Below are 72,089 nucleotides of genomic sequence, written 5' to 3'. Positions count from 1 at the left end.
CTTTTTTCCATTGCATGTTTTTTCCTGCTTTGTCAAAGATTATTTGACCATAGAGTTGAGGGTCCATACCTGGGTTCTCTATTCTGTTCCATTGGTCTGTATGTCTGTTTTTGTGCTAGTACCATGCTGTCTTGGTGATCACAGCTTTGTAATATAGCTTGAAATTGGACAACGTGATGCCCCCAGCTTTGTTTTTCTTTTTCAACATTTCCTTGGCGATTTGGGGTCTTTTCTGATTCCATACAAATTTTAGGATTGTTTGTTCCAGCACTTTGAAAAATATCATTGGAATTTTGATCGGGATGGCATTGAAGGTATAGATTGCTCTGGGTAGCATAGACATTTTAATAATGTTTATTCTTCCGATCCATGAGCATGGAATATTTTTCCATCTTTTTGTGTCTTCTTCAATTTCTTTCATGAGTGTTTTGTAGTTCCTAGAGTATAGATCCTTTACCTCTTTGGTTAGGTTTATTCTGAGGTATCTTACGGTTTTTGGTGCTATTCTAAATGGAATCGTTTCTTTAATTTCTCTTTCTACAGTTGCATTGTTAGTGTATAAGAAAGCAACTGATTTCTGTGCATTGATTTTGTATCCTGCCACATTACTGAATTGCTGGATGAGTTCTAGTAATTTGGGGGTGGAGTCTTTTGGGTTTTCCACATAAAGTATCATGTCGTCTATGAAAAGAGAGAGTTTGACTTCTTCTTTGCCAATTTGAATACCTTTTATTTCTTTTTGTTGTCTGATTGCTGTTGCTAGGACTTCTAGTACTATGTTGAACAACAGTGGTGAGAGTGGGCACCCTTGACGTGTTCCTGATCTTAAGGGAAAGGCTCTCAGCTTTTCCCCATTAAGGATGATATTCGCTGTGGGTTTTTCATAGATGGATTTTATGAGCTTGAGGAATGTTCCCTCTATCCCTATACTCTGGAGAGTTTGAATCAGGAAAGGATGTTGTATTTTGTCAAATGCTTTTTCTGCATCAATTGAGAGGACCATATGGTTCTTCTCCCTCCTCCTATTAATGTGTTCTATCACATTGATTGATTTGCAAATGTTGAACCACCCTTGCATCCCGGGGATAAATCCCACTTGGTCGTGGTGGATGATCCTTTTAATGTATTGTTGGATGCTATTAGCTAGGATTTTGTTGAGGATTTTGGAATCCATATTCATCAGGGATATCGGTCTGAAATTCTCCTTTTTGATGGGGTCTTTGCCTGGTTTGGGGATTAAGGTAATGCTGGCCTCATAGAATGAGTTTGGAGTTTTCCTTCTGTTTCTATTTTTTGAAACAGCTTCAGGAGAATAGGTATTATTTCTGCTTTGAATGTTTGGTAGAATTCCCCAGGGAATCCATCAGGCCCTGGACTCTTGTTTTTTGGGAGGTTTTTGATCACTGCTTCAATCTCATTACTGGTTATTGGCCTATTCAGGTTGTCAGTTTCTTCCTCTTAAAGTCTTGGCACCTTATAGGTTTCCAGGAAGGCCTCCATTTCATCCAGATTGCTCAGCTTATTGGCCTATAGTTGTTGATAATAATTTCTAATAATTGTTTCTATTTCCTTGGTGTTAGTCGTTATCTCTCCCCTTTCATTCATAATTTTATTAATTCGGGTCCTTTCTCTCTTCTTTTGGATAAGTCTGGCCAGTGGTTTATCAATCTTATTAATTCTTTCAAAGAACCAACTTCTAGTTTCGTTGATCTGCTCTACTGTGTTTCTGGTTTCTAATTCATTGATATCTGCTCTAATTTTAATTATTTCTCTTCTAATGCGTGGCTTAAGTGTCATTTGTTGCTTTTTCTCTAGTTCTTTAAGGTGTAGAGGTAGTTGGTGAATTTGGGATTTTTCTATTTTTTTGAGTGAGGCTTGTATGGTGATGTATTTCCCCCTTGGGACCGCCTTTGCAGTATCCCATAGGTTTTGGATCGATGTGTTTTTGTTCTCATTGATTTCCATGAATTGTTTAAGTTCTTCTTTGATTTCTTGGTTGACCCAAACATTCTTGAGCAGAGTGGTTTTTAGCTTCCAAGTATTTGAATTTCTGCCAAATTTTTTCTTGTGATTGAGTTCCAGTTTTAGAGCATTGTGGTCTGAGAATATGCAGGGGATAATCTCAATCTTTTGGTATCGGTGGAGACCTGATTTGTGACCTGGTATATGGTCTATTCTGGAGAAAGTTCCATGTGTGCTCGAGAAGAATGAGTATTCTGTTGTTTTAGGGTGGAATGTTCTGTAAATATCTATGAGGTGCATGTAGTCCAATGTATCATTCAAAGGTCTTGTTTCCTTGTTGATTTTCTGCTTAGATGATCTGTCCATTGCTGAGAGTGGAGTATTGAGGTCTCCTACAATTAACGTATTGTTATCAATATGACTCTTTATTTTGGTTAACAGTTGGCTTATGTAGATGGCTACTCCCATGTTGGGGGCATAGATATTTACAATTGTTAGATCTTCTTGTTGGATAGACCCTTTAAGAATGATATAGTGTCCTTCTGTGTCTCTTATTACAGACTTTAGTTTAAAATCTAATTTGTCTGATATAAGAATTGCTACCCCAGCTTTCTTTTGAGGTCCGCTGGCATGGAAGATAGATCTCCATCCCTTCACTTTCAGTCTGGATGTATCTTTAGGTTCCAAATGAGTCTGTTGTAGACAGCATATGGATGGGTCCTGTCTTTTTATCCAATCTGCAACCCTGTGCCGTTTTATGGGAGCCTTTAGGCCATTCACGTTGAGAGTGATTATTGAAAGATATGAATTAATTGTCATCATGTTGCCTGTGAAGACATTGTTTTTATAGATTGTCCCTGTAAATTTCTGTTGTAGATCACTCTTGGGGTCTTTCTTCTTTTATAGAACCCCCCTTAATATTTCTTGCAGGGCCGGCTTAGTGGTCACATATTCTTTCAACTTCTGCTGGTCGTGGAAGCTCTGCATCTCTCCATCCATTCTAAATGAAAGCCTTGCTGGATAAAGTATTCTTGGCTGCATGTTCTTCTCATTTAGTACCCTGAATATGTCTTGCCAGGCCTTTCTGGCTTGCCAGGTCTCTGTGGATAGGTCTGACGTTATTCTGATGTTCCTCCCTCTGTACATAAGGGATCTCTTCCCCCTGACTGCCCTTAAGATGGTTTCCTTGGTTCTAAGATTTGCAAGTTTTACTCTTACATGCTGGGGTGTTGGCCTGTTTTCCTTGATCTTAGGAGGGGTCCTCTCTGTCTCTAGGACTCGAATGTTTGTTTCAGTCCCCAGATTAGGGAAGTTCTCAGCTACGATTTGCTCAAATACATCTTCTAGCCCTCTCTCTCTCTCCACCCCCTCTGGGATTCCAATTATTCTGACATTGGAACGCTTCGTGGTGTCACTTATTTCTCTGATTCTATTTTCATGGATTCTGAGTTGTTTTTCCCTGGCCTCCCCTTTTCCCTTTATATCTATTATACTGTCTTCCAGATCGCTTATTCTCTCTTCTGTCTCACTTACCCTAGCTGTTAGATTATCTAGATTGGATTGGATCTCATTGATAGCATTTTTAAGTTCTGCCAATTCACCTTTTATTTCTGCCCTTAGAGACTCTATGTTGCCATTAATTGATTTCTCCATTCTAGCCATTGTCTTCACAATTGCTAGCCTGAATTCCATCTCTGACATCTTGGTTATATCTGCATCCATTTGTAAATCTGCAGCATAAGTCATAATCTCTGAGTCTTTCTGTTTTGGGGGCTCCTCCTCCTAGTCATTCTGTTGATGGGTGTTTGAGGGAATGTATAGAGTCCAAATTATTGAGCAGAACCCAAGCAAGATGCACCTGTTTTCTTGGGACCTTAGGGTTGCTGGCCTCTTGTTTTCCCAGCCTGTCGTCTGCGGGAGGGGCCTGCTGCACTCTTACTCAGGCAACCCTGTTTGGGCGGAGTTGCCCTGCGCCCCTGTGGCGGGGGATGCGCTCAGCGGGAATCAGTCTTTGGGGCTTTTGTTCTCTGGCGCCTTTCCCTGGCGGCTTTCTGTGTCTCTTCCGCGAGTCAGAGCAGAAGAGACTGTTTCCAACCCTCTGCCTCAGAGCAGAGAGACCGCAGTCTGTTCTTCAGTGAGCTCTCCAGGCCACACCGTCTCTGTTTCTGTCCGTGCTGCTATAAACTGCAGCGTCCTGGGTTGTGCGCCCCTCCGCGGCGCTCCCAGTCCTGCCTCCAGGTCGGGGCACGTCTCTGCCCTTTGTGCTTCTAAAACCGCCGGCCACTCCCAGTTCGCGGGGGCGCGACTCCGCCATTTGGGGTTTCCACCCCGGGGGTTGCAGTTCACCGGCGCGACCCCGGCGCACCGGGTTTCCATCTTGGAGGCTGCAGTTTGCGTGCGCGCGACCGTCGCTCCGGTTTCTGTCCGGGGGGCTGCGGTTCACGTGCGCGCGACCCCGCCGGTCTGGGTTTCCACCCCGGGGGCTGCCCTAAAGTCCTTTCCCGATGCTACTGGTCTGCGAGTCTGTGCCCGTCCGCAGCGCGCGAGGCTCTCACTCACCGGCGGTGTAGGATCCCCATGGCCAGGCACCCTCCCGCTGCCATTTATCCTCCGATATCTGCCCGCAGAATCACGGCTCTCCGCTTTGTACCTCAAAACCAACCGCCTGCGATATTCTGTTTGTAGAGATCCAGATCTTCTTACATCTCAGGCTGGTTTCGTGGGTGCTCAGAGTGGTCTGGTAGATATCCAGCTCAATTCCGGGGACCAGTTGAAATAGGGTCCCCTACTCCTCCGCCATCTTTCCCCCTTCCATCTCTCAGCAAATCATTTTTATCACCAAGAGTCTGGCGTAGGCGTCGGGATGCCACTCCGACCAAATCTTACTGCATTTTTCAGTGCTTCGTTGATTAGCGTATCCCCACTCTGTCTGCTAGGTAGGAATCAGCACTCAGAGAGGGCTTTCAACTCCATACCCTTGTTGAGGATTTTTATCATGAATGGATGTTTTACTTCATGAAATGTTCTTTCTGCATCTATTGAGGGGATCATATGGTTCTTATCCTTTCTTTCATTGATGTGGTGTATCACATTGATTGATTTGTGAATATTAAACTATGCATGTAGCCCAGAAATAAATCCCATTTGATAGTGGTGAATGATTCTTTTAATGTATTGTTGGATTTTATTGACTAGTATTTTGTTGAGAATTTTTGCATCTATGCTCATTAGGGATATTGTCCCGTAGTTCTCTATCTGGATTTGGTATCACGGTAGTGTTCCCCTCATAGAATGAATTTGGTAGTTTCCCTTTCATTTCCATTTTTTTGGAATAGTTTGAGAAGGATAAGTATTCTTCTTTAAAAGTTTGGCAGAATTCACCTGTGAAGCCATCTGGCCCTGGACTTTGTTTGTTGGGGGATTTTTGATTATTGATTCAATTTCGTTGCTGGTTATCAGTCTGTTCAGGTTTTGTATTTCATCCTGTTTCAGTTTTGGTAGTTTATATGTTTCTAAGAATTTATTTCTTCCAGGTTGTCCAATTTGTTGGCATGTAGTTTTTCATAATATTCTCTTATAATTGTTTCTATTTTTGTGGTGGTGTTTGTTATTTCCCCAGTCTCCTTTGTGATTTTATTTATTTTGTCCTTTCCCTTTTCTTTTTGGTGAGTCTGGCTAGGGTTTATCAGTTTTTTTAAAGTACCAACTCTTGGCTTCATTGATCAGTTCTATTGTGTGTATGTGTGTTTTTTGTTTTTTTTTTTTTTAGTTTCTGTATCATTTATTTCTGTTGTAATCTTTATTATTTCCCTTCTTCTGTTAGCTTTAGTCTTCTTTTGTTATTCTTTTTCTAGTTCCTTTAGGTGTAAAGTTAGGTTGTGTATTTGAGATTTTTCTTGCTGTTTGAGGTGGGGCTGTATTACTATATACTTCTCCCTTAGGACCACTTTTGCAGCATCCCAAAGGTTTTGGACCACTGTGTTTTCATTTTTACTTTTTTCCATGTATTTTTATTTCTTTGATTTCCTGCTTGACCTATTCATTGTTTAGTTGCATGTTGGTTAACTTCCATGTATTTGTGACCTTTCCAGATTTTTTCTCATGGTTGACTTCAAGTTACACAGTGTTGTGGTCAGAAAATGTGAATGCTTTGATCTCAGTCTTTTTGTACTTGTTGAGGCCTGATTTATGACCTAGCAGCACCTTTAGGGTTTTACCTCAGCCAAGCCCACTGACCTTTTAAAACTCCAGGCTTTACGCCATGCTGGTTGCAAGAACTCACGAAAATCAGCCCCTCTCGTTTTCCCAGCCAATGACTTTGGGGAAGTGTTCTTCTTATGCGTTCCCATTTGTTCCTCTCTCTTGCCTTTCTCCATGACCATGGTTCTCTCCCCTCCACATCATCTGTGTTCCATTTCTTCCCCAAACCACATCTCTACACTTCCTACCTTCTTCAATGTGGCTCCCCCCCCGCTTTAGTTGTGGAATTAGTCTCTCAGTCTTCAGGTTGATTTCTGGGGTATTTAGAATGATTGGATAGGTATTGAGTCGTGTTTGAGGGATGAGATGAGCCTAGGGTCCTCCTACTATGCCACCATCTTAACTCCTTCCCTTAATGCAGCTATTAAATCAAATTAGTTATACAATTACTTTTATAATTATTCATATTATTCAACAAAAGAAGACTAGAAGGCCATCAACAAATTGCTGTTTATAATTATTTTTTATTTTAATTTATTTTATTTTTAAAGATTTTTATTTATTTATCTGAGACAGAGAGAGAGCACAGGCAGGGGCGGGAGGGGCAGAGGGAGAGGGAGAAGCAGACTCTCCACTGAACAGGGAGCCTGATGCGGGGCTCGATCCCAGGATCTTGAGATCATGATCTGAGCTAAAGGCAGACACTTAACCAACTGAGCCACCCAGGAGCCCCTAATTATAATTATTTTTATATGATAGTTCTACAAGTGATTTTTATGTTTTTGTATGTGGATTTAAATTTTTCATATAAACACACATTCCTTTTGTAACAATAAAACACAATGCTATTATTTAAAAAAATCATAAAATATAAAAATAAAAAGGCATAGAATAATTTTTTATGACTTATTGTATCTATATTATTATTTTGGATCCTTTTTGTTTCCAGCCTTCACTCAAGTCTGCTGACACTCCTAATTCATCTCCAGACTGTGCCCAATAAACATTCTTGTTTTCAAAGTTTGAAGTTATTTAGAAGTTTGAATTTTACACACTTACCTAAGTACGTGTATTTTATAACCCTAAGTGGTTATGTAATCCTTAACCTTTGTGAATGTTTTTCACAGTAAAATAACTCAATGTGACTTAGCCAATTTTTAACAAACTCACTCGTAGAGTGTGATCAAACAAACTAAAGTATCTAAGCAAGTTTGTAAAACAGAACTGAGCAAAGGTTTATCCTTCTTTTTTTTTTATTATTTTATTTATTTGACAGAGAGAGATAGCGAGAGCAGGAACACAAGCAGGGGGAATGGGAGAGGGAGAAGCAGGCTTCCCGCTGAGCAGGGAGCCCGATTTGGGGCTCAATGCCAGGACCCTGGGATCATGACCTGAGCCGAAGGCAGACACTTAATGACTGAGCCATCCAGGCGCCCCTATCCTTCTTTTTAAAAAAAAGGCATTTTGTTTTTTCCAGGCATATTGTGTTGGTCAAATGACTTTTGATCAAATATAAAATTATATTGCCTAGATTATTGTATACTCACTTTGAACATATTGATAGTGAGCATTTTGGTGATTTTGTTCATTTGAGTTATGCATTGAAAACTTACTCTGTGCCAAACACTGAATGAGGCAGTGAAGATACGAAGATAAAGCCACAGTTCTTTCCCTGAACTTCACAGTGTAATGAAGAAAAACAGACAAGAATACTAACAAAACACAATATGGTAAGTGCTATAATGGATAATGTAATGAGTTCTTTGGCATGTCATGATGTAAGATTTTCCTCACTGCCTTATAATAGCTTTTGGTTAGAAGAGTACATGATTGGAGGTAGAATGTAGAGAAACAGACAGAGCAACAAAAATGGGATAGGGTAGGTAAAGAACATTAATGAGAAGAGTTGTTCCCAGATTGATGAGTAAGTAAATATGAACCCCAAAATCCTCCCTTACCAGAACAGGTCCACAGAATGAAATAGACAAGGAACTATTGGCCTAATGAGTAGATACTGTTTTGGGAGTCAGGCCACCCAGGGTTGATTTTAGCTGCTGTCCAGCCAAACAGTGATGCAGCCACCAAACACAATAAGTGGGTACACACTAAACATTGAGAAGATTGACAGAGAAGCCAGAGAGGGAGAGAGAGTAAGTGAGCAGTCCAGAGAGACGAGTGTAATAGGGTTCCAGTGGTAAAATAAATCAATGTTGATTTCAGACTCTCAAAAATAAATACATTACACTTATCTCATCAGCCAGCAGCACTTACAAGTGGTGTGCTAAAACTTTCTATCTCTTCATTTTTCCAGGAAAGTAGGAGGGTCATCTCTGGTCCTTTCATGGGATTGCTAGCTTAGTGGATAAATAATATATGGAAGAACTGGTGCCCAGATTACCCTCTTGGGCCTACAGTCATGATTATTAAGGAAACAGGAATTTATTTTCTGTAACGTCTAGCTATTTAATAATTTTTACCCGTTTTTTGCACATAGTATTCACTAGAGTGTCGCTTCTCTCACAGTATTTGAGAGTAGAATCATATAATTGTAACTTTCATAGAATTTTAGATATCACAACAATGGAAGAATCCTTTCTATTGCATTCCTGACAGATGTAGCTCTCAAACTTGTAATGATGAGAAGTTAAATTCAAGAATCCTTAGAGCAGCCAACTCCATTGTTGGACCTTTACTTGTTAGGAAAACTTTTCTATTGTGAACTGAAACTGGCTCCTGTTACGTTTACGTTGTTGATCCACTCCAGGCAGCTAGAATCATTGCTTTCACTCTGCAGTAGACAACCTTGCTTGCTTATTTTTCTTCCTTGCCAAAGGATGGTTTTAGACCAGGTACTACCGTTGACCACACAAAGATCAGTTTACCAATCTGTACAATAGGAATAATCATAAGGATGGAGTAAAGATGAATGAGATAGTATCTAATGATCCCCAAAAGAAATTATGAATCCATTAGAAGAAAGGAACTTCACCAAAGCAATTTAATATCATGTATGATTATTCAACATTTAGGTTGAATCTTGGCATTGAAGAATATTACTAACAAACAAGCATCCAACGAGATTACACAAACTTCTTATTCTTTTTCCTGCAATTGCTTCTCAACTCATCACTCAACTGTTAGAATCATATTCTTTTACTCAGAATTCCTCTGATTTTGCTCTCTAAGGCATAATTCAACTTGCTTATAATACAGTTAGACCCCATTGTCACTTCAAAGTAGATGACTGTAACATCAAATGAAGTCAAGATTTGCCAGAAACTGTTAACTCACCTCTAGGTAATAATATATTTTTTAACTTTTGGAAGCATGGTGAAGACTTTTGCAGATAAGCTCATAAAAACCAAATTTTGATTCAAATTAAAACACCTGATTGCCTCCTCTATGTGTGGAAATTGTATTGGTTAGATTGTCCTCAGCTTCAAGTAACATAAACTCTGAATCAAATTGTCTTTTTTTTGACCCGTCATTATCTTTTTAATTTTCATGACAGCTTTCCCTTTTTTAAAATACTAAATATTTAATATGTAAATACTAAAAACAGAGTCCTGCACAAGCAGTGGGCCAAATAAGAAATCAAATGGCAAATCAAAATATGTCTCAAAACAAAAGAAAAAGAAAACATAATATTCCAAAACCTATGGGGTGCAGCAAAAGTAGATGCTAGAGTGAAATTTATGCTATAAATGCTAGTATTAAGAAAAAAACACATTACACCACAAGGAACTAGAAAAAGAAGAAAGGTAGCTGAAATTTAGTAGAGGAAGGAAATAACAAGGAAAAATCAGAAATAAAAAAAATAGAGACCAGAGTAAACAATAACATAACATTGAAAGTAAGGACCAGTTTTTCAAAAAAATAAACAAATTTGGCAATGCTTTAGCTACATTAACTGAGGAAAAAAGAGAGAAGGCTCAAAAACCAAAATGAGAAATGGAAGAGAAAACATTACAACAGATATCACAGAAATACATAGTGAGATAAGAGATTACTATAAACATTTAACAAATCAGATAACTTAGAAAAAAAACAGATAATTCCTAAAAATGCAAATCAGATAACTTAGGAAAAAACCAGATAATTCCTAAAAATGCACAAATTACCAAGATTGAATCATGAATCTTGAATCTAAGAAGTGGGGAATCATCTTCGACCAATAACAAGAATGAAAGTTGACTTAGGACTGAAAAATCTCCTAGCACAAAAAAGCCCAAGACTACATGGTTTCATTGGAGAATTCTGTCAAACATTTCAAAAAATAATTAATTACAATCTTTATCCAAATCTTATAAATAGTAGAATAGAGGGAACACACTCAAAATCATTCTGTGAGGCCAGTACTACTCTGACACCAAAGCAGGATAAAAACAACACAAGTACAAAAAAGTCTAGTTTGTCCGACATAACCTTTGCTACTCCAGCTTTCTTTTGACATCCATTTGCATGATAAATGTTTCTAAATCTAAAGGTGTCTTTACATCTAAAATGAGTCTCTTGTAGGCAGCATATAGATGGGCCTTGTTTTTTTAATCCATTCTGACACCCTCTGTCTTTTGATTGGAGTGTTTAGTCCATTTACATTCAAAGTAATTATTAATAGGTGAGTATCTATTGCCATTTTATTACTTGTTTTGTCTTTCTGGAGATTTTCTCTGATCCTTTCTTGTCTTTTATAGTTTGCTGATTTTCTTTGGTGATATATTTGGATTTCTTTCTCTGGATTTATTTGCATATTTATTTGTGGTTTTTGATATATGGTTACCATTAGGTTTGTATATAACCTTTTGTGCATATAGCAGTCTATGTTAAGTTGATGGTCATTTAAGTTTGAACCCATTCTTTACTCCTCCTCACGTTTTAGGTATATGTTGTTATATTTTATATCCTTTTATTTTGTGAGTTCCTTGACTGATTTTTTATAGAAATATTCATTTTCACTACCTTTGTGTTTTCTACTTTTATACTGTTAGTTTTGTTCTCTCCTTTCCACTCAAATAATCACCTTTAATATTTCCTGCAGGGCTGTATTAGTAGTCATGAACTTTTTACGTTTTTGTTTGTCTGAGAAACTCTTTGTCTCTTTATTCTGAATGATAGCCTTGCTGGAAGAGTATTCTTGGCTACAGATTTTTCCCACTCAGCACTTTGACTATATCATGCCACTCTCTTCTGATTTGGAAATTTTCTGCTGAGAAATCCCTTGCTAGCCTTACGGGTTTTCTTTTGTAACTCACTGTCTTCTTTTATCTTCCTCTTTTAAATTTTTTTCTTTATCACTATATTTTGCTAATTCATTATGGTATGTCTTGGTGTGCATTTGCTTTTGTTGATTGTGATGGGAGTTCTTTGTGCCTCCTGGATCTGGATATGTTACCCTCCCCAGATGAGGGAAGTTTTCAGCTATTGTTTCTTCAAATAAATTTTCTGTGCCCCTTTCTCTTTCTTCTTCTGGGACTCCTAAAATATGAGTGTTGTTATGTTTCATGGACTCACTGAGTTCCCTGTCTATTTTCATGTTGTATAATTGCTTTTTTTCTCTTGTTCAGCTTGATTACTTTCCATTACTCTGTCTCCTAGGTTACTAATTTCTTCCTCTGTTTCTTGCATCCTGCTGTTCATTCCATCAAGTGTGTTTCTCATCTTTTTAAAAACTTTTTTAATTTAAATTCAGTTAATTAATATAGAATATATTATTAGTTTCAGAGGTAGAGTTCAGTGATTCATCAGTCTTATGTAACACCCAGTGTTCATTACATCACATGCCCTCTTTAATGTTCATCATCCAGTTATCTCATCCTCCCACTCCCTCCCCTGCAGTAACCCTCAGTTTGTTTCCTATGATTAAGAGTCTCTTATAGTTTGTCTAGTGTGTGTTTCTCATCTTGTTTATTGAACCCTTTATCTCTGCCATGTTATTTTTTTTTTAAGATTTTATTTATTTTAGAGTGAGAGTGAGAGTGTGAGACAGTTGAGCCAGGCAGGGAGGGGCAGAGGGAGAGGGAGAAGCAGACTCCCCACTGAGCAGGGAGCCCGATATGGGGCTCGATCCCAGGAGCCCGGGATCATGACCTGAGCTGAAGGCAGATGCCCAACTGACTGAGCCACCTAAGCACCCCTTCCCTGTTATTTCTTATCTCTGTGTAAAGGGTCTCACTCATGTCTTCCACTCTTCTCAAGTCCGGTGAGTATCCTTAAGATCATTACTTTAAATTCTCTATCGGGTATGTTACTTTTATCTGCTTCATTTAGATCACTGGCCATGGCCTTGTCCTGTTCTTTCAGTTGGGATAAATTTCTCTGTCTTCTCATTTTGTTTAAGTTTTTGTGCCTTTTTCCTCTGTGTTAGGAAAGTCAGCTTTATCTCCTGTTCTTGGAGGGTAATAGCTTTATGAAGAAGAGGTCCTGTAGTGCCCTGCTGTGTAGTGTCCCCTGTCCCCCAGGGCCTGGCACTTTTGAGAGTGTCTCCAATGGGTGCTGTGTTTGCGGTGCTGTTTTGTCTTGGCTGCTTTATCCTTCAGGCCAATCATTTGCAGAGTCTCTTTGCCTGTTGTGGGCAGTGTTTGGTCCCTGGCCTGAATGTGGCACGTTTAAACTAGGTATACTCTGGTCTGTTTGTGAAGTGAGATGTCACCTGGCTCTGCAAAACTCCTATGTTGGGAGATGTGGCATGAGCAGAGGTTTGGCTGGTCTTCTGGGGGATGGGGCCTACTGTGCTGGGACGGAGGCAAGCATGACTGGGAGGGGGCATTCCGTGGGAGCGTGCGGGGGGCAGGACTCTGTGTAAGCAAGTTAGGTAGCAAGTATCAGTGCTGTGCTGGTTTCCACAGGTGGCCCTGTGCTTATGTATAGGAAAATGATGCCTGACAGTCCCTTTTTTGCTGGAGGGGTCTCTGTGAACACTCTCTTGGATGGCCTCTGAGATGAGTGAATAACCTCCCCACTGTGTGCCCTAGGCACTCTTCAGATCGCTGTTTTCACACTGTGTATCCACAGGTTGTTTACCTGCCTTTTTTTCCAGAGCAGTATACTGCCCTCTAGGCTCTATCCCAGCCAAGCCCACTGACCTTTAACACTCTAGGCTTCAAGTCCTGCTGGTTGCACCAAACCACAGAATTTGGCTCCTCTCACTATCCAAGCCAACTGCTATGGGGATTCATTTTCCTCACCAGCTCCCCTGTGTGCTGGTCTGTCTCTCACCAGAAGAAATCATTTTAATATACGATGTACAAATATGAGTCATTATATGTATGTTTAATCATTGTGATTACAGGGTAACCATCACTGAGTGTATTTTAAAGAGTTTAGAATAGTATAAAATGGCTCCCCACTTTCCAGCTTCTACACACAAAATGCCAATAAGTTACTATTTACCCACTATCAAAGTAATTATCATGGTACAAGCTAAACAGCTGAATATATTACTTTGAAAAAATTACAGTACAGACAGTTGGTAGATATGTTTTTATTATTTCATATGAATGTAAGTTGACATATAGAATTGATTTTTCCCACTTTCTTCTGAATAAAATTCCCAAATGCTGTTATCCTCTCATAATTCTCAAAAATTTGCAAAATATTATTTAGAAAAATTAAGGCAGAGAATAGCTTTCATGAGAGGTTTTAGATAGTTTTACATAATAGTGGAAGTGTTTTTGTTGCTAACATTCTCAAATTTAAAATAGACCTGTTTCCTTATAAAATCTCTTCTATTGTCACAGTGAATTTCTTGAGTGTAAGGCAGTTCTTTTATTGTCAGATAAATGTTTGCAAGGGTTTCTACCAAATGAGATTTAAAGTAAGAATTGAGATGTATCTAGCAATTTCTATATTTGATGTAATTTGTTTTAGAAATTCCTAAAAAGGTAAAATGCGTAAAAATACATTAGTTGATTAGAAAATGTTGAATTATAACAGCACACAGAATAGCAACTAGTGCAAATCCTATCACAAGGATTAGAACAAATGTATCATCACTCATTTCTATCCTGGGCTTTTCATCTTTCTCTTCACCAGTGCTGCTTCCCCTCTTTCCTCCACCACCTTTTCCAGGCCCTGGATGTCGCTTATGCGTTGAGAAGAGAACGCTGGGGCTATATCGTCCCCAGAGCTCTTGTATCCCAGCAGAATTCTGATATTGGCGTCCAGCACAGACCTTGAAGCGATAATGTGCATTTGTCACAAAGTTGGAAAAGGAGAATGAAGTGTTTGGTCCTTTATATATCTAAAGAAAAATGAGACAAAATGAAAATTTTCTTTTCTTTTTTTTTTTTTTTTTTTTTTTTAAAGATTTTTTATTTATTTATTTGAGAGAGAGAGAATGAGAGAGAGCAAGCACATGAGAGGGGGAGGGTCAGAGGGAGAAGCAGACTCCCTGCCGAGCAGGGAGCCCGATGCGGGACTCGATCCAGGGACTCCAGGATCATGACCTGAGCCGAAGGCAGTCGCTTAACCAACTGAGCCACCCAGGCGCCCGAAAATTTTATTTTCTTACCAAATAAAAAAATATGGTATAGTTTTTGACAACAAGAAAATTATGAATTAATCCATTCACCTCATAAATATATTCAAAGCAAAACTAAAAGTTTATGCTTACAGTCTCTAATATCATGAGGACCCAGTACTGTTAGGTAATTTTGTCCAGTGTAAGAAATAACAAAGACTTATAATTGTTAAACTTTAATTGCATTTGGTTTGGAGTGAGTTGTGCATGTGATCAGTGAAACCTAGAAATATCAAATCATTCAATAGTAATATGTTAATTGAATGAATAATCAAATTGTCCCAAAATAATATGTACATAAAGCATTAGGGAGAAGGTAGGACTTTTGGATAAGATTTCATCACTTTAAACATTCTAAAAGGGTATCTTACTCCTCAACAGGAGCTCAATTACCAGTAGAATATAAAATTATAAAATTTTAAAGACTAAATTTGCAAGAATTTACCAGGTCAGTTCCTTTTTGACTGATGAGTTGAAGACTGTAAACAATGGGATCTCCTTTTATTGGCCCCAAAGACTCCCATTTGATCTCACAAATATTGCTGTTCACATGCTGTAATTTAGGTGCTAGAAAAAGAGAATTTCAGTTTAGAGGGTTTCATTTTTCCTAGATGATCTTGAATATGTTGAATTCTGATACAATTTTCCATGATGATTAAAAGGCAGTCCATGTACACTTAATCTAAGAAATATATAGTTATTGTTCTTATTATAAAGCCCTTTGCAATACCATCAAGCATCTGAATGATTGCAATAAAAACTTTAAGAACTTAAAACTGTCAATAATGCGTGTTTGTTTGTTAGTAAGACCTTATTATGAGTTTTATTACTATTGTTTAATCCCTACTGGTATAATCTTTTGCATTGTATTTATATGGTGCATCATACATTTGGAAGCATTTCACATACATTAACGATTTTTAAAAAGATTTTATTTATTTATTAGAGCAGGGAGGAGGGGCAGAGGGAGAGGGGAGAGAATCCTAAGCAGACTCTGGGCTAGGCATGGAGCCTGATGTGGGGCTCAATCCCACGACTCTGAGATCATGACCTGAGCTGAAACCAAGAGTCCGATGCTCAACTGACTGTACCACCCAAGCGCCCCACATACGTTAATAATTTTATTTTAGGATCACAGCAACTGTGCGAGGAAAGGAGGGCAGGGTCTTTATTTATGTTATTAGTCTCTCTACATTTCAGGAAAATGGGTCTTAAATATATAAGAAGAGAACAAGGAATTATTGTGGTCTAAGTCATGTTTAATTCCAGTATGTTCCAGTTAGCTTTTCACTGAAAACAGACTACTTCATAATAGTGATTGGACTTGTGTGGAAAGATTGGAACAACTGCATTTCACAGATGAGAAGGAAAAATGCTCAAAGCTTGAGCTTTCATGACTGTAAGTTGACCTTGTTATGTATTATAGAAAGCAGTCTATTTCACTGTTCAAATAGGGAGATTAAAATCAGTTTCAGAAATTACCAACTATGTACTAATTACCAAATATGAAGTTACAAATTTGTACTAAATATGTACGAATATGTACCATATACTAAGTATATTTTTTAGCTTTAATCAGTATAATTATATCTATCAACTGATGTTTTTTGTGTGTGTGTGTTTTAATCCATTTGAGAACATGTGAGATGAGCAAGGAATGGATATCATGACAAAGTGGAAGGAGAACTATCATGGGGATCAGGAGCCTACCATTCCTATTTTGGCTCTGCTGCTGGCTCACAGTGTTCTTTAGTTACGTTACTTACCATTTAGGGAATTCACTTCTTTCTCTTAAAAAGTGGCTGTGGTGGTAGAGTGATTGGCTGAATTAGTTGATTTCAAAGATATTTTTTAAATATGATTTTGGGGGCAGAGTAGTAGGACCCTAGGCCTGTCATGTCCCACTAACACTACTGGATAACTGTCAAATTACCCTAAATACCCCAGAAATTGACCTGAAGACTGATGGAACAAACTCCACAACTAAAGGGAGAGAAGAGGCCACATTGAAGAAGGTAGGAAGTGTAGAGACATGATTTAGGGGAGAAATGGATCCCGGCTGCCGTGGAGAGGAGGTTGCCTGGTTGTGGAGAAGGGTGAGAGAGAGAGGGGCACACAGGGCACTGCACAAGGAGACTGTTTCCCCATAACCACTGGGTTGGAAAACAAGAGGGGCTGAATTTCGTGAGTTCTTGCAACCAGTGAGTCTTAAAGCCTGGAGTTTTAAAGGTTGGTGGCCTTGGCTGGGATAGAGCTCTGCTCTTGGAGAAAATGCAGGCAAACAACCCAGGGGTATACAGTGAGGAAACAGGGATCTGAAGAATGCCTGGGACTCATGGAGGGGAGATTATTCACTCTTCTTGGAGTGCTTCTTAGAGAGGCAGTGTTTATGGAGATACCTCTCAGTGAACAAAGCAGCTGGCTGGTACCATTTCCCTCCCTGGCCTAAGCATAAACACAGAGCCACCTATACTGGCTGCCTAACTTGCTTGCACCAAGTCCCATGCCCGTATGCTCTGGCAGTTCTGCTCTTCTCAGTCAAGCTTGTTTCAGTCCCAGTGTGGCAGCCCCCTCTCCTAGAAGACCAGCACAAACCTCTGCCCACACCATGTCTCCCAACCTGAGAGTTCTGCAGGGCCTCAGTTCTAGTGGAAGTTAGTATCAGGTCTCATTTCACAAGAATATCAGAGCACACCTAGTTAACACCACATTCAAGCCAGAGCCCAAACACTGCCCAGACAAGGCAAGGAGAGCCTCTGCAGGTGACTGGCCCGAAGGATAGAGCAGACAAAACACAACAGTAGAGCACACACAGCACACACCAGAGATGGTTCCTGAATTGCCAGGTCCTGGACACCATGTGACCTCTTCCTCATAAAGCCATTACTTTCAGGAGCAGGAAACATAAGTGGCTTTTCTAACACAGAGAAGAAGGAAGAGACTTAGACAAAATGCTACGATGGAGGAATTTATCCCAAGTGAAAGAACAAGATAAGGCCACGGCAAGAGATCTAAGGGAAACAGATATAAGTAACATGCCTGATAGAGAATTTAAAGAAACAAAAAATTTTAAAAAGCAACAAGATACTTACTGGACTTGGGAAAACAGTAGAAGACATCAGGGAGGCCCTTACCACAGAGATAAAAGAGTTTAAAAAGAATAAATCAGAGAGAAAGAATGCAATAAATGAGCTTGGAAAGAGGCTTAGTGCAATAAACAGCAGGCTACAAGAAGCGCAGGAATGAATTAATGACCTAGAAGACAAAGTAATGGAAAATAATGAAACTGAACAAAAGAGAGAAGAATTATGGAGCAAGAAAATAGACTTAGGGAACTCACTGACTCCATCAAATGTAGTAACATATGTATGATAGGAGTCCCAGAAGAAGAGAGAGAAAAGGGGGCAGAAAATTTATTTGAGGAAATAAATAATAGCTGAAAACATCCCTAAACTGGGGAAAGAAACAGACATCCAGATCCAGGAGCACAGAGAACTCCCATCAAAAAAAAAAAAGGCCAACACCAAGAGATACTGTATTGAAATTTGCAAAATATAGTGATAAAAAAATTAAAAGCAGGAAGACAAAAGAAGTCCTTAACTTATAAGGGAAGACCCATAAGGCTAGCTGGAGGTTTCTCAACAGAAACTTGGCAAGTGAGAATGGAGTGGTATGGTATATTCAAAGTACTGAATGGGAAAAATCTGCAGGCAAGAATACCCTACCCAAGTAAGGGTACTCTACCCAGCAAGGCTGTCATTCAGAATAGAAGGAGAGATAAAGAGTTTCCCAGATAAACAAAGGAGTTCATGACCACTAAACAGCCCTGCAAGAAATATTAAATATTTTCCACTCATTGAATGGAAAGGAAAGACCAAAAGTGACAAAGATAGGAAAGGATCAAAGAAAATCTCCAGAAACAACAACAAAACAAGTAATAAAATGGCAATAAATACATATGTATCAATAATTGCTTTGAATGTGAATGGATTAAATGCTCCAATCAAAAGACATAGGGTGTCAGAATGGATAAAAAACACAAGACCCATTGATATGCTGCCTATAAGAGACTCATTTTATTTTTTAAAAAAATTTAAAAAGATTTTACTTATTTATCAGAGAGAGAGAGAACATGAGCAGGGGGAGGGGCAGAGGGAGAGGGAGAAGCAGGCTCCCCGCTGAACAGGGAACACAACACGGGGCTTGATTCCAGGACCCTGGGATCATGACCTGAATCGAAGGCAGATGCTTAACCGCCTGAGTCACTCACGCATCCCAAGAGACTCATTTTAGGCATAAGCACACCTGCAGATTGAAAGCGAGGGGATGGAGAAACATATATCATGCAAATGTATGTCAAAGGAAAGCCAGAGTTGCAATAATTTTACTGGACAAACTAGACATTAAAATAAAGACTGTAAGAAGTGATAAAGAGGGGCGCCTGGGTGGCTCAGTTGGTTAAGCGACTGCCTTCGGCTCAGGTCATGATCCTGGAGTCCCGGGATCGAGTCCCGCATCGGGCTCCCTGCTCGGCAGGGGGTCTGCTTCTCCCTCTGACCCTCCCCCCTCTCATGCTCTATCTCATTCTCTCTCTCAAATAAATAAATAAAATCTTTAAAAAAAAAAAAAAAAAAAAAAAAAGAAGTGATAAAGAAGGGCAGTATATCATAATAAAGGGGACAATCCAACAGAAGATCTAACATTTGAAAATATGCCCCAACATGGGATCACCCAAATACACAAACCAATAACAAACATAAAGGAACTAATTGATAATAATACAATCATAGTAGGGGACTTTAACACTCCATGTACATCAATGGGCAGATCGTCTAAGCAGAAAATCAATAAGGAAACAATGGCTGTGAATGACACACTGGACCAGATGGTCTTAACAGATATATTCAGAACATTCCACCCTAAAGCAGCAGAACACACATTCTTTTCAAGTGCATATGGGACATTAGCCAAATAGATTAGATACTAGGTCACAAATCAGGCCTCAAGAAGCACAAAAAGATTGAGATCATACTATGCATTTCTTTCTGACCACAACGCTAAGAAACTTTAAGTCAACCACAAGAAAAAAATTTGGAAAGAGCCGAGATGCCCTTCAACAGATGAATGGATAAAGAAGATGTGGTCCATATATACAATGGAATATTACTCAGCCATCAGAAAGGATGAATACCTAACTTTTACATCAACATGGATGGGACTGGAGGAGATTATGCTAAGTGAAATAAGTCAAGGAGAAAGTCAATTATCATATGGTTTCACTTATTTGTGGAACATAAGGAATAGCATGGAGGACATTAGGAGAAGGAAGGGAAAAATGAAGGGGGCGGATTTCGGAGGGAGAGATGAACCATGAGAGACTATGGACTCTGGTAAACAAACTGAGAATTTTAGAGGGGAGGGGGGAGGGGGTATTGGTTAGCCCGGTGATGGCTATTAAGGAGGGCACGTACTGCATGGAGCACTGGGTGTTATACGAAAACAATGGAACGTGGATCACCACATAAAAAACTAATGATGTATTGTATGGTGACATAACATAATAAAATTAAAAAAAAAAAGAAAAAAAATTGGAAAGATCACAGATACATAGAAGTTAAACAAAGGGCCAAACAGGAAATCAAAGAAGAAATAATACATGGAAATAAATGAAAATGAAAACACAGTGGTCCAAAACCTTTGGGATGAAGCAAAAGTGGTGATGAGAGGGAAGTATATAGCAATAAGGCCTACTTCAAGAAGCAAATAAACAACCTAACCTTACAGCTAAAGGAACCAGAAAAAGAACAACACACAAAGCCTAAAGCCAGAAGGAAGGAAATAATAAAGATTAGAACAAAAATAAATGATATAGAATCTAAAAAACAGTAGAACAGATCAGTGAAACCAGGAGCTGATTTTTTTGAAAAAAATTAATAAAATTGATAAACCCCTAGTCAGTCTTATCAAAAAGAAAAGAGAAAGACCCAAATACCTAAAATCACAAATGAGAAATAACCCAACACTACAGAAATACAAACAACTGTAAGACAATATTATGAAAAACTATATTCCAGCACATTGGACAACCTGGATGAAATGGATAAATTACTAGAAACACAAACTACGAAAACCAAAACAGGAAGAAATAGAGAACTTGAGCAGGCCAATAACCAATAAAATTGAATCAATAATCAAAAAACTCCCAACAAACAAACGTCCAGGCCAGATGGCTTCACAGATGAATTCTATCAAACATTTAGGGAAGAGTTCTTCTTCTTAAACTATTCTAAAAAAAAACAGAAAAGGAAGGAAAACTTCCAAACTCATTCTTTGAAACCAGCAGTACCCTGATACTAAAACCAGAGAAAGACTCCACTAAAAAAGAGAACTACAGGTCAATATCCCTCATGAACATGGATGCAAAAATTCTCAAAAAATACTAGGAAACTAAGTCCAAGTACACATTAAAAAAATCATTTAGTACAATCAAGTGGGGTTTATTCCTGTGTTGCAAGTGTGGCTCAATATTCCCAAATCAATCATTGTGATACACCACATTAATCAAAGAAAGGATAAGAATCATATGATTATTTCAATGGATGTATAAAAAGCATTTGACAAAATACATCTATTTGTGATAAATGCCCTGAATAAAGTAGATTTAGAGGGAACATCCCTCAACATAATAAAGGTTATATATGAAAAACACAGAGCTAATATTCTCCTCAATGGGGAAAAATTGAGAGCTTTTCTGCTATGGTCAGGAAGAAGACAGGAATGTCCACTCTCACCACTGTTATTTAACATAGTACTGCAAGTCCCAGCCTCAGCAGTGGAAAACAAAAAGAAATAAAAGCCATCCAAAGCAGCAAGGAAAAAGTAAAACTCTTACTCTTTGCAGATAACATGATACTTTATACATAAAATCCAGAAGAATCCACCAAAAATTTGCTAGAACTGATATACAAATTCAGAAAAGTTACAGGATACAAAGTCAATGTACAGAAATCTGTTGCATTTCTATACACCAATAATGAAGCAGCAGAAGAGAAATTAAGGTATCCGTTCCATTTATAATTGCACTAAAAACCATCAAATACCTAGGAATAAACCTAACCAAAGAGATGAAAGACCTGTACTCTGAGAACTGTAAAACATTAATGAAAAAAACTGAAGAGGACACAAAGAAATGGAAAGACATTCCATGCTCATGGATTAGAAGAAAAAATACTGTTAAAATGTCTATATTACCCAAAGCAATCTACACATTTAATGCAATCCCTATCAAAATACCACCGCATTTTTTCACAGAGCTAGAATGAACAATCCTCCAATTTGTATGGAACCATGAAAGACCCTGAATTGCCAAAGCAATTTTGAAGAAGAAAAGCAATGCTGGAGGTATCACAATCCCAGATTTAAAATTATACTACAGAGCTGTAGTGATCAAAACAGTTTGGTACTAGCACAAAGATAAACACACAGGTAAATGGAACAGAGTAGAATACCCAGAAATGAAAATTGGTCAATGACCAAATGAAATTTGGTCAATTAATCTTTCACAAAGCAGGAAAGAATATCCAGTGGGAAAAAGTCTCTTCAACAAATGGTGTTGGGACAATTGGACAGCAACATCCAAAAGAATGAAACTGGACCATATTCTTATACCATACACAAAAATGAATTCAAAATGATTTAAAGACCTAAATGTGAGAGAGGAAATCATAAAAATCCTAGAGGAAAAAACAGGCAGTAATCTCTTTGACATCAGCTGTGGCAACTTCTTTCTAGATGTCTTCTGAGGCAAGTGAAACAAAATTAAAAATAAGCTATTCGGACTTCATCAAAATAAAAAGCTTCTGCACAGTAAAGGAAACAACAAAACTAAAAGGCAGCTTACTGAGTGGGAGACGATATCTGCAAATGACATATTCGATAAAGGGTTAATATCCAAAATATATAAATACCTTATGAAGCTCAACATATAAAAAAATGAATAATCTAATTAAAAATGAGCAGAAATTAGTAGACATTTTTCCAAAGAAGACATACAGATGGCCAATAGGCATATGAAAAGTTGCTCAACATTACTGATTATCAGGGAAATTCAAATCAAAACTACAATGAGATATCACACCACGTCTGACAGAATGGCTAAAATCAACAACACAAGAAACAACTGGTCAGATTGTCTAAAATTAACACAAGAAACAATAAGTGTTGGTGAGCATGTGGAGAAAGGGGAACCCTCTTGCACTTGGTGGGAATGGAAACTGGTGCAACCACTCTGGAGAACAGTTTGGGGGTTCCTCAAAAAGTTAAAAAATAGAACTACCCTACAATCCAGCATTTTTTTTTTTTTAAGATTTTATTTATTTATTTGACAGAGAGAGACACAGCGAGAGAGGGAACACAAGCAGGGGGAGTGGGAGAGGGAGAAGCAGGCTTCCCGCAGAGCAAGGAGGCCGATGCGGGGCTGGATCCCAGGACCCTGGGATCATGACCTGAGCCGAAGGCAGGCGCTTAATGACTGAGCCACCCAGGCGCCCCACAATCCAGCAATTGTACTAGTAGGTATTTACCCAAAGGATACAAAATACAGATTTGAAGGGATATGTGCAACCCACTGTTTATAGCAGCATTATCAACAATAGCCAAACTGTGGAGAGAGCCCAAATGTCCATTGACTGATAAATAGATAAATAAGAAGTGGTATATTATACAATGGAATATTATTCTGCCATCAAAAAGAATGAAATCTTGCCATTTGCAATGACGTGGATGGAGCTAAAGTGTATTATGCTTAGTAAAATAAGTCAGTCAGAGAAAGACAAATACCATGTGATCTCACTCATATGTAGAATTTAAGACAGAAAACATGAACATATGGGAAGGGGGAAAAGAAAAAAAAGGAGAGAGGGAAATAAGCCATAAGTGACTCTCAATGATAGAGAACAAACTCAGGGTTGATGGAGGGAGGTGAGTGGAGGATGGGCTAGATGGGTGATGGGTATTAAAGAGGGCACTTGTGATGAGCACTGGGTGTTGTATGTAAGTAATGAATCACTGAACTCTACTCCAGAAACCAATATTGTACTGTATGTTAACTAACAAAATTTAAATAAAGTGAAAAAAAACTGCATTATGATCCAGCATTTGCAGTACTAGGTATTTACCCAAGGAATACAAAAATACTAATTCAAAGGGATACATACACCTTGATGTGTATCACAGCATTATCTACAATAGCCTAATTATGGAAACAACCCAAATGTCCATCATTTGATGAATGGATAAAGAAGTGGTATATATTTACAGTGGAATATTATTCAGCCACAACAAGAATGAAATCTTGCCATTTGCAAAGATGTGGATGGAGCTAGAGAGTATTATGCCAAGCCAAATAAGTGTCAGAGAAAGGCAAATACCATATTTCACAAATACGTGGAATTTAAGAAACAAAATAAATGAGCAAAGGAAAAAAAGTGAGAATTAAATGAAGAAACAGGCTCTTAACTATAGAGTACAAACTGGTGGTTACCAGAAGGGAGGTGGGTGGGGTGATGGATTAAATAGGTCATGGGGATTAAGGAGTGTACTTGTGATGAGTACTGGGGTTGTATGGAAGTGTTGAATCACTATATTGTACACCTGAAACTAATAGTATACTGTGCGTTAACTAATGAATTTAAATAAAAACTTTTTAAAAAGTAAAACATAATTTTTGGAGTCTTATTAAATTCTAAATTGCACCTTGAATCCATAATTAAGTACTAGAGTCTTCTGCTATTGTTCAACATTTAAAATAGACCGTACTGCAGAATTTTATATATGAGCTATTGGAGCTCATATTAATGCAACCTTTATTGTCTGGCTTATAATACTTACCTTTAAGTGCGGCTGGTGGAGTTTTGGTTGTAGTGAAAGTATAGATACCAGACAGTGGTCCCTCACCAGCTTCATTACATGCTTGGATTTTAAATTTGTATTGCGTATATTCACTCAGTCTGTGCACTTTGTGAGTCTGACAAGGTCCATGGTAAATGATAGAAAATCTGGGATTGGGAATCAAGATGGGAGAAGCAATACTATTAATCAAAGTTCACTTAAGTACAAGTAACTCTAGACTTGAAACTGGGTCCTCAGGAAAGCCTAAATAAATCAACTTGAAGCCTGGTGGGTACAACACAAAAGGAAAAAAAAATCAGATTGTATATATCATAATGGCAAGGTGCTGGCTTTCATATTCCTTTTGTAACTTCTATTCCTTGTTATTAATGTGTGTTATATAAAGGAAGAAGTGTTTTGGAAGAACAAAAATAGCTAAATTATCAGTAGGAATTTAAGAAACTAACATGATAATGTACTGCTTTCACATCTATCAGTTCATTGAAACCGCTTTGGATTATATGTTTAAGATAGGAAATTTTAAAACATTTTTATTAGAATACATGTTAAATAGTACATATAGCTTACCTCCCAGATCGATCTCCTATTAACAAATTGTAGCTTATAAGGTTGGAAAGTAATCCTTTGCTTGAAGAGCTACCCCATTTCAGTCTGAGGCTCTGGTGTCCATAGAGCACACAATCAAGATGAGGAGGATCAAGTGGTAGTGGTTTGGTTTTGGTTCTTATTGATTGGCTAAAAGGGCTTAGTCCATAATGATTGATAGCTTGAATTCTGATTCTAGTGGTAAGAAAAAAAATTAAACTATTAATTTGGATTTAGAAAGGAAAATAAATTTCTACATTTAAACTATGCCCCTAGTCACCCTATGAAAAGATATTGACCATCATATTATACTGATTATTATAGACAAATTTTTGAGGCCAAAATCTTGAATTTGCATTATCAGTATTGACAATTTTTGATGAGGAGAAACTGGCTTTTAGTAATGCCAGATACTTCTAAAATAGTAAAATTCTCTTTCCAAAAATGTGTAGATAATATAAAACAAAGAAATGTAGATTTGTTCAAAATTCTCAGAAAAACTTCATCTACCCAAAGTAAGATACAAGCAGCTTACTTGTATGTGGTATCAGGCTGTAGATTTTTTAGAAGACACTCTGTTACTTTTTCAACAGTCAGAATTTTTCTGTCTCCATATTCAATGTTATATCCAGTGATTGGAGAGCCATGACAATCAGGTTCCTCCCATTGAATAGCAATGCAAGATGATGCCAATTTGGCAGGAACTTTGTTTTCAACTTCATGGAGCATTGGTACTACTGCTGGTACAGTTGCTGGTGTGGTTACTATGCCAGTTTCTCCAAACAGTCCAACTCCAACTACATTTGCAGCCTGAAAAAGTATATTCTGTTAGAGCTTCATTATTTTGTTTTGTGCATAAACCATTTTGTTGTATAAAAACAAGACAAAAATTTTAACCTCAAATTCTAAGAAAATGTTTTTTTTTTTAATTGAGGTAGAATTGCTCTATAACATTGTGTAAGTTTAAAGCGTATAACATATTGATTTGATACTTTTTGGTTTTTTTTTAGAGAGAGAGCATGCAAGTGGTAGGCAGGGGCAGAGGGAGAGGGAGAGAATCTTAAGCAGGCTCCATGCCCAGAACAGAGCCCAACGTGGAGCTTGATCTCACGACTCTGAGATCATGACCTGAGCAGAAATCAGGAATAGGAGGCTTAACTGACTGAGCCATGCAGGTGCCTCTGATTTGATACATTTATATATTGCAGTATGAAACAAAATGACTTGAAGATGCTCACATAGACACCAAAATCTTTAGGTTGCATATTTAAGAAGGTAAAAAGTCTAAATATGTGAAGGTAAGTGAAGAATACAATATGGACATTTCAGGAAAAATATACCCGAACTGAACTCATCACTTAGCCCACTAAAGTTTCTTTCTTTCCTTTATTTTCTAGTTACTATCTCTGTTGGTGGTAGCCTGAAGTTCACATCAATTCACTGTTTTATTGATTTTGTAAATTTTTTTTTATTTTGAGATCATTGTGGACTTAAATGTACAATTTACACACTTTACCCCAAAAGGAACATTTTGCATAACTATAGTACAATATACAATCAGGAAATTGACATTGATAAAATCCATTGACATTATTCAGATTTCACCAGTTTTACATGCACTCATTTGTATAGTGTTATACGTAGTTTTATCAGATGTGTAGCTTAATGTGACAACCAACAGTTAGGATATTCCATTGCAAGTATCCCTTGTACTATACTTTTATACTCACAGCAACTTCCTTCCCTCTTTTTCTAATCCTTGACAACTAGTATTTTATTCTTTAACCTGTATTTTTGCTATTTCAAGAATGTTATATAAATAGAATAATGCAGTATGTAAATTTTTTAGATAGGCTTTTTTTTCAGTCAGCATAATTCCCCTGAGATCCATTGAAGTTGTGTGAATCAATAGTTTGATTCTTTTTATTCCCAAATAGTATACCATGTATGAATGTGCTAATTTTTAAAACTATTTATATGAATGTGCTAATTTTTAAAACTATTTATATGTTGAATGTGCTAATTTTTAAAACTATTTATATGTTGAAGTTATTTCCAAATAGTATACCATGTATGAATGTGCTAATTTTTAAAACTATTTATTTATAAATAAAAATATTTATATATTAAAACTATTAATGTGATAATGTGATAATCAGTCATTTCTAGTTTTTGGCTTTTACAAATAAGGAGTTATGTATATCCATGTACAGGTTTTATTGTGGACATACATTCTCATTTCTCTGGGATAAGTGCCCAAAAGTGCTGGGCATATTAGTAAGTGCATGTTTAGTTTTGTAAGAAACTCCCATACTATTTTACAGAGTGGATGTAATTCACACCAGAAATGTATGATTAGTCCAGTTTCTTTACATCTTTGCCAACATTTAGTGTTATTACTGTTTCTTATTAGCCATTTTGATTAGGTGTGTCAGTATCTCATTGTGCATTTCCCTAATGACTAATAATGTTGTAGGTCTTTTCATGTGTTTATCTGTATATCCTCTTCGGTGAATGGTCTCTTCATGTCTTTTGCCTGTTTTGTAATTGGGTTGTTTGGATTTTTAACTGTTGACTTTCGAGAGTTCTTTATATATTCTAGGTATTAGTCCATTGTCAGATATGTGTTTTGTAAAGATTTTCTTCCAGTCTATGCTTGTCTTTTTTGTTCTCCTCACAGGGTCTTATGCAGAGTAAAACTTCTTAAGTTTGAGGAGGTCAGGGGCACCTGGGTGGCTCAGTTGGTTAAGCATCTGCCTTCAGCTCAGGTCATGATCCCAGGGTCTTGGGATTGAGTCCCACATTGGGCTCCCTGCTCATCAGGGAGCCTGCTTCTCCCTCTCCCTCTGCCGCTCCCCCTGCTTGTGCTCTCTCACTCCCTCTCTCAAATAAATAAATAAAATCTTTTTAAAAAGTTTGAGGAGGTCAAATTTATCAATTTTTCATTTTATGGATTGTGCTTTTGGTACGAAGTTTAAGAACTCATTGCCTACATTAGATCCTGAAGATCTTCTGTAATTTTTTTCCAAAAGCTTTATAGTTTTATATTTTAATTTTCAGTTTTCTATGGTCCATTTTGAGTTAATTTTTACATAAGGTGTGAAGTTTATGTTGATTACTCCAAAAAAGACATACACATGGATTACAGACACACAAAAAGATGCTCAACATCACTAATCATCAGGGAAATGCAAATCAAAACTATAATGAGATATCACCTCACACCTTTCAGAATGGCTAAAAAAAACCACACAGTAAACAGCAAACATTGGCTAGGATGTGGAGAAAAAGCACCCCTCTTGCTCTATTGGTGGGAATGCAAACTGGTGCAGCCACTGTGGAAAGTGGTATGGAGGTTCCTCATAATGTTAAAAATAGGACTCCCCTACAGTCCAGTATTCACACTATTTACCCCCCAAATACAAAAACACTAATTCAAAGGGATACATGTACCTCTTTGTGTATTGCAGCATTATTTATAATAGCCAAATTATGGAATCAGCCCAAGTACACATCAATAGATGAATGGGTAAAGGTGTGGTATATATGTATGACAGAATATTATTCAGCCATAAAAAAGAATGAAATCTTGCTATTTGTAATGACATGGATGGAGCTAGAGAGTATAATGTTACGTGAAATAAGTCAGAGAAAGACAAATACCATATGATTTCACTCATATGTAGAATTTAAAAAATAAAAGAAATTAGGAAAGGAAAAAGAGAGAAACCAAGAAACAAACTCTAAATATAGAAAGCAAACTTTTGGAGGGGTTAGGGGATGAGGTAAATAGGTGATTGGGATTAAACAGTGCACTTGTTGTGAGCACTGGGTGATGTATGGAATTATTGAATCACTATATTTTACAGCTGAAACTAATGTAACACTGTATTTTAGCTATATTGGAATTAAAATACAAAAAAGTGTGATGATAGCTACTCTGATGGGTATGGGATAATATCTCATGTAGTTTTGGTTTGTATTTCTCTGATGTTTAGTCATGTTGATCATCTTTTTATGTACCTGTTGAATATTTGTATGTTTTCTCTGGAAATATGTCTATTCAGTTGCTCTGCTATTTATTTATTTATTTATTTATTTATTTATTTATTTAAGAGAGGATATATGTATATGTATTTTAAAGATTTTATTTATTTATTTGACAGAGAGAGACTCAGCGAGAGAGGGAACACAAGCAGGGGAAGTGGGAGAGGGAGAAGCAGGCTTCCCACAGGGCAGGGAGCCCGATATGGGGCTCGATCCCAGGACCCTGGGATCATGACCTGAGCCCAAGGCAAATGCTTAATGACTGAGCCACCCAGGCACTCCTCTGCTCATTTTTAAATTGAATGATTACTATTTTGCTATTGAATTATATGAGTTCCTCATATATTTTAACCTGTGTATCAGATACATGATTTCCAAATATTTTCTCTCATTCCATAGGTTTCTTTTTAACTTTTTAAAAAAGATTGTTTTTATTTATTTAAGAGAAAGTGAATGAGAGGTAGAGGGGGAGAGAATCTGAAGCAGATTCCACACTGTCACAGCCCAACACAGGGCTCAATCCCACAGCCGCAAGATCATGACTTGAGCCAAAACGAAGAGTCAGACGCCTAACCAACTGAGCCACCCAGGTGCCCTACCTTTTAACTTTTTTAATGTTTAATTTGCTGTGCTGAAGGATTTTAGTTTGATGTAGTCCCACTTATTTATTTTTACTTTTGGTGCCTTTGCTGTTGGTGTCAAATCCAAAATATCATTGCCACAACTATGTCAAGAGGCTTACCCCCTATGTTTTCTCCTAGGATTTTTATGATTTCAGTTCTTATGTTGAAGTCATTAAGTCATTTTTGATTGATTTTTGTGTATGGTGTAAGATAGTGGTTCAGTTTCATTCTTTTGCACATGGCTGTCCAGTTTACTATTTAGAAGAGATAATCCATTTCCTCTTGTATATTCTTGTCTCCTATGATATAAATTAATTGACCATATGTCCTGTTTATTTCTGGGATCTCTATTCTGTTCCATTGATTTATGTATTGGTTTCTGTGCTAGTACCATAGTGTTTAGATTACTATAGCATTGTAATACAGTTTGAAAGGAGGACATGTTATGCCTCTCCTTTTCTCTTTGTCAGGATTTTTTTGGCTATTTGGAGTCTTCTGTGGTTCCATAGAAATTTTAGAATTGTTTGTTTTATTAATGTGATAAATATTACTAGAATTCTTATAGGGGTTGTGTTGAATCTGTAGATTCTGTGGTAGTTATAGATATTTTAACAATGTTAATTCTTCCAATCCATGGGCACAGAATATCTTTCCATTTATTTGTGTCTTCCTCAGTTTCTTTCAACAATGTCTTACAGTTTCAGTAAATAGATCCTTCACCTTGGTTAAATTTATTCCTTAGTATTTTATTCTTTTTGATGCAGTCATAAATGGGATTATCTACTTAGTTTCTCTTTCAGATTGTTATTAGTGTATAGAAACACAACTTTTTTTTTTTAAGATTTATTTATTTATTTGAGGGGGGTGGGGCAGAGAGAGAGGGAGAGAAAAAATCCCAAGCAGACTCCCCAGTGAACACGGAGCCCAACACGGGGCTCAATCCCATGACCCTGAGATCATTACCTGAGCCAAACCTGAGTCAGATGCTCAACCAACTGAGCCACCCAGGTGCCCCACACAGCTTACTTTTGTATATTGATTTTGTATGCTGTAACTTTATGGAATTCAATTATGATTTCTTTTTTTTTTTTTTTAATTTTATTTATTTCACACACACACACACACAGCACAAGGAAGGGGAGTGGCAGGCAGCGAGGAGAGGGAGAAGCAGGCTCTCTGCTGAGCAGGTAGCCCAGTGCAGGGCTTGATCCCAGGACTCTGGGATCATGACCTGAGCCAAAGGCAGATGCTTAACTGACTGAGCCACCCAGGCGCCCTCAATTATGATTTTTTTGGTGGAGTTTTTAGAATGTTCTACATATAATGTATCAGCTGAAAATAGGGATGGTTTTACTTCTTTATGGTTTGGATGCCTTTTCTTTTTCTTCCCTAATTGCTCTGGCTAGTACTCCATGGACTATGTTGACTAAAAGTGGCAAGAGTTGATATCCTTGTCTCGTAACTGATCTTGGTAGAAAAACTTTTAGCTTTTTACTGTTGAGAATAGTGTTAGCTAGGGTTGGGCCTGGTTAGTACTTGGATGGGAGAATAGTGTTAGCTGTGAGCATGTCATATATGGCCTTTATTATGTTGGGGTATGATCACTCTCTAACCAGTTTGTTGAGAGTTTTTTTGTTTGTTTTGTTTTGTTTTGTTTTGTTTTACTGTGAATGGATGTCTAATTTTGTCAAATGCTTTTTCTACATCTATTGAGAGGATCATATGATTTTTTTGATCATATGATTTTTATCCTTCATTTCATTAACGTGGTGTATCACACTGACTTGTAGATGTTGAACCATCCTTGCATTCCTGAAATAAATTCCACTTGATAATAGTGTGTGATCCTTTTAATGTATTGTTGAATTTGGTTTGCTAATATTTTGTTGAGGATTTTTGCATCTATGTTTCTTTTTTCTTAAAAAGATTTTATTTATTTATTTGACACAGAGAGAGAGACAGCGAGAGCAGGAGCACAAGCAGGAGGAGTGGGAAAGGGAGAAGCAAGCTTCCTGCCGAGCAGGGAGCCCGATGTGGGGCTCGATCCCAGGTCTGGGATCATGACCCAAGCTGAAGGCAGATGCTTAATGACTGAGCCACCCAGGTGCCCCTGCATCTATGTTTCTTGGGGAAACTGTAATTTTCTGTAATTTTCTTTTCTTGTACTGTATTTGTCTGGTGTAGTATTGTAATGTTGGTCTCATAAAATGAATTTTGAAGTATCCTTTCCTCTTCTATTTTTTGAAAGTGTTTGAGGATTTCTATTAATTCTGTAAATGTTTGGTATAATTCACCAGTAAAGCTGATAGGTCCTGGACTTTTCTTTATTGGTAAGTTTTTTATTAGTGATTCAGTTTCCTTACTCATTATTGATCTGTTCGTATTCTCTATTTATTCATGATTCAGTCTGTGTAGGTTGTATGTTTCTAGGCATATATTCATTTCTTCTGCCTTTTTCAACATGGCATATAATTGTTCATAGCACTCTCTTATGGTGTTTTGTATTTCTGGGGCATCAGTTGGAAAGTCTCCTCTTTAATTTCTAATTTTGTTTATTAGAAACCTTATTTTTTGGGGTGCGTGGGTGGCTCAGTCAGTTAGGCATCTGACTCTTGGTTTCAGCTCAGGTCATGATCTTGGGGTCCTGAGATCAAGCCCTGTGTCAGCCTCCTTGCTCAGTGGGGAGTCTGCTTCCCCTCTTTCTCCCTCTGCCCCTCCCCCAGCTCGTGCATTCTCTCTTTCTCTAAAATAAATAAAATCTTTAAAAAAGAATCCTAATTCTTATTTTTTTAGTAAGTCTAGATAAGGGTTTTTCTATTTTGTTTATCTTTAAGAAAAACACCCATGTCTCAGTTTTGTGGATCTCTATTTTTTTAGTCTCTATTTATTTCCACTCTGATCTTTGTTATTTCATTTAACTAGTTTATTATTAGCTCATTGTGTTATTTCCTTCATTCTACTAGGCTTAGGTTGTTTTTCTTTTTCTAGTTCCTTAAATTTCCTTAAGTAAATTTAGTTTGTTTGAGTACTTTCTTTTTCCTTATTGTAGCCATTTATCACTATGAAGTTCCCTCTTAGAACTGCTTTTGCTGCATTCCATTAAGTTTTGGTATATTGTATTTACATTTTCATTTGTCTCAAGATATTTTTTGATTTCTCTTTTGATTTCTTATTTGATCCATTGACTATTCAGTAGCATGTTGTTTTAGTCTCCACATATTTGTGAATTTTCTAGTTTTCTTCTTAATAATTAATGTCTAGTTTCATACCATTGTGGTTGGAAGAGATGCTTGATATTTCAATCATCTTAAATTTTTTAAGGCTTTTTTGTGACATAACATATGATCTATCCCGGAAAGTATTGCATATGCACTTGAGAAGAATGTGTATGCTGCTGTTGGATGGAATGTTCTGTAAATATCTGTTAAGTCCATCTAGTCTAACATACAGTTTAAATCCCATGTTTCCTTTTTCACTTTCTATTCAGACAATATATCCATTGTTGAAAGTGGAATATTGAAGTTTCCTACTATTATTGCATTGTTGTTTGTTTCTCCCTTCAGGTCTGTTAGTTTTTGCCTTATATATTTAGGTGCTCTTATGTTGGGTTCATCAATATTTACAAATGATATATCCTCTTGTTGGATTAGGCCATTTTCCACTATATAGTAACTTTATCTCTTATTGCTGTCTTTGGCTGAAAGTCTGTTTTGTCAAATATAAGTAGATCTATCCCTACCTTCTTTTAGTTTCCTTTTGCATGGAATATCTTTTCCTATTCCTTCACTTTGTGTGTGTCCTTAGAGCTGAAGTGAATCACTTTTAGACATTATATATAGTTGGGTCTTGTTATTTTATCAGCCATTTTGACTGTAGAATTGTGCCTTTTGACTGTAAAATTGAATCCATTTACATTTGAAGCAATTATTGATATATTTGGACTTACTACTGCAATTTTAATTGTTCTCTGGCTGCTTTTCCAGAATTGTTTCTTTTTTATTCTCTTGCTCTTTGTGATTTGATAATTTTCTACAGTGATATCTTTAGATTCCTCTCTCTTTCTCTCTTGTGTATGTATTATAGGTTCTTGCTTTGTGATTACCTTGAGATTTATAAAAAACATATTTATAACAGTCTATTTTAAGCTGATAGCAACTTAAGTTTGAATGTGTACTAAAGGTCTGTATTTTTACTCTAACCTCCATTTTGTCTTCAATGGCACAATTTACATGTTTTTATCTTATGTATACATTAAATTATTGTAATCGTTTTTAGTACTTTCACCTTTTAACCTTCACAATAGATTTATAAGTGTCTTACCCACCAATGTTACATTATAGTATTCAGAATTTATATAATTACTTTTACCACTGTGATTTATACTTTCATGTTTTCCTGTTACTAATTAGTGTCCTTTCATTCAGCTTTAAAAGTCCTTTTAAAATTTTGTGTTGTTGTGTGTTGGTGATGAACTCCTTCGGGTTTTGCTTGTCTGGGAAATTCTTGATCTCTCCTTTAATTCTGAAGGACAACTTTCCTGGGTAGAGTATTTCTTGTTCACAGTTTTTTCTGTCAGCTCTTTGAATATATCATGCCACTGTCTTCTTTCTTGCAAAGTTTCTGCTGAAAAATCTGCTGATATTGTTATGTTCTCTTGCATGTAGCAAGTTGTTCTCCTTTTGCTGTTTTTAAGATTCTTTCCTTGTCTTTAACTTTTGACAATTATGTGTCTGCGTAATGGGTCTTTTTGGATTATCTTAGTTGGTCTTTCAGGACTTTTTGGATCTAGATGGCTGTTTCCTTCCCTAGTTTAGGGAATATTTTAGCCACCATTTCATTGAATAAGCTTTCTTCCCCTTTCTCTCTGTCCTCCTTCTGGGATCCCTATAAGCGTATATTGGTTTCCTTTATAATAGCCCATAAGTCCCCTCCTTTTCATTTTTTTCTTTTTGTTCCTGTGATTGCATGAGTTCCACTGCCCTGTCTTCAAGTTTGCTGATCCTTTCTCTTACACTTGATCTTGTCTGTTGTTCAACCCTTTTATTGAATTTCTCAGTTCAGTTATATTCTTTACCTATGTGATTTCTGTTGGGTACTTTTTAACTTTCTATCTCTTTGTTGAAATTTTCACTTTGTTCATGCATTGTTCTTCTGACATTGGTGAGTATCTTTATGACCACTATTTTGAACTCCTTATCAGGTAAATATCTTATCTCCATTTTATTAAAGGCTGTTTCTGGAGGTTTATCTTGGTCTTTTGCTTGGAAAATATTCTCTGTTTCCTTATTTTACCTTTCTGTGCATTAGATAAAACATCTACCTCTCTCACAGTCTTGAAGGAGTAGCCTTGTGTAGAAGATGAACATTATCATTTGGCCCGCCCCCCCCCTCTTTTTTTTCTCTTTTTTTCTTTCTTTTTTATTGTTTTGGATCATCTTGGCTTTGATGGCATATCTGTGGTAGCTTTCGCCCACTTTGGATTTTTTCGTAGATGCTTTTTGCTTGGGTCATGTTGATATTTTGGACGCTGTCCATTCCCTCAACCATCCCTCAACAGAATGACTAGAAGGAGGAACTCCCAACAAAGAAAAGAATCAGAGACAATGTCCTCTGCCACAGATCTAATGGATATGGATATAAGAAAGATGTCAGAGATAGACTTCAGGGTAGCAATCATGAAGTCAATAGCTAGGCTTGAGAAAAGCATTAGCGACAATGTAGAATCTCTAAGGGCAGAAATGAGATCTAATCAGGCCGAACTAAAAATGCTATGAATGAGATGCAGTCTAAACTGGATACTCTTTAACAGCCAGGGTAAACAAGGCAGAACAATGAATCAGTGATCTAGAAGATAAGCTGATAGAAAGGAAGGAAACCGAGGAGGATAGGGATAGGCAGGTAGAAGCCCATGAGAACAGACTTAGAGAGATCAAAGATGTCTTGAAACATTCCAATGTCAGAATTATTGGGATCCCTCATGGGACGGAGAGAGAGAGAGAGAGAGGACTAGAAGGCATATTTGAGCAAATCATAGCTGAGAAGTTCCCTAATCTGGGGAAGGAAACAAGCATTCATGTCCAAGAAGCAGAGAGGACTCTTCCCAAGATCAGTAAAAATACACCAACACCCCAGCATATAATAGTGAAACTTGCAAATCTTAGAGCCAAGGAAGCTATCCTGAGAGAAGTTAGGGGGAAAAGATTTCTTATGTATGGAGGGAGGAACATCAGAATAACGTCAGACCTATCCAGAGAGACCTGGCAAGCCAGAAAGGGCTGGAAAGACATAATTCAGGGTACTAAATGAGAAGAACATGAAGCCAAGTATGCTTTATCCAGCAAGGCTGTCATTCAGAATGGATGGAGAGCTAAAGAGCTTCCAGGAGTGGCAGAAACTGAAAGAATATATGACCACCAAGCCAGCCCTGCAAGAAATCTTAAGGGGGATTCTATAAAAGAAGAAAGACCCCCAAGAGTAATATAGACCAGACCAGAAATTTAAAGAGATAATCTATAGAAATAGGGACTTTACAGACAATATGATGACACTAAATTCATATCTTTCAATAGTTAAGAATTAATAAGATTGATAAACCTCTGGCCAGACTTATCCAAAAGAAAAGGGAAAGGACCCAAATCAAAATCAAGAATGAAAAGGAAGAGATCAAGACTAACACCAAGGAAATAGAAATAATTATTAGAAATTATTACCAGCAACTATATGCCAACAAATTAAGCAACCTGGAAGGAATGGATGCCTTCCTGGAAACTTGGAAACTACTAAGACTGAAACAGGAAGAAATAGACAATCTGAATAGACCAATAACCAGTAATAAGATTGAAGCAGTAATCAAAAACCTCCCCAAAAACCAGAGTCCAGGGCCAGATGGCTTCCCAGGGGAATTCTACCAAACATTTAAAGAAATAATACCTATTCTACTGAAGCTGTTCCAAAAAATAGAAATGGAAGGGAAACCTCCAAACTCATTCTATGAGGCCAGCATTACCCTGATCCCAAAACCAGACAAAGACCCCATCAAAAAGGAGAATTACAGACCAGTATCCATGATGAACATGGATGCCAAAATACTCAACAAGATCCTAGCCAATAGGATCCAACAGTACATTAAAAGGATTATTCCCTATGACCAGGTGGGGTTTATTCCTGGGATACAAGGGTGGTTCAACATTTGAAAATCAATCAACTGATAGGTCACATTAACAAAGAAAAGACAAGAACCATATGATCCTCTCAGTCGATGCAGAAAAAGCATTTGACAAAATACAGCATCCTTTCCTGATTAAAACTCTTCAAAATATAGGGATAGAGGGAACATAACTCAATATGATAAAAACCATCTATGAAATGCCCACAGCAAATATCATTCTCAACGGGGAAAAGGCTGAGAGCTTTTCCCATAAGGTCAGGAACACGACAAGGATGCCTACTCTCACCAGTTTTGTTTAACATAGTACTAGAAGTCCTAGCATCAGCAATCAGACAACAAAGAGAAATAAAATGCATTCAGATTGGCAAAGAAGAAGTCAAACTCTCTGTCGTTGCAGATGACACGTTACTTTATGTGGAAAATCTGAAAGACTCCACCCCAAAATTATTATAATTGATACAGCAATTCAGCAACATGGCATGATACAAAATCAATGCACAGAAATCAGTTGCATTTCTATACACTAACAATGTGACTGAAGAAAGAGAAATTAAGGAATTGATTCCATTTATAATAGCACCATAAACCATAAGATACCTAGGAATAAACCTAACCAAAGAGGTGAAAGATCTATACTCTAGCGACTACAGAACACTTATGAAAGAAATTGAGGAAGACACAAAGAGATGGAAAAACATTCCACGCTCATGGATTGGAAGAATAAACATTGTGAAAAAGTCTATGCTGCCCAGAGTAATCTACACTTTCAATGCAATCCCTATCAAAATACCATCAACAGTTTTCACAGAGCTGGAACAAGCAATCCTAAAATTTGTATGGAACCAGAAAAGACCCCAAATGGCCAGGGAATTGAAAAAGAAAACCAAAACAGGGGGCTTCACAATGCCTGACTTCAAGCTATATTACAAAGCTGTGATCATCAAGACAGCATGATATTGGCACAAAAACAGACACATAAATCAATGGAACAGAATAGAGAGCCCAGAAATGGACCCTTAACTCTATGGTCAACTAATCTTTGACAAATCAGGAAAGAATATCCAACGGAAAAAAAGACAGTCTCTTCAATAAATGGTGCTGGGAAAATTGGACAGCCACATGCAGAAGAATGAAACTGGACCATTCTCTTACACCATAAACAAAGATAAACTCAAAATGGATGAAAGACCTCAATGTGAGACAGTAATCCATCAAAATCCTAGAGGAGAACATAGGCAATACCCTCTTTGACATTGGCCACAGTGACCTCTTTCAACACATGTCTCTAAAGGCAAGGGAAACAAAAGCAAAAATAAACTTTTGGGACTTTATCAAGATAAAAAGCTTTTGCACAGCAAAGGAAACAGTCAACAAAACTAAGAAATAACTCAGAGAATGGGAGAAGATATTTGCAAATGACATACCAGATAAAGGGCTGGTATCAAGATCTATAAAGAACTTCTCAAACTCAACACCCCCAAAACAAATAATCCAGTCAGGAAATGGGCAGAAGACATGAACAGACACTTCTCCAAAGAAGACATATGAATGGCTAACCGACACATGAAAAAATGTTCAACATCACTAGCCATCAGGGAAATACAAATCAAAACCACAATGAGATACCACCTTATACCAGTTAGAATGGCTAAAATTAACAAGACAGGAAACAACAAATGTTGGTGAGGATGTGGAGAAAGGGGAACCCTATTACACTGTTACTGAGAATGCAAGCTTACAGCCACTCTGGAAAACAGTATGGAGGTTCCTCAAGATGTTAAAAGTAGAGCTACCCTATGACCCAGCAACTGCACTACTAGGTATTTACCCCAAAGATATAGACATTGTGAAAAGAAGGGGCACATGCACCCCAATGTTCATATCAACAGTGTCCACGATAGCCAAACTGTGGAAGGAGCTGAGATGCCCTTCAACAGATGAATGGATAAAGAAGATGTGGTTCATATCTACAGTGGAATATTACTCAGCCATCAGAAAGGATGAATACCCACCATTTGCCTCGACTTGGATGGAACTGGAGGGGATTATACTAAGTGAAATAAATCAAGCAGAGAAAGACAATTATCATATGGTTTCACTCATATGTGGAATATAAGGCTACAGGGGCAGGGAGGGAAAACTGAATGGGAAGAAATCAGAGAGGGAGACAAAACATGAGAGACTCTGGACTCCAGGAACCGAACTGAGGGTTACAGAAGGGAGGGGGGTGGGGGGATGGGTTAGCCCGGTGATGGGTATTCAGGAGGGCACGTGTGGTGATGAGCACTGGGTGTTATATGCAACTAATGAATCTTTGAACACTACTTAGAAAACTAATGATGCTAGCTAATTGAACATAATAATAAAAAATATTGTATGTCAATTAATCTATACTTAAGTTTAAAAAAATAAACTTCTCATTGGGCTTCACTGACACAGGGGTAAGAAGAAAATAGAGTGCTAACTAGCCTGAATCACACCACCTTGGTCAGTCCATTGCTGCTGGGTGAGGGTGGAAGTTGAGTTTGCCAATACTAACCATTCAGGGGAATTAGAGTGCTCCTTCCCACTTCCATCCAAAGAGGTGTGGAAGATCATAAGGTCCCTGCTTGGCCATCCTGACACCAGTTGGCAGGGGAATGGGAGCAGAGCACTGTCTAATTTTGCCAGGCAGTGAATGGAAGATTAACTCCGTGCTTGGCCCTTCTGGAACTGAAACTACTGGGTAGGGAAACTGGAGCATGTTCCTTGCTTCTGGGGTGGCTTGGGTGGTCAGCTTCCCACTCTGCCTGTTGAAATTTCAGGGTTGGGGAAGGGCAGGAATGTGTGTGCTTTTTTAATTGAGATTTCAATTTCATTTGGCTGGAGTAAGGTGCGCATTACTTAAGAGATTTTCTGTGGTTAGGCTAGCATTTTCCCAGTCATTTTGTTGGCGGGATGTAGGCTTTTCTTGAAGATTTTTTCCCTGTCTCTGTTGGCAGTTCTGAATTGGAGGCTTCTCCCATACCCTTTCTGGGACATGTGTGTGGTGATAACGAAACCCAGGGGGCTCACTACTGTGTTGTTTTTCAATTTGTGAGGTCCTTAGGATCCTTTTCTTTTTACATTTTTCTTTCTTTCCACCATTTATAGTCTATGCTTGTTTGTTGTGTTATGTTCAGAGAGTTTTAGTTGTAAGAAGGAGGACCTGGGAGGTATGGGGATATTCTGTCTTGGCAGGATCACATTCCACTGATTTTTACTTCTCAAATATCTTTCAGCTCCATTAATGTCTTAGCATTCCCATTGTAGCATCCTTAATATTCATAAACTCACCTGTCCTTTGGACAATTGCAGTGGCCTTCTCACAAATATATATTGTCAGAGCATTTTGCCAAAAAAAAAAAAAAAAATAGATACCCAAAAATGTTGACAAAGGATTTAAAAAAAAATTACTTCCAGTGATGAAAGGCAATCTGGGAGATGGAACTTAGATTCTCAGTATTAGGGCTCCTACAATTTGATGGCTTTAGTTTATAGGGACAACATATCAGATCTTTCCAAATTTGGATTGTTTCCCCAAACCTTAATGTTGTGTGTCTTATAATTCTAGTAGTTCAGAGGAGGAAGAGATCACTTCCAGCTAAGGTTTTCAGGGAAGCATTGATGCAAAAGCTTGGTTTTATGGGACAAGATAGGCAATGAATAAGGTATGAACAAATGTACAAGGCATACTTGGGGTGGTGGTAGAGCAGACTTGTTTGTTTGAAATAGTTTCTGAAGGTTTTCCTAATTGATGATAATTATCACTTTGAGTGCTTTTTAATTTTACAGATTAAGAAGTCACTGGATTAGAAATTTTGACTCAGTAGTCTGAGTGAAGGTGCAGGAATCAGTGTTTTAAACAAGCATTTCAGGTGATTGTTAAGTTCAAGGTAATTTGGGAAACAGAACTGTAGAAAAAATAATGGCCGATCAAGTTGGCATAAAAAGTAAGTTCCAGATTATGTGGGGCTTTAAATGCTAGGTGAAGGAGCTCAGAATGATGTTGCTGAACATGAGAAATATTTAACATTTGGAAGTCTGTTAATCCCTTCTAGTCACTACACTGGAAATGGTGTCAGTATTATGTATGTGGATAGTATAGGTTAATAACTGTTGTCTTATTTACATTGCAATAACTGTTGGGATTACCTGAACTCTGCAAAAATATGTAGTTGCAGGAATGAGACCTTTAACTTCATAGCTCAGACAAGGGCCAGTGTAAATCAAGTGCATTGATTCTTCACTTTGTCCCCACTCAAGTCTATATTCAGTGATTTCAGCACCATTACACACAGGAATCTAAAAGATGCAACAAACACAGAAATTGAGTTCTTTCTATAAATTGTCATTATACTAGATATTGTGGAGAGTTACAACATAATTCTTTCAATATCAAAACTCATAATCTATTAAATGGTATGAGACAATTGTAGAAATAAATATAAGGCAGAATACTATAACATTAAAAGGCTCAAATAAAATTAAGAGAAAGGATTGGCTAATCCCACATATTTGATAAATTCCTGTTTTTAATTTGTTAAAAGTATTCTCAAATAGGTTACTTAAAAAAGAGCAAACCTAGATATACTAATGTTGCTTAATATTACTATTGATTAGTGGGTTCAAACACAAATTCCAGTATTCTCTGGATTTTGTACAGTGCTGTAATCAGATTGTCATTTATTATTATCAAACTAAAGCTTTTGTATCAATGCTAAAAACCCTCTGCTAGAGTCTGGGAAGAATGGAAGAAAAATTGAAAGATACATAGGTGGCTTAAAAACTAGGCCAGTTTTTATTTTTTGAGCTTATTTAAATGGGGAGCTATTCACATGGATGCAAAACATTTTTTAAAGCTTCATTATCTCATAGTCACTTTTTTTTAAGGATTTTATTTATTTATTTGACAGAGAGAGACACAGCGAGAGAGGGAACACAAGCAGGGGGAGAGGGAGAGGGAGAAGCAGGCTTCCCACCGAACAGGGAGCCCAATGCGGGGCTCGAAGTTCTATAAATTGATTTAATTTTATTATCTCTTGTTTTGGTTTTAAAAATTAAATTAGTTGGGGCGCCTGGGTGGCTCAGATGGTTAAGCATCTGCCTTAGGCTCAGGTCATGATCCCAGGGTCCTGGGATCGAGCCCCGCATCGGGCTCCCTGCTCAGCGGGAAGCCTGCTTCTCCCCCTCCCTCTGCTTCTCCCCCTGCTCATATTCTCTCTCTCTCTCTGTATCTCTGTGTCTCGAATGAATAAATAAACCTTTAAAAAATTAAATTAGTTACCTATTGATCGCCTATTTGGTTTTCCAAATTTATTAATCTCTATAAATATAGAGTCTGAAAAGCAGGATTACCATAGGATTACCATAGTTTTAGCTATTTATTTATTTATTTAAATTTTTAAAAAAGATTTTATCTATTTATTTGACAGAGAGAGAGAGCGAGCACAAACAGGGGGAGCAGCAGTCAGAGGGAGATGCAGGCTCCCCGCTGAACAAGGGGTTGGACATGGGGCTCGATCTCAGGACCCTGGGATCATGACCTGAGCTGAAGGCAGACGCTTAAATGACTCAGCCACCCAGGCACCTCTTTTTTTTTTTTTAAAGATTTTATTTACTTATTTATTTTAGAGAGCAGGGGGGAGGAGCAGAGGGAGAGGGAAAGAATCTCAAGCAGACTCTATGCTGAGCATGGAGCCTGATGCAGGGCTTGATCTCAAGACCCTGAGACCATGACCTGAGCCAAAACTGAGTCGGACACTCCATCGACTGAGCCACCCAGGTGCCCCTATTCTTAGCCTTTTTTTTTTAAAAAAAGATTTTATTTATTTATTTGTGTGAGAGAAAGGTAGGCAGAGGAAGAAGCAGGCTCCCTGCTGAGCAAGGAGCTTGATGCCGGACGTGATCCCAGGACCCTGGGATCATGACCTGAGCCAAAGGCAGATGCTTAACTGACTGAGCCACCCAGGCGTCCCTAGCCTTAGCCTTCCTAATAGTACTAGTATCAGGTCTTATGTTGTTCTAGAACCATGGTCCAAGATTTATGGAACCCTAATCTAAACTCTGACTCCTTAGGGAGTTGTAGACTTTCAAAAAAAATACTAAACCAATAGGTGTGCTCTTATATCAACAAAATTAATAAAAATAAATTGATAACATACCCCCCAACTAACAACAACACAGGTTGGACCCTTGCAGGTTAGCACAGGTATACCACATTGAGAAGGAGGGCTTGGGACTGATGCAGTTTCACACTTCAATGGATGAGGTCCCAACTACAAATAAACACAAACAAACCAATAAGAAAACACAAAGATGATTGTGCAGGTATGGTCACTCCCCACCCTGACAGGAAGTAGAAGCATATATTCATCCAAAGTGAAATGAACCATGAATGGGTCAACTGAACAATATAACTTCTCCAGCACTCTTCACTACTTTTAACCAGAAACTGGATTCTTCAGAAATTAATTTACTCACTATGGATCTCACTTTGGAACTAGGGTGCCCTCGTTTGTCATCTTGGTTATCTTCTGCCTTATTGACATATGCAGGTGCTTCAGAGTTTTCATTAGGATGATAATCTACAAAAATGTACAGAATAAATTTTAAAAATTTGCAAGTAATTTTAGGGGTGGTCCTTTAAAATAATACAAAATAATTTTAGAAGACACAATGTGAAAACACTTAATAAAGTAACAGAATACTCAAATTATATTAATTGTGTCAATTAAATTTTAAATTTAATTTTGACATTTAAAACATTTGTGACAACATGGATGGACCTAGAGGGTATTTACTAAGTGTTGTGAGTCAGACAGAGAGAGAAATACCGTATGATTTCACTTATATGTGCACTCTAAAAAACAAACCAAACAAACAAAAAACCAAAAAAAACCCAGACTCTTAAATATAGAGAACAAACTGGTGGCTGCCAGAGGAGAGGTGGGTGGGGTGATGGGCAAAATAGATAAAGGGGATTAAAAGGTACAAACTTTTTTTTTTTTTTTTTTGAGAGAGAGAGTGAGAGAGAGAGAGAGCACAAGAGGGGGGAGTGGGAGAGGGAGAAGCAGACTCCCTGCCGAGCAGGGAGCCTGATGCGGGACTTGATCCCGGGACTCCAGGATCATGACCTGAGCCGAAGGCAGTCGCTTAACCAACTGAGCCACCCAGGCGCCCTAAAAGGTACAAACTTAGTTATAAAATAAATAAATCATGGAGATGAAAAGTACAGCATGGGAATATAATCAGTAATATTGTAATAACATTGTATGGTGATAGATGGTGATTATACTTATTGTGGTGAGCACGACTAATGTATAGAATTATTGAATCAATATGTTGTACACCTGAAACTAATATAACATTGAATGTTAATTATACTTCAAAAATTATTGTGATTTCAATTACCAAGTAAGAAACAGTTTTGTAAATATTATTTGATTTTGTAGTAAAAAATGCACTTGCTCTGCTTCAGTAACATTAATTAATTAAAATCAGAGGTTACAAAACAAGAAATTTAGGCGAAGTCATTCAAATCATACAAGAAGCCTCACCACATTTGATGTTCATTTCTTTGGTCTTGGTTTCACCATTCAAAGGTAGAGGATGGCAAGATGCAGGAGAAAGAGTAGGTGTTTGAATAGTCAATATATCTGAAGGCTAAGAGAAATACAAAATACCTTATGATTATATTAAATTCAAATTCAGTTTTTTAAAACAGTAACATAAATAATTTCAATCCTCAATTTACACACTTCCCTCTCTGTTTCCTCACCTGGCTTTGGCCTACAGGTGAAGTACAAAAGACTCTCAGTTTATATGTAGTACCAGGTTGCAGGTGATCATATAGAAATTCCTTTGTGGTTCCACTGTAGATTATGTTCCAGGAATTCTCTGAAGGGATAAAAGCAAATTTATCTAATTTATTTATAGGTAGCTTATAAATTTTATGGGTCCCATTATTATCTCATGTATATACTAAGAAATAAGCATTTTGGAAACTAACTGTGGCCCACTTACCTCTTTACAATAGTTAAATAATTATATTCCTTATAGAATTAGCCATAAAATAATAAAAGATCAGTAAATAAACATAATTTGCTACTAAAAAATGGAGAAATCCAAGTAAGTCCTGGATTAGTTCATAGTATTGTACCAATGCCAATTTCCTGGTTTTGATAATTGTACTATGGTTATGTAAGATATTAATTTTAGGAGAAGCTGAGTGAAGGTTATATACAGGAATTCTCTACACTATTTTGACAACTTCTGGATAAGTCTAAAACTATTTCAAAATAAAAACTTTTAAAAAAATCATGATGCACAGTTGTGATCAGCACCAGGTGTTGTATGGAAGTGTTGAATCACTATATTGTACACCTGAAACTAATAGTACACTGTATGTTAACTAACTGGAATTTAAATAAAAACTTTTTAAAAACCTTATAATTTAACTTTGAAAAAAAATCATGATGTCTTACCATCTGAATTTTCACTAACTTCTAAACTGTAACTTGAAATGTATGTCCCACCATTATCTTTGGGTGGTTCTGAAAAGAGAAATAAAATTAATATTATTCTTGAATAAACTTAAAAGTCTTTCACTGGAACGTTATCTTATAAATTAAAATTTTTATGGAGAAAAAATACAAACATGAAATTTAATAGGGTATTAATATTAGACATGAAACAATTAGGATTTTAAAGTTCTTTCAAAGAGACTAAAATGCTAAGTATTTGTACCTTGAAGTAGATTTTGCCAGTTGAGAGGCAAAATGATTTGTAAAAACATAATTTCTTATCAAGCTGGCATTTATCATTGATGTGTCTTTTTAATTTTGGCCTCTATATTAGATATAATCTTACTTGGAATAACTATAATTTTTGAAGGCTCATATAAAATTTAGTAATTTGTTCATGTGTGACTTAATGAGATAGCAACAGAGAACTCAATAGAGAACTATAAAAAATGTCATTTACAACTGAACTCATTTATAAGGTGAAATATTTCAAATGAAAATAAGAGAATATTTTATAAAGCTGAGGGCAGTTAGAGGAAGATTTCTTCTCAATAGTTAATATTAAGACAGAAAGGGTACATTTCAAATACAAAAACATTACCCCATCCAATTTTTACTCTGTGTGCATAGATTTTTCCCTTTATATATGGTGTTTCAGGGGATCCAGGCTTATCTGGATAGGTAGTATATTTTACTTCTCCACTGGGGTTACTCCTTCCTTCCAAATTGTAGGCAAAGATCTGTTTGAGTAAAAGAGAATACCTTGGTTGACCACTGGAAATAAATATCTGATTTGAAAATGTGCATAGTTTGCAAATAATATTATAAAGCAGTTTATTTGAAGATTTCTGAGAACTAAATGCAAAATAATGTTTAATTTCAACCAAAAAAGATACTCATTTTTTAATCTCCAGTGAAGAGTATAATTTAATATTAAAAATATGATACAAATTTATAAATTATAGCCACATACCCTAAACTTGTATGTAGTACTTCTTTGAAGATTTCTTATAGTGCATGAGAGGTCTTCTCCATTATATTTAGGTTTAAAACCCAACCCCTGGAAATGAAAGAATGAATTTAGGAATTAGGCTTGGGTTCAAGTTCCAACTTCAGCTTATTTTCCATCTGGGTGGTCCTGAGCAAGTCCCTTAGTCTCTCTGAACCTTAGTTCCTCCATAAAAAATGGAGACACTTTCTACTTTAAAGGGCTCCCTTTTTTCAGGATGTAATGAGATAATGTATATGAAGGCACTTAACATATTAATTACACAGAACTCTTCTTCAATGTTAGTTGCTTTATATAAAATGTGGTAAAATGTACATAACCTAAAATGTACAGCTGCCTTTTAAGTTGAATAGCCTATTTAGTATAGACTTGAAAGTTCAGAATGCAATAAAACAGTTTGCCCGCCCACATCAGGAATCCAGGGAGATGAGGAAAGCGTTTGCCCTGGTAGAAGTATGCAGAGGATCTGTGTGACCATGCAAGGTCATCTGGGATAGACCCAAAGTTGAAGAACTAACACACTTCACTGTGTATCTGTTGTGTTGTTATGGCTGCTGCTGCTTTTAGCTAATCTTCCGGGACTTAGGTACCTTTAGAACTCCCTGTACTGGCTCGCCTAACATTGGCTCAGCATCGGTCCCCTCTCGAAAACAGAGACTTGGGAATCATGTGGTTTGATTGAAATTAGCTTAATCATAGCGAAAAAAAGAGGACAACTGAGAAACAGACTCTTAACTACAGAGAACAAACTGATGGTTACCAGAAGGGAGGTGGGTGGGGGGATGGGTGAAATAGGTGATGGGGATTAATGAGGGCACTTGTTGTGATGAGCACTGGGTGTTTTATTTAAGTGTTGAATCACTAAATAGTACACCTGAAACTAATATTACACTGTTAACTAACAGTTAATTAATTAATTAATTTATTTATTTATTTATTTATCAGAGAGAGAAAGCACAAGCAGGGGGAGCGGCAGGCAGAGGGAGAAGCAGGCTCCCCGCTGAGCAGGGAGCCCGATGCGGGGCTCGATTCCAGGACCCTGGGATCAGGACCTGAGCCCAAGGCAGACGCTTAACAGACTGAGCCACCCAGGCGTCCCAACTAACTGGAATTTAAATAAAAACTTAAAAAAACAAATTAACTTAAATCTAAAATTTTTCATTATAAGATGCATGTAAAATGTACCTAAAACTGAAGTTAAAGATTAAAGCATGTGAAAAGAAAACTTACGGATCCTGCTTCTTCCATTTCTAGTACATAAGTAAGACTGTCATTTGGGCTTGTGTTAGTTGGGGCACACCATTCTAGTGACAAATTACAGACTCCTGCTTCTTTTAGCTTAGGAGGTGGAGGTGTTGGAGGCATAGTTCCTGATGTATGGAAGACTGCTATTTCACTGAAATCACTGAAAAATAAATTAATATGGAAAAGTTATTTTCAGGTTCTTATTAAAGTATAGACTTTTAAATATTGCAATAATTCAATGTACCTCAAGCCAAAGTTATTTTTGGCAGCTAGTTTGAATGAATATTTTGTAGAAGCATTCAGTTTAAGGATCTTGTGTTGTTTCATGGTACCCATATAGCAACTTTTGAAGCCTTCACCTTTGCCCTTAATAATAGATGCAAAATATTAGAACATTATAAAATGCTGCAAGTATAAAAATTCATCATAACATTAATAACCATTTACAAAAAAGTGCTTTTAAGAAATAAAATGATTTACCTCATCCCATTCCAAAAGGAAGCTGTTTATTTTGGAACCATTATCATTGGAACCCTAAATATGTCAGAAAGATAAAAGTATGATGGTCTGTTTTTACACAGTATATTATATGTACATACACACACACTATGTAATTAAAGTGATTGAAATTACTGTAAAATTAATCTGCTTACTTTTTTTTAAAGCAATCCAAATTTTAAAGTTAAAATGCACTTTTTACAGTCTATAAGACATACCCAAAATCTGTCTTGTTTTGTTTTCCAAATTTTATGTAATAAAGAAAGTTAATAATTAAGAGGTAGATTTATTGGTAACTACAATTATAAATAAATTTAGGTTACAGAAATTGACACTTCAACTTTTACTAATTGAAATTATGATGGACATTTCTCAATTTACTTGATGCTCGATATAGATAGAAGAGAAAGATGATTATGGAAAAACGAAAAGTGCTAGGGAAGATGAGGCATGCATAATTTCGTATTTAAAATTCAGGACAAAGTAGAAAGAATGTTTTTTTTTTAAGATTTTATTTATTTATTTGCCGAGAGAGACACAGTGAGAGAGGGAACACAAGCAGGGGGAGTGGGAGAGGGAGAAGAAGGCTTCCCGCTGAGCAGGGAGCCCGATATGGGGCTCGATCCCAGGACCCTGGGACCATGACCTGAGCTGAAGGCAGACGCTTAACAACTGAGCCACCCAGGCGCCCCAGAAAGAATGTTTTTAAATTAAAAAAAAAACATGTTGAGGAGACTTTGGCAGTAAAATACTTACTTTCCACTGTAAATTCAGGCTGCTCTTGGATCGGCTAATTAGTTTGGGTGCAAGTGGAGGGTCTGGTTCACAACCTGGAGTTGTGAAACTAACCACTTCAGACATAGTTCTATGTGCTGAGCTTCTTATGGTTGTAATTCTAAAAATGTAATGACAAGTGTTGTAAGCTTTCAAATATTTATCCTTACATGTACTAAATTGAATACTTGAGTTCCCCGGTACATATTAGGAGCTAATTATACAGAATTTTCTAGTAGAGTCAAGTTGGATTGTTACTGGTGATGGCTCCCAAATCACTCTTTCACCTGTATTAAGTGAAAGAAAGTGAACTAATGAGGGATTTGGAGGGGGCTCTTTTGAAGCATGAAGGATAGGCCACTCTGCTGGCAAGTAGCAATGCTGACTGTAGAAATCATAAGTAGTAAACTGATACAGACCGGGGAGTCTGCCTGGCTACAGGGTGAGTGGGGGTTGTGTAGGATGGAGTTCTTACCTTATGAAATAGGCCATGGATGGTTGTAGATCAAGTAGAGTAAATATAACTCCATCACCACTGTGAACATAATATCTGTTTATAAATGATCTCACAAATATTTAATAGCTAACTAACAGTCCTAATCTTATATATTCAAGTGATAAACAAAGAAGCACAATTTTCTTTGAAATTTAGAGAACTTTAGCCCATTTTCTATGAATGCAAAAAAGTGATACTAATACTTCAAATTCTTCATTTGCATGTGAAATTACTATGGCTTTATGAAGTGAAATTTTATAATTTTTCCCGCTGCAACTTCTTCACACTGTAATAATGCAGATTTGTCTTTAATTAGCTTATTTAAAATAATGTTGATATGAAAAGCCTCAAAGACACTGTGCATCATGCAATTTATTCATTCAATTACAAAAGGAAATCTTTCTGGGGAGGGCACCTATTTGCTACAGTGGATTGAGTGGCTGTGCTTCCACATCTATGTCTTCCTGAAACAGTCATAAGTACCTAGGTGTACTCTACCAACTCAAAGAGTTCTTTCAGGCTCTAACCCCAGAAATAGCCTTCAAAAAGAGCTAAAAGATTATTATTTTTAAGCAAAGGCTGATACTTCTAAGCACAGGCCACTCAAGGTTATAGGGTGATTAGAGTGCTTTTATAAAAAACAAAGATATTTATGAAATACATAACACCAGAAAAAGACCACCATGTAACCTCATACAAAACTTAATTTTATAAGTAGCTTTTCCTCACATTTTACATCTTCCCATCCCTCTACCCAATATAGAAGATTGTGTATTATAATTCTTAAATTTAAAATTTCTAGCTCCTAATTATAAAGGAAGTAAAACTTTACATAATAACTAATTACATTTAAAATTTCACTTTGAGTCTCTGAGTAAAGATGACAAATTCCAGTAAATGAAGTTTAAGATGCATTATGATTTTTAAAGTGCTGAAGAGACAGCTCCAGATCTCTGACTTATTTCTTGCATAATTGTTTGGTGGGCAAAGGCATTTCTTCTTCCTCACTTGGGATTTCCTTTCTACTGTGCCTCTCTCTGTGTGTTCTCTTTCAGAATACATGTCCCCATTCAGTCGAGAAGCTGTTTGTTCAGAGTGGTTGGGTATGCTTTTGCTGTGTCCTCCACTATATCCTCCCTAGTCCTGGTTCTATCTTTTTATCTTTTTTTTTTTCTGGTTGTATCTTCTGAGCACATTCCTAAGCTCAACCTGCTGCTATCATAGCTCCACCTTATAACTAACTTCTGTAATGAAATTTCCAGGGGAGTCTATCTTAAATCCAATTGCAATGTAAATACCTCATTTGTGTAGCCTACCATAAAGTGAAACTTTTTTCCCCCCTAAAATGACCTAAGTGAATAAAGAGAAGGGAGAATTGGAGGGAACATTTCTTCCCTGAGTCTAAACTTGTCAAATAGGAAAGCTATAAACTGAAGAGAATGGACCAGTTGATATTTAAGATCCTTCTCAGCACTAACATGATTCAGTGAATTTCATGGACTGCCCTGGCAACCACCCACCATTTATAAAACTATTTTAATATAAAATTGCATTCAAAGCTTGGAAAAAATTGCAGAAAAAATCTTTAGAACTCAGCCTAGGTATAAGTTGAGGTCTATACATTTAGATAGCATATTTGAATTGAATTATGAGAAATGAGAAATGAATAAAAAGAAACTTACATATATACATTTTTATATTTTCCATTTTTACCGCTGTTAGATATTGCCAGTTCAAATGTCACGGGAGATTTGGTGTGATCACATTTCTCAGAACCACGTAGTTTCCATGAAATAATAGCAGATCTTGTTTGAATATCAGAAACCTAAAATAAATAACAAAAATTCAAGTAGGGCATTTAAAATATATAATCTGTAATTTATGATATAATCTTTCCCTAAGTCTTTTTGATGCTAAATATATTGTTCTCCTCATATAGGTGCTTAAATACTGTGGTTAAGCAATGTCATCAATATTATCTTTAATAATACCATTCTGAATCTTTATGTACTGAACAGCTAATGGAGATTATGAAATTTTAACCAGGTAAAGGCTTCAAATTAAAACTTTACTGGAGAAAAATATCAGTGAACTTGCATACTTTAGAATGAAAAAGTAAATTAAAAGGAATACTTAAATATTCACTTTAGTTACTTACTACAGGTTTTTCAATGCTGAAACAGCATGACTTTCCATGTTCTGTTATGCATTCTAAAAGAAAACACCCCAAAATAAAATATTACATTGGTAAAAACAAGAGAAAAAAGTTAGATGTCTATTATCCAACTACAGATACATCATCACCAGGAGAGCTACTAAGAACCTAGTAGCGATTTACACTAAAATTTTAAAAGAAGAGAGCAGTCTAAAGTGTATGTTATTAAACAAACTCTAACAAAAGACAGAGTCCCTCGTTTAAATGAAATAATGTGAATTCATTAGGACTATAGAGTAATTTGCAGTGTTTCACTGGCAGACAACTAAAAAAGAATTACGTGGTGTGCACCTAAGATACATGACACATTTTGCATGAGGATGGTCATTTCTCCATGATTTAAAAAGGCAGCCCAACTGTGGTTTCACTGAGTTTAGATTTAGGGGTACAATGAGGACAAGAGGGAATGGAAACAAAATGGCACTTAAATATTTAAGGTGCACTGAGATTCCTAAACATTAGGATGTTTATTCATTGCCAACAAAACCAAACTCCTGACCTTACCTTTTTCTGCAGCATTTGATGATGGGCTCTTGCTTTGTTTTCCACCTGGTTTCTTCTTGATGCCTCCACTTCCTGCAGCACTCCATTTCTTTCCCTGACTAGTCTCAACATGAGCACTAGCAGTGTTGGAATTGCTGGCAGCACTGGAAGCACTGAGAGCATCATCAATGGCAGAAGTGCTGGGAGCACTCTCAGAGACGGGAAGGTTGGGAGCATGGTCAGAAACGGAAGAGCTTGGAGTGCTGTCAATAGCTAGTGGTCTGGGAGTACTGTCAGAAGTGGAAGTACTGAGGACATAATTAGTGCTGGAAGGGTCTGGAACACTATCAGTGGTGGAAGGAAGAACATTGTCTGTGGTGGAAGTACTAGGGGTATGGTCAGTGGAAGAATTGCTGGGAGTATTGTCAGCAATGTGAGTGCTTGGAGGGTTGTCAACAGTGTCAGCAATGTAAATGTCCTGAGCATTGGTCACAGTGTAGGCACATGGAGCTTTGTCCACAGTATAAGTGCTCAAAGTATTTTCGACAGTGTTGGTGCTCAAAGTATTTTCCACAGTGTAGGTGCATGGAACATTGTCCACAGTGTAAGTGCTTGTAGCATTGTCTACAGTGTAGGTATTTGATGCACTGTCAACAGTGTAGGTGTGTGGAGCATTCTCCACAGTGCAGGTGCTCATGGTATTGTCAACAGTGGAGGTACTTGCAGCATAGTCCACAGTGTAAGTGTTTGAAGTAGCAGGAATACTTGAAAAATCATTGGTTTTGTTCACAAGCAAAGAGGTGTTGTTAACTGTACAGCTAGTCTTGTGTCCACCAAGTTGGCCTTCTCTCATTTTTTTCTTCATATGTTCTCCCGTGTTAGCAGCCCTTTCATCAAACTGGTTATAATTTCCTCTTCTATAGGAATACATTTCTAAAAGAGACAATGGAGTACTGCTTAATAATTATAATAATTACATATCTCAAGGTCTTTTTAATCTTTTCTTCAAACCAAAAAAAAAAAAAGCACTGATAAGCCATGTTTTACTTTTAAAATTTTTCCTGTTTTGCTTTAATACAGATACTAGGTATGTATTTTTATAATGTATTGTTATGTACAGAAAGAAAAACATGAGCAAATACGGATACTATTTTCCTAGGGAGTAACTCCACTTCCAAATTTTAAGGTCCTAAGATGATTTTAATGTTGACCCTTCAGTGTCTTTTATATTCCCACCGTATGGCATTAATAATCAAAACATTCTTTTATAATGTTCCAATATGATTTTATAGACCCAATCAGTAAAAATAAATATCATAAATCAATGTTATATCAAAGTACAAAAATATATAGAAAATTATGTTTATGAGTATTTTGCCTTAAACACGAACCAGTACTTATTCTCATTAAACCTAATATACATGCATGAAATGCAGTCATTCATGGAAACGTTACTACTTTCTACTTTTTCCACTTAATTTCCCAATGCTCTTAATTTTTACAAACTCAAAATATTTCCTGTTTAAGAAAATTATATACTACCATGCTGCTCTTGGTATATAAATGTTGCTGGTGGTAGCATAGGTGGTGGTGGAAGCAGTGCTGGTGGCAGCGGTGGTGGTAGCATCAGTGGTGGTGGCAGCAGTGGCAGTGGTGGCTGTAGCAGCAGTGGTGGTAGCAGCTGTGGCGGTAGCAGCTGTGGCGGTAGCAGTGGTGGTGGTGGCAGCAGTGGTGGTGGCAGCTGCTGCAGCAAAGGCTCTTGGATGTAGGGCAGTGGATATTCCCCTTGAGCTGGGGGATACATCAGGTGAGGCCCTTGTTGATACACAGGAGAGGATGGGCCAATGAAGTGTGGTACTTGTTCTAGAGGAGCAGGCATGGCTGTATGATAGTCAATTGTCTGAGGCACAATGATAATTTTGCGAATGCCATTTTCTTCCACCACCTAAGTTGGAAGACAGAACCATATAAACATATTAGAATTAATAAAATTTGTCATTTTTTTTAAACTAAGTTTTAGATTTATATCCTGTGCTCTTAATTTAGAAAACCCAAGGGATCAAAAAGTAATAACTAAGTGAAACTAGGTCAAGCAAAAGACAATTCTTCCTTGTCTCCATATGTTTGGCTTTCAAAAAGGGAATTTTTTGACAATAGATAATATATTGACTTTGTTTAAAACCATAAAGTATAAAAAACTATACATGTAAAATTTCCCTCCTAAATCTTATCTGCTCAGTGCCCCCATTAGATAACTATTGCTCTTAGTTTCTTAGGAATCCTTCTAGAATTCGTCTATATAAGCAAGAATACAGATTCTTATTTTTCCTTTTTATTACATAAAAAGTAGCCTTATTTGCACTATTACTATCTGTACCTTGCTTTTTACACTTAGCAACATATCTTAAAGATCTTTCTATGTCAGTACATAAAACTTCCCCATTTTTTTGCACAGCTGCATTGTACTCCATTATATGGATGTCCTCCATTGTACACAGTCCTCCATTGACAAGTGTGTGGGTTGTTTGCAGCCTTCTATGATCACAAACAATATTGTAATGAATAATCTTGTATATTTATTATTCCAAATTTGGGGAAAACACATCTGTAGGATAAATTCCTCAAAGTGGAATTGCTAGGTGAAAAGGAATATGCATTTGTATTTTTGTTAGATATTGTTGAAATAGATAATTCCATTTAGAATCAAACTATATATTGATTTATTTAGCACGTTATTGATTTCCACAGCTGTGCAATAGAAAAAGACATATTCTCAATTATAAAATTTCAAGGCCACGAAATATCTTGTTGATGTCTATAGGAGAAATATTTCCCTGTCCATTTTAGGGGCTTGGTAAATATTTGAAGAATTTTTTAAAAAGTGCCCTTTGTTGCCCAGCAACTGAGAATGAAATACTACTGAACTGAAAATACGTAATTGTAGGGACTAAAGCATACACACTATCGAAAGCCATTACTGTAGCAATTGTAATAGGTAATCAAGATTGGTTAAGGTACTCAGAAACAAAAAACAATAGAGGATTAATGAATATGATGAGATGCAAATTCATTAGATGAATAAGGAATTATTTATTTTATTTTATTTTTTAAAAAGATTTTATTTATTTATTTGAGAGAGAGAGAGCTCATGAGAGGGGGGAGGGTCAGAGGGAGAAGCAGACTCCCTGCTGAGCAGGGAGCCCGATGTGGGACTCGATCCCGAGACTCCAGGATCATGACCTGAGCCGAAGGCAGTCGCTTAACCAACTGAGCCACCCAGGCGCCCCAAATAAGGAATTATTTACAAGACAATCCAAGGGAGATTTGGTTAAGCTTAACTGCAATTGCTTTTTAGCAATAATGATAACAAAATGAACAACTAAATAGTATTTCAGAAGATTTATCATATAGTGACATAATAACTGTTAAATGATACCTTAGGGCTAAATACTAAATAAAACCATACTCATATACCTGAGACATGTAACCAGGAGGAAGGTATATTGGTGGCAAATTACCACTTGGTGACATCAGAGGTACATCAGTGGGTCCTAAAAGAGAATTATTATTAATAAATTCTTTAATAGGAGCAGGAGGAGCAAAATGGCAGAGGAGTAGGAGACCTAAATTTCATCTGGGCCCAGGAATTCAGCTAGATAGGTATCAAACCATTCTGAATACCTACAAACTCAACAGGAGTTTGAGGAAAAGAATAGCAGCAATTCTATGAACAGAAAAGTGACCACTTTTTGGAACGTAGGACGTGTGAAGAAGGGAATCTGAGGCGATATTTGGGAAGATAGACCGCGGGGGGAGGGAGCCTCTGTCAGCCAGCTACCAGCAAGTGATAGAGCAACAGAGCACAAAATTGGAACTTTCAGAAGTCTGCTCTGCTGAGGGACGTTGCTCTAGTGGCTAAGTGGGGGGTGGAACCCTTGCTGGGACAGTGTGGTTTCAGGATCCTTGGGGTCACAGGAAGACCAGAGGTGCCTGAGCGTGGCAGAGTTCCCAGGTATCAGAGTGGGGAAGCCGGCTGCAAAGATGGAGCCAAGGAGTGGGCTCTCAGCTCAGGGTTGCCATAAACCATGATCTGTGGCACAGTCTGGCCACTAGTCTTTGAGCCGGGACCCAACAAGCAGCAGATCCGGGGAGATTCCCCTTCCTCCCCCAGGAGGAGCAGCATGGAAGTGCACCGCAAGAATCTGCTGGGTTTGGAGACTCCAAAGGGGGTCATGTGCTGGGGGAGATAGAAACACTCGGTCACAGGCTGGGTGAGCACGGAGTGTGGCTGGAGACCAGGGAGACACGAGTGATTGACTGCTTTTCTATGAGGGCTCACTGAGGAGTGGGGCCCCGAGCTTTCGGCTCCTCCAGGATGAGACACTGGGAGGCTGCCATTTTCACTCTCATCCTCCAAAGCTGTACGGAAAGCTTTCAGGGAACAAAAGCTCCCGAGAGCAAACCCCAGCAGATTACTTATCGTGGCCCCTGGCAAGGGCAGTGCAATTCCGCCTCAGGCAAAGACATTTGAGAATCACTGCAACAGGCCTCCTCCCCCAGAAGATCAGCAAGAACATCCAGCCAAGACCAAGTTTACTGATCAATGAGAATGGCAAAACCCCAGCACTAGGGGAATTCAGCAAATAGAATTCATGGCTCTTTTCCCCATGAATTTTTTGTCTCTCAAAATTAATTTTTAAAATTTTCATTATTTTTTTCTTTTTCTAATTTTTAGTTGAATTTTTCTTCTTTCTTTTTCAACAAACATCAGTTCCTTTTTTAAAATCTTAATTTTCATTTTTACAGTCATATTCTATCCCTTCATTGTATTTAACCTTATTTTTTGTATATATATAAGTTTTTCTTTCTTTAAAATTTTGGGATACAGTTACTTCTAACAGACCAAAATATACCCTAGATCTAGTGTGACATTGTCCTAGTCTCCCGCCTGATCAAATTCTCTCTTTTTTATAAATTTTTTCATTCTTTATTCAACCAACTTTTTATCTTATCAATTCCTTTTTAAAAATCTTTTTTAATTTTCATCTTCACAGTCATATTCCATTCCTTCATCATATTTACCCTTATTTTTGTATATATATATAAATTTTTCTTTCTTTAAAATTTTGGGAGGCAGTTTCTTCTAACAGACCAAAATACACTGAAAATCTAGTGTGTGGCTCTGTTCTATTCACCAGCATGATCATATTCTTTCTTTTTTTTTTTTCCTTTTCCTCCCCAGTTTGGGTCTCTTCTGATTTGTTTAGTGTATATTTCTCTGGGGTTGTTGTTACCCTTTTAGCATTTCGTTCTCTCATTCATCTATTCTCCTCTGGACAAAATGAAAAGATGGAAAAACTCACCTCCAAAAAAAGACCAAGAGGCAGCACTGACTGCCAGGGACCTAATCAATATGGCATTAGTAAGATGTCAGAACTAGAGTTCAGAATGACAATTATAAAGATACTAGCTGGGCTTGAAATAAGCATGGAAGTTACTAAAGAATCCCTTTCTGGAGAAATAAAAGTCTAACCAAGTTGAAATCAAAAAGGCCATTAATGAGGTGCAATAAAAAAATGGAGCCTCTAACTGCTAGGATAAATGAGGCAGAAGAGAAAATTAGTGATCTAGAAGACCAAATGATGGTGAATAAAGAAGCTGAGAAAAAGAGAGATAAAAACTACTGGATCACGAGGGGAGAATTCAAGAGATAAGTGATACCATAAGGTGAAACAATATTAGAATAATTGTTTCTCAGAAGAAGAAGAAAGAGAAAGAGGGGCAGAGGTATATTGGAACAAATTATAGCAGAGTACTTCCCTAATTTGGGGAAGGAAACAGGCATCAAAATCCAGGAGGCACAGAGAATCCCCCTCAAAATCAATAAAAATAGGTCAACACCTCAACATCTAGTAATAAAACTTAAAAGTCTCAGAGACAAAGAGAAAATCCTGAAAGCAGCTCAGGACAAGAGGTCTGTAACCTACAATGGTAGAAATATTAGGTTGGCAACAGACCTCTCCACAGAGACCTGGCAGGCTAGAAAGGACTGGCAGGATATATTCAGAGCACTAAATGAGAAAAATATGCAGCCAAGAATACTATATCCAGCTAAGATATCATTGAAAATAGGAGAGATAAAAAAACTTACAGGACAAACAAAAACTAAAAGAATTTGTGAACACCAAGCCAGCCCTACAAGAAATATTGAAAGGGATCCTCTAAGCAAAGAAAGAGCCTAAAAGTAACATTGACCAGAAAGAAACAGAGACAATATACAGTAACAGTCACCTTACAGGCAATACAATGGCACTAAATTCATATCTTTCAATAGTTACCCTGAATGTAAATGGGCTAAATGCCCCAATCAAAAGACACAGGGTATCAGATTGGATAAAAAAAAAAAAAGACCAGGGATATGCCAACTGCAAGAGACTCATTTTAGACCCTCCAGATTTAAAGTAAGGGGGTGGAAAACCATTTACCATGCCAGTGGACATCAAAAGAAAGCTGGGGTGGCAATCCTTATATCAGACAAATTAGATTTTAAACCAAAAACTATAATAAGAGATGAGGAAGGGCACTACATCATACTTAAAGGGTCTATCCAACAAGAACATCTTAACAATTGTAAATATCTATGCCCCTAACATGGGAGCAGCCAATTACATAAGCCAATTAATAAAAAAATCAAAGAAACACATTGACAATAATACAATAATAGTAGGGGACTTTAACACCCCCCTCACTGAAATGGACAGATCATCTGAGCAAAAGATCAACAAGGAAATAAAAGCTTTAAAAGACACACTGGACCAGATGGACTTCACAGATATATTCAGAACATCCCATCCCAAAGCAACAGAATACACGTTCTTCTTGAGTGCCCATGGAACATTCTCCAGAATAGATCACATCCTGGGTCACAAATCAGGTCTCAACCAGTACCAAAAGATTGGGATCATTCCCTGCATATTTTCAGACCACAATGCTTTGAAACTAGAACTCAATCACAAGAGGAAAGTTGGAAAGAACTCAAATACACGGAGGCTAAAGAGCATCTTACTAAAGAATGAAAGGGTCACCAGGAAATTAAAGAAGAATTAAAAAAAATTCATGAAAACCAATGAAAATGAAAACACAACTGTTCAAAATCTTTGGGATGCAGCAAAGGCAGTCCTGAGAGGACAGTATATAGCAATACAAGCCTTTCTCAAAGAACAAGAAAGGTCTCAAATACACAACCTAACCCTACACTTAAAGGGGCTGGAGAAAGAACAGCAAATAAAGCCTAAACCCAGCAGGAGAAGAGAAATAATAAAGATTAGAGCAGAAATCAATGAAATAGAAACCAAAAGAACAGTAGAACAGATCAATGAAACTAGGAGCTGGTCCTTTGAAAGACTCAGTAAGATTGATAAACCCCTGGCCAGACTATTCAAAAAGAAAAGAGAAATGACCCAAATCAACAAAATCATGAATGAAAGAGGAGAGATCACAACCAACACCAAAGAAATACAAACAATTATAAGAACATATTATGATCAACTCTATGCCAGCAAATTAGATAATCTGGAAGAAATGGATGCATTTCTAGAGATGTATCAACTACCAAAACTGAACCAGGAAGAAATAGAAAACCTGAACAGGCTTATAACCACTAAGGAAATGGAAGCAGTCATCAAAAATCTCCCAACAAACAAGATCCCAGGGCCAGATGGCTTCCCAGGGGAATTCTACCAAACATTTAAAGAAGAATTAATACCTATTCTTCTGAAACTGTTCCAAAAAATAGAAATGGAAGGAAAACTTCCAATTTCATTTTATGAGGCCACCATTACCTTGATCCCAAAACCAGACAAAGACCCCATCAAAAAGGAGAATTACAGACCAATATCCTTGATGAACATGGATGCAAAAATTCTCTGCAAAATACTAGCCAATAGGATCCAAGAGTACATTAAAAGGATTATTCACCACGACCAAGTGGGATTTATCCCTGGGCTGCAAGGTTGGTTCAACATCCTCAAATCAATCAATGTGATACAGTACATTAATCAAAGAAAGAACAAGAACCATATGATCCTCTCAACAGATGCAGAAAAAGCATTTGACAAAGTACAGCATCCTTCCTTGATCAAAACTTTTCAGAGTATAGGCATAGAGTGTACATACCTCAATATCATAAAAGCCATCTATGAAAAACCCACAGCAAATATCATTCTCAATGGGAAAAAACTGAGAGCTTTCCCCCTAAGGTCAGGAACACGGCAGGGATGTCCATATCACCACTGCTATTCAACATAGTATTAGAAGTCCTAGCCACAGCAACCAGACAAAAGAAATAAAAGGCATCCGAATCGGCAAAGAAGAAGTCAAACTCTCACTCTTTGCAGATGATATGATACTTTATGTGGAAAACCCAAAAGACCCCACCCCAAAACTGCTAGAACTCATACAGGAATTCAGTAAAGTGGCAGGATATAAAATCAATGCACAGAAATCAGTGGCATTCCTATACACCAACAACAAGAGAGAAGAAAGAAATTAAGGAGTTGATCCCATTTACAATTGCACCCAAAACCGTAAGATACCTAGGAATAAATCTAACCAAAGAGGCAAAGGATCTGTACTCAGAAAACTATAAAATACTCATGAAAGAAACTGAGGAAGACACAAAGAAATGGAAAAACGTTCCATGCTCACGGATTGGAAGAACAAATATTGTGAAGATGTCAATTCTACCTAGAGCAATCTACGCATTCAATGCAATCCTCATCAAAATACCATCCACTTTTTTCAAAGAAATGGAACAAATAATCCTAAAATTTGTATGGAACCCGAAAAGACCCCGAATAGCCAGAGGAATGTTGAAAAAGAAAAGCAAAGCTGGCGGCATCACAATTCTGGACTTCAAGCTCTATTACAAAGCTGTCATCATCAAGACAGTATGGTACTGGCACAAAAACAGACACATAGATCAATGGAACAGAATAGAGAGCCCAGAAATGGACCTCAACTCTATGGTCAACTAATCTTCGACAAAGCAGGAAAATGTCCAATGGAAAAAAGACAGTTTCTTCAACAAATGGTGTTGGGAAAATTGGACAGCCACATGCAGAAGAATGAAACTGGACCATTTCCTTACACCACACACAAAAATAGACTCAAAATGGTTGAAAGACCTCAATGTGAGACAGGAGTCCATCAAAATCCTTGAGGAGAACACAGGCAGCAACCTCTTCAACCTCAGTCACAGCAACTTCTTCCTAGAAACATCGCCAAAGGAAAGGGAAGCAAGGGCAAAAATGAACTATTGTGACTTCATCAAGATAAAAAGCTTTTGCACAGCAAAAGAAACAGTCAACAAAACCAAAAGACAACCGACAGAATGGGAGAAGATATTTGCAAATGACATATCAGCTAAAGGGCTAGTTTCCAAAATCTATAAAGGACTTATTAAACTCAACACCCAAAGATCAAATGATCCAGTCAAGAAATGGGCAGAAGACATGAACAGACATTTTCCCAAAGAAGACATCCAAATGGCCAACAGACACATGAAAAAGTGCTCAACATCACTCAGCTTCAGGGAAATCCAAATCAAAACCTCAATGAGATAGCACCTCACAGCAGTCAGAATGGCTAAAATTAACAAGTCAGGAAACGACAGATGTTGGTGGGGTTGTGGAGAAAGGGGAACCCTCGTACAATGTTGGTGGGAATGCAAGCTGGTGCAGCCACTCTCGAAAACAGCATGGAGGTTCCTCAAAAAATTGAAAATAGAGCTACCCTACGACCCAGCAATTGCACTATTGGGTATTTACCCCAAAGATACAAATGTAGTGATCTGAAGGGGCACATGCACCGCAAAGTTTATAGCAGTAATGTCCACAATAACCAAACTATGGAAAGAGCCTAGATGTCCATCAACAGATGAATGGATAAAGAAGAGGTGGTATATGTATACAATGGAATATTATGCAGCCATCAAAAAAATGAAATCTTGCCATTTGCAATGACATGGATGGAACTAGAGGGTATTATGCTAAGCAAAATAAGTCAATTAGAGAATGACAAGTATCATATGATCTTACTGATATGAGGAATTTGAGAAACAAGACAGAGGATCATAGGGAAAGGGAGTGAAAAATGAAAAAAGATGAAACCAGAGAGGGGGACAAACCATAAGAGACTCTTAATCTCAGGAAACAAACAGGGTTGCTGGAGTGGAGGGGGTGGGAGGGATGGGGTGGCTGGGTGATGGAAAATGGGGAAGATATGTACTATGGTGAGCACTGTGCGTTTTGTAAGACTGATGAATCACAGACCTTTAGCCCTGAAACAAATAATACATTATATGTTAATTCAAAGAAATTTAAAAATTGTTTAATAACTTTAAAGTCTGTTTAATTTTTCACAGTGAAAACCATCTCTATGCAGCCAGCCATTTTCAGTGTCTGTTGCTTACTTGCAAAGGGAACTAGGTATGAATGTAGATGAATCAATGCAAATTCATCACAATTGATGGAAAATAAAACACATAATGGGGATTGGGTAAAATTTATATTATAAAAACACTGGCAAATTTTACTGCTTATAACAATGAAGTATCAGCTTTTCAGTACATTGTTCTTTTACTTGTGTATAGACTGAGTAATAGAAGTTTTACTCTGAACCATAAAATATATTTCTTTTAGTGATGTTACATAATAAAATATTAATTTTAAGCTTTTCATTGATAATAATAAAGTGAAAGTTTTTAGAAAACAGAATAATATAGACAAGGACCCAATGCTACTCATGTGATACCCTACTTTTATACTAGGTATTTTTACTGTCTTAGACATACAATTGCACAGGAATAAAAATCCTACACAGAATGGAAACTTTTGTGAGTCATCATTCTTTTGTTTTTCTGAAATTATTAAAATTACTGCTTAGTTTAAAAAATATATGTGGCTCTCAAGTCCTAGAATGGTGATTTCCTTTTAATAATGGGGAAAATAATAAATATGAATTTACAATAAACTTTATATAGCAGCCATATGGAATCCATTGCTAAATGATAATTTTTTAAAAAAATGACAATGTTTTAAAAAATTTTTGAATCATAGATCTAAAACACTTCAGGATACAAAATAATTGGCATAAGAACAAAAACAACCATCACAATATGAATAATACTAAGTCTTATATGAAGTAAATATTAATTTTATATTACTATGTATACATATATATAGCAAACTAATATGTATATATAAATAATTTATCCTCCTCCTGTATATTGTTATATCTTGAATACCTAGTATAGTGCTAGAACATGATAGGCACTAAAAAAATACTTGAATGTATGAATGAATGAGCTCTCTGAAGGCCTCAGTAGTCATCTCCTATAAGAGAAGAGTCTAAAACTATTAGTGGCTGTCAGTATATCCCAGATGTGAACTTTTTCAAATGAAATTCCTGAATTAATCTTCAATTTAAAAAAAGTAACTTACATGAAGATCTCTAGTAAGACTACCAACATGAGCCCTGGTTTTTATATTGATACTATGCTCCTATGAGGACTATATAAATTTAAGAGGATTCCATATGGCCCAAATGGGAAGGGATACTAATGGGATAGATTACTAGTAAAGTCATTTCATACTAATATTTAAATTTACTCTATTTGCTTTCAAGAAACACACACCAAATTATACTTTTACTGACCTTGGATATTCTGAATGTTCCCGTCATCAGACTCGATGGTGAAGGTCTCCCCAGGGTTAACTTGCACCAATATAATCTAGAAATAAACCATTCTTTGATGAAAAACTTTTCTGTTAATTAATCTATGAAAAATCATTATTGTCATTTTTTAAAGTTTTATTTAAATTCCAGTTAGTTAACATACAATGTAATATTAGTATTAGGTGTACAATTTAGTGATTCAACACTTACATACAGCATCCTGTGCTCATCACAAGTGCACTCCTTAAGCCTCATCACATATTTAACCCATCTCCCCACTCCCTCCCGTCTGGCAACCATCAGTTTGTTCTCTGTAGGTAAGAGTCTACTTCTTGCTTTGTCTCTCTCTCTCTTTTTTCCTTTGCTCATTTGTTTTGTTTCTTAAATTACACATATGAGTGAAATCATATGGTATTTGTCTTTCTCTTACTGACATTTCACCTTAGCATTATGTTCTCTAGCTCCATCCATGTCATTGCAAATGGCAAGACTTCATTCTTTTTTATGGCTGAATAATATTCCACTGTATGTATATATATACCACATCTTCTTTATCCATTCATGAGTCATTGCACATTTGTGCTGCTTCCATAATTTGGCTATTGTAGATAATACAGCTATAAACATTGGGGTGCATATATCCCTTCAAATTGATATTTTTGTATTCTTTGGGTAAATACCTAGTAGTGCAATTGTGGACCATAAGGTAGTTCTATTTTTAACTTTTTGAAGAACAAGACAGGGATATCCACTCTCACCACTTTTAGTTAACATAGTCTCACAAATCCTAGCCACAGCAATCAGACAACAAAAGCAATAAAACGCATCCAACTTGGCAAGGAAAAAATCAAACTTTCACTTTTTTCAGATGACATGATGCTCTATATAGAAAACCCAAAAGACTCCACCCAAATATTGCTATAACTGATACAGGAATTCAGCAGAGTTGCAGGATATAAAATCAATGCACAGAACTCAGTTGCATTTCTATACACCAATAATGAAGCAGCAGAAAGAGAAATTAAGGAATCAATCCCATTTACAATTGCACCAAAACCCGTAAGATATCTAGGAATAAACCTAACTAAAGAGGTAAACAACCTGTGATCTGAAAACTGTAAAACACTTATGAAAGTAATTGATATCGACACAAAGGAATGGAAAACCATTCCATGCTCATGGATTGGAGGAACAAATATTGTTACAATGGCTATATTATCAAAATCAGTCTACACCTTTAAGGCAATCCCTATCAAAATACCATCAGCATTTTTCAGAGCTAGAATAAACAATCCTAAACTTTGTATGGAACCACAAAAGACCCCAAATAACCAAAGCAATCTTGAAAAAGAAAACCAAAGCAGAAGACAACACAATTCCAGACTTCAAGTTATATTATAAAGCTATAGTCATCAAGACAGTGTGATACCGACATAAAAACAGACATATAGATCAGTGGAACAGAATAGAAAACCCAGATGGACCCACAGCTGTATGGTCAACTAATCTTTGACAAAGCAGGAGAGAATATCTGATGGATAAAAGACAGTGTCTTCAACAAATGGTGTTGGGAAAACTGGACAGCAACATGCAGAAAAATGAAACTGGACCACTTTCTTGTGCCATGCACAAAAATAAACTCAAAATTGATGAAAGACCTAAGTGTGAGACAGGAAACCATTAAAATCATAGAAGAGAACAAGGCAGCAAACTCTTTGACATTGGCTGTAGCAACATCTTACTAGATATGTCTCCTGAGGCAAGGGAAAAAAAAAGCAAAACCAGACATTGGAACATCATCAAGATAAAAAGCTTCTGCATAGTGAAGGAAACAATCAACAAAACTAAAAGGCAACCTATGGAATGGGAGAAGATATTTGCAAATGACTTATCAGAAAAAGGGCTTCTATCCAAAATCTATAAAGAACTTATAAAACTCAGCACCCAAAAAACAAATAATCAGGTTAAAAAAAGAATATACATAACTAATGAATCATGGAATGCTACGTCAAAAACTAATGAAGTGCTCTATGGTGACTAACATAACATAATAATAATAAAAAAAGAACTGAACTGCAAAAAAAAAAAAAAAAAAGACATGAATAGACGTTTTTCCAAAGAAGACATCCAGATGGCCAACAGACACATGAGAAGATGCTCAACGTCACTGACCATCAGGGAAATGCAAATGAAAACTACAATGAGATAACACCTCACAACTATCAGAATAACTAAAATTAACACAAGAAACAACAGGTGTTGGTGAGGATATGGAGAAAGGCGAACCCTAAAACTCTGTTGTTGGTGGGAATGCAAACTGGTGCAGCCACTCTGGAAAACAGTATGGAGGTTCATTACTGTCATTTTGAAAAATATTCAGACTCACTAATTATTGGGGTCTTGAAATGCTCAAAAAGAAGAGAACATTTGGATCATTGGACACTTAGGAGAAGTTCAATATCCCTAAGTAACGGGTCCTCCCCCATCCAAGTAAAACTTAATATAATAAGGTCATAGAAAATGGGTGCATTGACATGGAAAGACCAATTCCCACTCTCCAGGAAAAAAAAAAAAAACCTGCAAAAAATGAAAAACAGAAAACAAAACTTGTCTGATGGTAAAATTCAAACGTACTTGTTGTATCCAGTACTGAGGATAAGAAGGCCATCTGGTATATCTCTTGGGATGAGTCATCATTTGTGAATAATTGGTAGTATACTGTGTTCCAACAGTGGTGTCCAGATGATAATTCTCCATCTAGTAAAAAAAATGTACATTTAGGGGAAGAGAAAAAGATGGTGGAGGAGTAGGGGACCCTTTTCCAACCAGTCCCCTGAATTGAGCTGGATATTCACCAGACCACTGAACACCAACGAAATCAGCCTGAGATGTAAGAAGATATATCTGGATCTCTACAAACAGAATATCGCCGGCAATTGGTTTTGAGGTATGAAGCAGGGAGCTGTGATTCCGAGGACAGATATTGGAATATAAATGGAAGGGGGAGGGAACAATGGGGATCTTGCACCACTGGTGAGCAAAAGCCTCCCACGCTGGGGATAGGGCACAGACTTGCAGACCGGTAACAGCAGAAAAGGACCTTAGGGCAGCCCCAGACTGAAACCTGGAGCAGCTGGCGGGGACACGCATGTGAACTGGGGGCGGCTGGCGGTTTTAGAAGCACAGAAGGGCAGAGATGTGCCCCCATGCCCTGACCTGGAGGCAAGGACTGGGAGCCCTGCTGACGGGTGCACAACCCAGGATGCTGTGGTTTATAGCAGCACAGACAGAAACCAGATAGTGTGGCCTGGAGAGCTCACTGAAGAACAGATGGCGATCTCTCTGCTGTGAGGGAGAGGGTTGGAAATGATTTCTTCTGCTCTGACTCTTGGAAGAGACACAGAAAGCCACTAGGAAAGCCGCCAGAGAACAAAAGCCCCATAAAACCGGTTTTCACTGAGCCCATCCCCCCCACAGAGGGCAGGGCAACTCTGCCTAAACAGGGTTGCCTGAGTAACAGCACGGCAAGCCCCTCCCCCAGAAGACAGGCTGGGAGAACAAGTGGCCAACAACCCTAAGGGCCCTATAAAACAGGTGCATCTTGCTTGGGTTGTGGTCAATAATTTGGACTCTCTACACTCCCTCAACTACCCCTCAACAACATGACTAGGAGGAGGAACACCCAAAATAGTAAAGACTCAGAGACTGTGACTTCTGCCACAGATTTACAAATGGATACAGATATAACCAAGATGTCAGAGATGGAATTCAGGCTAGCAATTGTGAAGACAATAGCTAGAAGGGAGAAAATGATCAATGGCAACATAGAGTCTCTAAAGGCAGAAATGAAAGCTGAACTGGCAGAACTTAAAAATGCTATCAATGAAATCCAATCTAATACACATAATCTAACAGCTAGGGTAAGCAAGGCAGAGAGCCAATTAGTGATTTAGAAGACCAATTAACAGACAAGAAGGGAAAAGAAGAGGCCAGGGGAAAAAACCTCAGAATTAATGAAAATAGAATCAGAGAAATAACTGACCCCATGAAACGCTCCAATATCAGAATTATTGAGATCCCTGAGGGGGTGGAGAGAGAGAGAGGACTAGAAGATATATTTGAGCAAGTCATAGCTGAGAAATTCCCTAAACTGGGGAATGAAACAAACATTCGTGTCCTAGAGGCAGAGAGGATCCCTCCCAAGATCAAGGAGAACAGACCAACGCCTCAGGATGTAATAGTAAATCTTGCAAATCTTAGAACCAAGGAAACCATCTTAAGGGCAGTTAGGTGGAAGAGATTCCTTACGTACAGAGGGAGGAACATCAAAATGATATCAGACCTATCCACAGAGACCTGGCAAGCCAGAAAGGCCTGGCAAGACATATTCAGGGTACTAAATGAGAAGACCATGCAGCCAAGACTACTTTATCTGGCAAGGCTTTCATTTAGAATGGATGGAAAGATGCAGAGCTCCCAGGACTGGCAGAACCTGAAAGAATATGTGACCACTAAGCCAGCCCTGCAAGAAATATTGAGGGGGGTTCTATAAAAGGAGAAAGACCCCAACAGTGATATAGAACAGAAATTTACAGAGACAATCTATAGAAATGAGGACTTCACAGGCAACATGATGACAATTAATTCATATCTTTCAATAATCACTCTCAACGTGAATGGCCTATATGTGCCCATTAAACGGCACAGGGTTGCAGATTGGATAAAAAGACAGGACCCATCCATATGCTGCTTACAAGAGACTCATTTTGAACCTAAAGATACATCCAGACTGAAAGTAAAGGGATGGAGATCCATCTTCCATGCCAGCAGACCTCAAAAGAAAGCTGGGGTAGCAATTCTCATATAAGACAAACTAGATTTTAAGCTAAAGACTGTAGTTAGAGACACAGAAGGACACTATATCATTCTTAAAGGGTCTATCCAACAAGAAGATCTAACAATTGTAAATATCTATGCTCCCAAAATGGGAGCCGCCAACTACATAAGCCAAGTGTTAACCAAAATAAAGTCATATTGATAATAATACATTAATTGTAGGAGAACTCAATACTCCACTCTCAGCAATAGACAGATCATCTAAGCAGAAAATCACAAAGAAACAAGAGCTTTGAATGACACACTAGACTAGATGGACCTCATAGATTATATACAGAACATTCCACCCTAAAACAACAGAATATACATTGTTCTTGAGCGCACATGGAACTTTCTCCAGAATAGACCACATACTAGGTCACAAATCAGCTCTCAACCAATAACAAAAGATTGAGATTATTCCCTGCATTTTCTCAGACCATAATGCTTTATTTTTAAAAAAAATGTTTATTGTTATGTTAATCACCAGAACATAATGCTTTAAAACTGGAAATCAATCACAAGAAAAAATTTGGAAGAAATTTAAACACATGGATGCTAAAGACCACTCTTCTTAAGAAGGTTTGGGTGAACCAGGAAATCAAAAAAGAACTTAAACAATTCATGGAAACCAATGAGAATGAAAACACATCAGTCCAAAACCCATTGGATACTGAAAAGGCAGTCCTAAGGGGGAAATACATAGCCATCCAAGCCTCACTCAAAAAATAGAAAAATCCCGAATTCACCAACTAACTTTACACCTTAAAGAACTAGAGAAAAAGCAACAAACGACACCTAAGCCACGCACTAGAAGAGAAATAATTAAGATTAGAGCAGAAATCAATGAATTAGAAACCAGAAACACAATAGATCAGATCAATGAAACTAGAAGCTGGTTCTTTAAAAGAATTAATAAGATCAATAAACCACTGGCCAGACTTATCCATAAGAAAAGAAAAAGGATCCAAATTAATAAAATTATGAATGCAAGGGGAGAGATCATGACTAACACCAAGGAAATAGAAACAATTATTAGAAATTATTATCGCCCTTTTGGCTCCCTGAGCAGCGCCATGGCGGTCGGCAAAAACAAGCGCCTTACGAAAGGCGGCAAAAAGGGAGCCAAGAAGAAAGTGGTTGATTCATTTTCTAAGAAAGATTGGTATGATGTGAAAGCACCAGCTATGTTCAATATAAGAAATATTGGAAAAACATTAGTCACAAGAACTCAAGGAACCAAAATCGCATCTGATGGCCTTAAGGGTCGTGTTTTTGAAGTGAGCCTTGCTGATTTGCAGAACGATGAAGTTGCATTTAGAAAATTCAAGCTAATTACTGAGGATGTTCAGGGCAAAAACTGCCTGACTAATTTCCATGGCATGGATCTTACCCGTGACAAAATGTGCTCCATGGTCAAAAAATGGCAGACCATGATTGAAGCTCATGTTGATGTCAAGACTACCGATGGTTATTTGCTTCGTCTATTTTGTGTTGGTTTTACTAAAAAACGCAATAATCAGATTCGGAAGACCTCTTATGCTCAGCACCAACAGGTCCGTCAAATTCGGAAAAAGATGATGGAAATCATGACCCGAGAGGTGCAAACAAATGACTTGAAAGAAGTGGTCAATAAATTGATTCCAGACAGCATCGGAAAAGATATAGAAAAGGCTTGTCAGTCTATTTATCCACTCCATGATGTGTTCGTTAGAAAAGTAAAAATGCTGAAGAAGCCCAAGTTTGAATTGGGAAAGCTCATGGAGCTTCATGGTGAAGGTAGTAGTTCTGGAAAAGCTACTGGGGATGAGACCGGTGCTAAAGTTGAACGAGCTGATGGATATGAGCCACCAGTCCAAGAATCTGTTTAAAAGTCAGACATTTAATGGTGACAAATAAAAAATCATATTTGTGATGTTTAAAAAAAAAAAAAGAAAGAAATTATTATCAACAACTATAGGCCAATAAATTAAGCAACCTGGAAGAAATGGATGCTTTCCTGGAAACTTATAAGCTGCTAAGACTGAAACAGGAAGAAATTGACAACCTGAATAAGCCAATGACCAGTAATGAGATTGAAGCAGTGATCAAAAGCCTCCCAAAAATCAAGAGTCCAGGGCCTGATGGACTCCCTGGGGAATTCTACCAAACATTCAAAGAAGAAATAATACCTATTCTACTGAAGCTGTTTAAAAAAATAATAACAGAAGGAAAGCTTCTAGACTCATTCTATGAGGCCAGCATTACCTTAATCCCCAAACCAGGCAAAGACCCCATCAAAAAAGAGAATTTCAGACCGATATCCCTGATGAATATGGATTCCAAAATCCTCAACAAAATCCTAGCTAACAGGATCCAACAGTACATTAAAAGGATCATCCACTACAACCAAGTGGGATTTATCCCCGGGATGCAAGGGTGGTTCAACATTTGCAAATCAATCAATGTGATAGAACACATTAATAAGAGGAGGGAGAAGAACCATATGGTCCTCTCAATTGATGCAGAAAAGCATTTGACAAAATACAGCATCCTTTCCTGATTAAAACTCTTCAGAGTATAGGGATAGAGGGAACATTCCTCAAGTTCATAAAATCCATCTATGAAAAACCCACAGTGAATATCAGCCTTGGAAAAGCTGAGAGCCTTTCCCTTAAGATCTGAAAAACGTCAAGGATGACCACTCTTGCCACTATTGTTCAACATAGTACTAGAAGTCCTAGCAACAGCAATCAGACAAAAAAAAGAAATAAAAGGTATTCAAATTGGCAAAGAAGAAGTCAAACTCTCGCTTTTTGCAGATGACATGATACTTTATGTGGAAAACCCAAAAGACTCCACCCCCAAATTACTAGAACTCATACAGCAATTCAGTAATGTGGCAGGATAAAAAGTCAATGCACAGAAATCAATTGCTTTCTTATGCACTAACAATGCAACTGTAAAAAGTGAACTTAGAGAAATGATTCCATTTATAATAGCACCAAAAACCATAAGATACCTCGGAATAAACTTAACCAAAGAGGTAAAGCATCTATACTCTAGGAACTACAGAACACTCCTGAAAGAAATTGGCGAAGACACAAAAGATGGAAAAACATTCCATGCTCATGGATCAGAAGAATAAACATTGTTAAAATGTCTATGCTACCCAGAGCAATCTATACCTTCAATGCCATCCCAATCAAAATTCCAATGACATT

At 37.3% G+C, this 72,089-nt stretch overlaps 2 protein-coding genes across 2 annotated transcripts; one reads left to right on the top strand and one right to left on the bottom strand.

Moving 5' to 3' along the window:
* Positions 1–14,062: 14,062 nt before the first annotated feature.
* On the bottom strand, positions 14,063–66,768 carry LOC116621848 (fibronectin type III domain containing protein 3C1-like). The gene is made up of 23 exons (XM_032387864.1): positions 66,646–66,768; positions 63,991–64,066; positions 55,750–55,826; positions 53,818–54,220; positions 52,297–53,208; positions 51,736–51,788; positions 51,291–51,402; positions 49,064–49,137; positions 48,290–48,343; positions 48,054–48,175; positions 47,795–47,969; positions 46,157–46,295; positions 45,517–45,585; positions 44,811–44,929; positions 44,590–44,695; positions 43,526–43,617; positions 43,195–43,308; positions 41,186–41,335; positions 25,710–25,984; positions 25,157–25,369; positions 24,569–24,735; positions 15,126–15,247; positions 14,063–14,401 (listed from the first exon to the last, which is right to left on the bottom strand). The coding sequence occupies exons 1-23, from the start codon at positions 66,766–66,768 to the stop codon at positions 14,063–14,065; spliced, it is 4,086 nt and encodes a 1,361-aa protein (XP_032243755.1).
* Positions 66,769–69,929: 3,161 nt separating this feature from the next.
* LOC116621901 (40S ribosomal protein S3a-like) lies at positions 69,930–70,819 on the top strand. Its single transcript, XM_032387926.1, has one exon. The coding sequence runs from the start codon at positions 69,963–69,965 to the stop codon at positions 70,755–70,757; it is 795 nt and encodes a 264-aa protein (XP_032243817.1). The 5' UTR covers positions 69,930–69,962; the 3' UTR covers positions 70,758–70,819.
* Positions 70,820–72,089: the final 1,270 nt, after the last annotated feature.

The sequence above is a fragment of the Phoca vitulina genome, unplaced genomic scaffold (assembly GCF_004348235.1).
Source record: "Phoca vitulina isolate PV1807 unplaced genomic scaffold, GSC_HSeal_1.0 scaffold51, whole genome shotgun sequence".
Lineage (NCBI taxonomy): Eukaryota > Metazoa > Chordata > Mammalia > Carnivora > Phocidae > Phoca > Phoca vitulina.
Note: the sequence above shows the minus strand (reverse complement) of the source record. Positions and strands in the feature narration are given on the sequence as shown.

What these genes read in the sequence shown, in the direction of transcription:
- LOC116621848 (XM_032387864.1), bottom strand. Translation starts at nt 66,768, where the DNA reads ATGGAGAATTATCATCTGGACACCACTGTTGGAACACAGTATACTACC. An exon ending in AAAAATAACTTTGGCTTGAG is followed by an intron (nt 47,970 to 48,053) that starts GTACATTGAATT and finishes TTTATTTTTCAG; the next exon opens with TGATTTCAGTGAAATAGCAG. An exon ending in ATAGGAGATCGATCTGGGAG is followed by an intron (nt 24,736 to 25,156) that starts GTAAGCTATATG and finishes TCCCAATCCCAG; the next exon opens with ATTTTCTATCATTTACCATG.
- LOC116621901 (XM_032387926.1), top strand. Translation starts at nt 69,963, where the DNA reads ATGGCGGTCGGCAAAAACAAGCGCCTTACGAAAGGCGGCAAAAAGGGA.